The following is a 72,089-nucleotide window of genomic DNA, read 5'->3' as shown; positions in this document are numbered from 1 at the left end:
AGGACCTACCTATGTAGGTAGTGGAACCATGATTTTATCCAAGTGCTTTGTCCCTAGAGCACTTTGTAGGGTTGCCACCACAGTGTCATACAAAAAAGTAAAAATAAATATTAGAATGACCTGAAAGTATAATAAGCCACTGATTTCCTGAGGCGGTGACCACCTTTTCATCAGAGGATTCAAGCAAAAGGCATCCAGTGAGGAAGCTGAACTAAGTAATTTGTGTGGTTGCTAATGATTTATTTATTTCAATATTAGACCCTGGTCAATGAAAAGTAAAGGAATGTTTCATTTTTATTGTTTAGGTAGGAAAATATGTACCCACTGAAGAATTTTTACTCTCAGAAAATGCTTAAATGTAAAATGGAAAACTCCAATTACCTTACAAAAGTTGTATCTATAATTATGTATATGACATATGTAATTTTAAACATACATTTACATGAAATTTTTCATTCTCCATCTACAGAGGACAAAGTTGCCTGCCAATCCAGGAGGTATTTTAGTGGATTGATTTAACACAAAGTCTCTAACATCAGACCAATCTGGCTTTGAGATCTAGCTGGGCCACCTATTTGCATGATACCATTATAAAATGGGGGAAATGACAATGTGTACATGATGCGATTATTACAAGGAGTCACTAAGACAATCTATTAAAAAGTATCCAGCACAGCACATGGCAAGTAGTAAATACTCATTAAGCATTGTTATTACTATTTTGTAAATGAAATGTTAATTCATAAAGCACAAAAGCAAACACACACACACAAGAATTTTTATCAATGGCAATCATTTTGTTAATAAAAATGATTCTTTTAATATTTTTAATTGCAAAGTATAAAATCCATAGAGAAAAGCAGACAAAGCACAAATGCACAAGTTTATGATTTATCACAGACTAACTGTGACAAAGAAACAGAGTGTTTTTAGGCCGAAAAATACTTTCTGAGTACAATTTATGGAAGGTAGAATTACTTTTCGGGTCATCTTCGGGTAATACAAACAGTCCTATCTGGTTTAGTCAAGCATATCCCATGACTCTGATGGGGGAATGATGGAAGGAAGAAGGAAAGAGGGTGCTTGAAAGTCCCTTCCTGATTGGTGGTGTGAGCTGTTTCAGTCTCCCTGAGCTTGGCAGGTATTGGCTTACCCTTGCTCACACAGGAGCTTGTTTGTTGGTGTTCTGAAACCTGCTCCCCCCTTCACTGGGAATCATGCATGCCTTAATGCTGGCAGATACATTTCCTTCCATCTGTCCACTTACAACTCCTTCTGTAGCTTCTACACATTCAGCATATTCTTCATGCTGAGGCCCCCTCAGCCCTCCAGGTGCTCTGGAGGATCTCTTCTCCTACTTGGACAGAGCACAACTAGCTCGTGTCAAACATCCTCACTTCCTTTGATTTGACAAACTCAGAGCTTAGGACAGTTCCACTGTGGCCACTTGGTCTGTCATAAGCCTAGCTTATGCACTATCCCCACTTGGATCTTTCTGCCTCTGTCTGTACGTCAAACCATCCATTCTGCTTCCCAAACTGCAGGGGACAGGCATGTGGTCTGGGTGGTGCCTTGAAAGTTCCTTTCCCCAGGCTCAAAGTGGAGCAGGCCCTCCTACCCTTCCCTTCAATGCTAATCTCTCTAAAGGCATATTTTCCTGCTCTCAGCTTCTGTAACCTTCTTTAGATGCTGGATGTGGGTGGTCAGTACAGGATAACACACTGTCATTCCCCACCCCCATGCCATTTGCACATCTCATATGTACCAGACTCAGGGCATCTATTGTCTTTTAGAAAGAGCAAAGCCTGAAACCATCAATTTCTCATTTTGCTTTCACAACCAACCCTGATATAGTAATTGCCAGTTTTCTAGAGGATTACCAAGTATCCAACAACTGCACAAGGAGGCAAACTAAGCAGGTGTACTTTGAACCCACATCTTTCCTGCTAGCACTGAGCCACCTTCCTTCCCAGTTCTTTGTGTGTTAACTCTCAATTATGCCTGCATTTGCATTCGTGTCACCCACCTGGCAGTGTCATGCTGTCTGGCCATTATCTTATAGGTCATCTTGTTGAGATACAAACTAGTTAGTGAAAAGGCTGGGCCTTGGACCCAGGGCCCTTGATTTCTAGTTTGGGGACTATTCTGTTAGACCACATTGCCTTGATGATCCTTTCCACAGGAGACAATTCCTCTATTCACAACACCCTGCATCACTCAGTTACATGGTTTTTATACCAAGGCATAATTAGCTGTTGCAGAAATACAGCAAAATGTTTAAGGTTGTGGGCTCTCAAGGACTCTCATTATTCATGCACTTTGAGATCACATGTAGAAACCTTGGATGGCCACAGGGCAACTTGTTAGGGCCCCAGATACAGTAGTGGGATCATAATGGCTAGTCCTGGAGTCAGGTACAGTAGTTTTCCAAAGCTGTCAAAGTTCAGACCCAGATGCTGCACACATGCCATGTGCTTGGGAACACATGGCATTAAATCCAGGAAAATGTCATCTGTTATGATCAAAGGAAGTGAGTAGACGTGGGAGAAAATCCAAAGATTCTTCTGCCATGGAAATTCTGGAATAAAGCAAAGTATGGGAGCAAAATCAGGGGAAGTCCAAAAGATCCAAGAAAATCGCTTGAAGGAACCACGGTGGAAAAGACTCAATCTCTTGACCGGAAGCCACTGGAGAACATGGAGAATTCAATCTGCATGGCTTAAGGATATTGGGTTGAAGCCAGTGACAATTTTTCCATATTTGTTGCATCTATTGAATAAAGGTAGGTTTTCAAATAAATTGACTTTCAGAAATATAATTTTAAGGACAAGACATTTCCACTGTAGCCACTTGGTCTGTCATGGCTGTCTTGGTCTGTCTTGGCTGTGGTCTTCAGTGAAATTCGACAGATCTCATCAAGGTGTGATTTTAAATAAATCGTGATCATACTGAGTGAGAACCATCTTGAGATTATAATCACCTTACCTATTTCAGCTCAGTTAAATCCATATGGGAGATGTACCAGGGCTTGTTAATACTTTACATGTCTTTATATTTTCATCCTATTTAGGATGGGCTACATATGCCTGAAGTCACATAGTAGACATGGTAATTGTCAGATGTGTGTCCCGACATAGAGAAGAGAACTGCAAAATAGCATGTTGGGGATGATAAGAACATTAATTCACAGGTTAGGCTACTTCTGCTGCAGACCTCAGCATCCTTTATCGTAGTGGAATTATATGCATAAGAAAAAAACAAAAGTGTAAGTGGGAAATAGTGATATTTTCAGATCAAGATTCCTACCTTGGGGGCGCCTGGGTGGCACAGTTGGTTAAATGTCCACCTCCTGGTTTTGGCTCAGGTCATGATGTCAGGGTCATGAGATTGAGCCCCGTGGCTCAGTGTGAAGTCTATTTGGGTTTCTGTCTCCCTCTGCCTCTGCCCCCCACTCTTTCTCTTTCTCTCTAAAATAAATAAATAAATCTTAAAAAAAAAAAGATTCCTACCTTGAAAACGTGTGTGTGTGTGTGTGTGTGTGAGAGAGAGAGAGAGAGAGAGAGAGTGTGAGATGGAGGTGGGGGGGAGGGATGGTTAGAGATCCATAGCTGTGAGAGAAGCTTTGAACTGAAAATAAAGAGGTCTAAGTTTCAGACAGTAACCTGCTCCCACCTCACCCCTGTGACCTTGAAACAATCACTTTCCCTTTTTCACATTTTTGTCTTATCTCTAAAATGAAAGACTTGAGCAGGTTGATTCCTGTGATCCCTTCTAATTTCTAAGTCCTATGACTATTCTTGGTGGTGAAGAGTCAAGAGAGTGAGTTTAATGCACATACAATCGCTAGAACATACAAAGGCTAGAACTGGTTTAGGTATCACAATGGATTCCTGAATCCTTACATTACATTTTAAACAAATGAAAGGATGTTTTGGCCATTGCTACTCTCATTTGAAATCCCAATCTGGAAAGCCGTTTCATTTGGAGAGCAATCTTGGTATTTCAGGTCAAGTCTAAAATTGTTACGAAAATATTTTTTTAGGCCAAAACGTGACAGAGCTTTCCATGCGAGATTATTGCCAAATTCTAACTTAAAGATATCTAATCCAATGAGTGCATTTTAACTTCTACATATCCTTTCAAAAACATGAGTTTGCTTTTAGTGTCTTGCAAAATTAACTGTATGTTCCTGTTAATAACTATAAAGGCTTTTGAATGCTATTTTCTAGATAAACTAATGTAAGTTAGAGCTCCGTCCCAGGAATATGTTTGTAATTCTAAAACAAAATGTTTTATCACTTTGCAAGTTAATATAGCTTCCCTTAAAATATTACAAAATCTGTTTGTTTCCTAAAGAACTATTATTTTGATGGGGGGGTAGATAATCAAGTATTGTTAAGGAACACTCTGTTGTATGTCTCATTTACCCCTGCCGTTTATCTTTTCCTTTTCCTTTGATTTCTCTTTTTTTAATTAAAAAAACATAAAAATGGTTTTATTGAGGCATAACTGGCACACAATCAACTACACATACTAACGTACACGATTTGACCGGTTTTGACAAACGTGTTAAGTCTGTGAAGTCATCACCACAATCACCATGGTGAACATATTCATAAACCCCCTTCGAAATCTTCCCTCTTCAGGCCCCTCCTTCTTCAACCCAGGAGGATGGATCTGCTTTCTGTGGATTAGTTTGCATTTTCCTAAAATTTTATGGAAATAGAGTCATACTGTCTGTATTGTTTTGTCTTGCTTCTTTCGCTCAACATAATTATTTTGAGATTCAGCTGTTTTTGTGTGTATCAGTAGTTCATTGCTTCTCATTACTGAGTAGTATGACATACTACTATATGAACATGCCCATGATTTGTTTAACTATTCATCTGTTGGTGGACACTTGAGTCTTCTCTAGGTTTTGTCTATTACAAATTAAACTGCTGTCAACATTTGTGTGTACATTTTTCTATGGACATGTGTTTTCATTTGTCTTGGGTAAATGCCTAGCAGTGGGATGGCTGGATTCTATGATAGATATACATTTCACTTTTTAAAAAACTGTGAGTAAAGGTGATTTCATGTTTTTCATTTCAATCTGGATGTTTTAAAATTTGTGTTATCTTTTTGCCTTATTTCACTGGCTGAGAAATTCTTCTTTTTTCTGATCAATCTGGTCTACAATTTTATTGGTCTCAAAAATTCAATTTTTGGTTTCATTTGTCTTTCTCTGTTCTTATTGTTTCTGTTTCATTTCCATTTTGATCATTATTTTTTCCTTCCTTATTTTGTGTTTAGTTCCTTAAGATAGATATTAAAGTCATAGTTTGGAGGTCTTTCTTCTTTTTAATATGGGTATTTATTATTACCATTAATTCCCCCTCTTTTCCTTTGAAATATGAAAAATGAGGCTGTAAAAACAATTAAAATATATCATTATAATGGGAGAATAATCATGGCAATTAGTTCATCTTAGGAACCTCCTTGACCTAAATTCCTGAAGTTATGCAATATATCTAATTCTAAGATAAAGCTTAAGCTGTGTTCAAAAATATTGTACTTCTTTAAGTTGGAGAAAATCCCAGGGACAAATATGGCAGGATTAAACACCAAAGAAGAAAGCACATCTAATTAAAAAGTAGGTCTTTGTACATCTTCATATAATTTGCCCTAATCAAGTATTTTTAAAAATACAATTTTCACAATAATCATTTTTATTTACTTATGTTTCAATAATTTTACATAATTTATTTGTTTTAAAAATCAGTGACTGCTTCAAGCAAGTTGATATTCCCACTAAATTCACCTATACAAGGGTAATTGTCCTGAAAATTCTGAAGGAAGTGCAAGTTAACACACTTGTCTCATATATATCATTCTCTTAAAACGATTATTAATCGTAGCTTTTACTCAACATTTCCCATTTTGAATTTGTTAATTAAATGCACTGTTACTAGGGAACACTAGTGTTTCTTATCCAGACTCATGATAACCCATAAAGTAATTTAGAAGACAGAGGGAGACTCATGGGTTGATTAATTAGGACATTTATACATATGACACTCAAACCAATTGTCACCCTGCCACTGAAATATTACACCAAATAATCACCATCCTGAGCACTGGAAATAGTCTTTACTCTTCACTCATCCATTTGCTTTCCTCCAGAGATGAGACCCTCACCATTCCCACCTCTGGTCAACTGTGAAGATCATAGCTTTTCCTCTTTACATCTTGAAGCTTCATTATTTTCTTTCTGTATAGAAATAGCACTAATTTTTACTACTCCACACACTTATTTTGAGGCTGAATTTAGGCAATAACCGAGAGAGTCCACTGGAATTTGTACAAAAAGACCCCTACGAGGAAGGATTGAATGTTTCAAATGAATTCAGTACTACCACACGCTTATCTTACTGCTTAAAATCCCTCAGGTATTTTTTTAATTAACCTGAGTATGTTATGTTACAGAAAACTTAGCTTCGATTAGCCTTTCTAACTCCTGATTTAAGGTAGAACCAGGAAGGAAATGTCACCCAGAAAAACGATGTGATTACATGAACCGACAGAAAAAACTGGGGAAATGTGTCCTGTTTGTTTCAGAACTGTGGTATAACCCATTTAAAGCACTTAGTCAATTTTTAAACATTCTTACATAAGGTATGAATAAATAGCCTCTGAGGGGACAGTCCATGAAGACGTTTGCCTAGTCGCTTCTGCTGTAATGTCCACATCCTCCTTCCTCTGGCTTTTCTTTCCTATAGTAAGTTCCCGTTCAGTTATGCACAATAGTACCCTTACTTTTCACCTTGGAGACCTTTGCACGATCTTTTCTTTCTACTTTTCTTTTTACTTCTCTTTTCTATTTCTACCTTTTTTTCTCTTCTATATCTTTCTACTTCTTTCTATTTTTTTTTAATCTCTTCTGTTTTTTGGGAAGGCAATTCCACAACATGGGGCATAATATCCTGACTGGTGTGTATGTTTTGGGGGCTGGAGATCAGGGCGGGATTTGGGGTATTAATGTCCAAGAAAATCTTGGTCGTAATTTTTACATTTTTTTTACTGCTATCCAAAGTGGACATGATATAAAACTTGCAGAATTATTGGGCAGTGATATATAAAGCACACAGCACAGAATACATTGAGCAATCTTGGGAACAAGACTTCCATTTTGTAATTAAATGCTTCTTAATTGCAGAGTGTGGTAGTATGGAGCTTTAAGCAACTTCTCTCCTTCTTCTTTTATCTCCATCTATTGATCCTAGCGTTTTCTGGGGTGAAAGAAGGTACATCTAGTTCCTCTTTGTTGTAGGAGTATTTCACATCTTTGAGGAGAGTCTTTGCCAGTCTCCTCTGTTTCGGATTATCTGTGGACAAAGGAAAAGGAGAGGGAAATAAGGGATCAGTGATCATGCCAACCTTCTATTGGAAAATGGCCCATGTTTCTCAGCTGGGCTTCTTTTGACTGAGATTCGTCTGAGAGAATTTGGGGATGGACTCCCAGGATATAGAGTGATAATCATTTGTCATTTATATTAAGTGATTATCGTTTTGCCTGAACTGAGAAGTGCTTACACATTTTCTGGGCACATCGGGAGGGGAGCAGGAAATGAGGCAGGCATCCTCCAGAAGACAGCTTCTTCCCGGCCATGTTATGACAGTAGCTCATGTGCAGGTTCTCATGGACACTAAAAAAAGTCTCTAAAAGCCTTTGAAAACAGGCTTTCACCCCTTTCAGACCAGTATAAGTCACCGATTTCTTGATGACATAAAGACGAAACACCATGCTTTTCATTTCTGAGTCAGATGGGTGCATTGCATCCTTTTTTGAATCTGAGGCCACAGAATTTGACTTCTTCTAATTATAAGATCATTATGTTTATGTTCATTATGTTTCATCATGTTAAAGTTTCCTTTCTTATTATCGGTGTAATTATTTTGGTCTGTATTTATGGATGCCGAGGGAATGGCTAATAAATATGGACTCTTTTAAGCACTTTAAAAATACTTTTAATCAAGAGACCAAGGCTCATTCCCCCTTCCTTTTATCATTGAAGAATAAGGACAGCATTTCCACTTACTGCAGTGCTAGCAGGATATCTGCTAACAGCAACTGCTTCTCAAGTTATTTATCGCCTTACAAAAAATCTGTTGCTGTGGTGGGTACATATCAATTGGTAGGAGGGTGGAGTATTTTCTCAGACAAGAATAAAAAAACCAGTTTAGGATATGCATAATAATATCAGGACATACAGTATAACAGACCTAGTGTTGTGTCTCTTAGCTGGGAGTCTTGAATCGGTTGATCAAGTCTACCCTTAGTATGCTGTGTGACCTTGGGCAAGCTACTTGATATTGCTGAGCTTTAGTATTGACACTTGCAAGCACAGGGGATAATGCTGTTGGTGCCCAGCCCAGATTCCCTCATATGCATTTTACCATTCTAGACACCAATTCCCTCACATTCCACAGGCTTTGCATCTACTGGCAGGTACTTTTGACTTTCTTTAGAGGACTGCCTTCGGATTTTGGGACTCTTGCTTCACCCTTACTCACAGAAGTGCCAGGGACTTTATAATGTTCCGTGCCAGGACCCCTAGCCTTTATCCAGTGACAGGCTGACCCAGCAGCGTGAAAGATCAGCTGCCTTGCCTTCAGGATGAACACATTCTGAAATTATATCTTCCAGTGCTCCCCAGGCTACTGCTAGAATGACACCTGAAGTCTCAACTTTGCTTGATGTCTCCCCTGTCCTGTCTGTCTTCTTTTACTTCCTCACTAACTGCCTCAGGGAGTGCTTTCTTAAAAGCCATTTGCACACGAACTCTCATCTCAGGATCTGCTTCTTCAGAACCCTACCAACCTCATGTAACCAGCTGCTCAAGGTTAAATGAATATTTGATCAACATAGACTTCTTATTCTTTTAGTATTTTGGTAGTGTTTTAATTGCCTAAACAAGTTCATATAATGACACTATATAGACCTTCAGTCTACATACCTGTGTCAGTGAGGTGGGTATTTTGGCCCCATAAGGTCCAGATTCAAGTGAAAAATGTTACTATTTCACTTTATAATATTCACTTCTTTCATGACAGCCATAACTTGTAGTAGGAAGGAAATATCATTGCATTGTATAGAAGAGAATGTGGAACCTCAGAGAAGATACATCCTATAAGTGGAATCATGTAGTATTCGTCCTTCTGTGATTGGAATTTATTCTACATAACATAATGTTCCCAAGCTTCATCCATGTCATTGCAGGATTTCCTCTTTCCTTTTTTATTTATTTATTTTTTTTTGGTGGCTGAATAATACTCCATTGTGTGTGTGCCCACCACATTTTCTAAAGGTATCTGTAAGAGTCAAATTCACTGAAGCAAAAGGTGGAATGGCAATAGACAGGGTCTAAGGGGAGAGAGAATGGGCTACTTGCTGTTTAATGGGTATGAAGTTTCAGTTAGGTAAGAGGAATCCATTTTAGAGATCTATTGTACCATGCTGTGTCTTCAGCTAACAATACTATACTGTACACTTAAAAGTTTGTTGAGACTAGATCTCATATTATCTCATTACCACAGTTAAAAATAAATAAGGGACGCATCATTGTGTATATGTCTAAAGACCTTGGTTACATCATTGGAACCCAAGGGTCCCAGCTCTGAGCTCAGAGCCCTCTCTGCTGCCAACAAAGCTGTAAGTAAATGTCCTGGAAACCTTTTGATTCCCTGGATTTCCCTGTGCTTGGCACTGCCTCCACTGAACCCTCAATATCATGTTTAATTCTGAAAACTTTCCAAATGACAGCTAAGATATTAGCTGCTAGGGACTCAGGGAGGATTGATAATTTAAGAGAGTGCTTTTAAAATATCTAAAGCTTTAATATTCAAAAGAATCAAAGCTGAAATGATACTGAACAAACTCTTTACCCAAGTTCTTCTAAAATCATACTATATGTGTAATGTAAAGAACATAGGAACCATATTTTTAAGGAAAAAAAAAACCTCACAAAATTTAACATATTTTCATGTTTGAATTGAGACTCATTCATCATCTTTTGAAGAAGACCATTTAGCATTCTCTTTCATGACAAAGGCATTAATATTTTGTTTGGTCTCCATACAAATTTGTTACTGAACATCAGCTTTTCTGAAAAAAAAAAAAAAAAAAAAAAAGCCTGACATTTTTAAGAAGCCAATTCGCAAAATTAAAGAAATATTCATAAGAGGAGAGTGGGAGCAAGTCAGTTAAGGTTCAAGGGAAACCTTTCTTTAACTAGAGTCTCACAGCTGGAGTAAAGCACCCAAGGGTTTGCGGTTCTAGCAGGAAAATGCAACCATTTCAGCCTGAAAGAGAAGAAAAGTTATTCTTAGAATGACCCGGAGGTATGGAATAGGTAATTAACACCTTTCTTCTCCTTTGTAACTGACAACTGACTGTCTTCCTGATCAGCTCAGGTATTAAGAATAAGATAAAGGCTTTAAAAGCATTAGCTCTATCTACTCTTAGAGTGTGAACAATTACCTGGGGAAGCTGGCTTTTAATGTTCACTCTTGGTCCCATTGTCTGCGAGTTCTGTTTTCTCTGAGCGGGCCTGTAGCCCAGGAATCTCATGGATTCCATCCCTGCGTTCCTCACACTAGGAACGCGGTTGGTGCCGGCTGCCAGTTATGGAATGAATAAGTTACAGGTGTGACAGATGCAGACTAGGGAATATAGTCAATGGTATTGCAATAGCATTGGATGGTGACAGATGGTAGCTACGCTTGTGGTGAGCATAGCATGTCATACAGAGTTGTCAAATCCCTATATTGTACACCTGAAACTAATCTAGCATGGTGTGTCAACTATAGTGCTGTAAAAAGAATTTTAAAAAGGCACAATTGGTGAAATACTATTTTAATAGAGGCCAGTATTGCAAGAAGGACTCCTTACAGTGGAGCCATATGATGTTTTTATTGTTATTTTTTTCCACTTAATATGTTGTCATAACTTAAATATTTGCCCAAAGGAGACAGGTGTGACAGCAAACAGGAGTGTGTGTGCTGAGATAACTCTATTTTTCCTGAGGAACAATTGAGTTCAATAAAGATACATAGAGACTCAGAGATACAGAGAACAGATTAGTGATTACCAGAGGGGAAAGGGGTCGGGGGAGTTACTGAAAAGGATAAAGGGGTCAATTGTATAGTGAAGGATAGTAACTAGACTTATTGTGGTATATACAAATTATTTGTAGAGTATACAAATATTGAATTATTATGTTATACACCTAAAACTAATATAATCTTATATATCAATTTCACTGTGATTAAAAAAGAAAAGATTCTGAATAAATGCTGTATGCTACCAAATACTTCATTTAAATGAACTCCTATTGAGGAGAGATCAGTTGTTGCTTTATTTTATATATATCTTCAAGAAAACAATTGAGGATGAATGAGTAGCAGTAATGAGTAGACTCTTCAGAGAAGTGGATTTCTAATGGAGTTGTCCCAGGTAAACTGCCTCAAATAAAGTGAGACCCAGATTTGCAGGGTTTTGTAAACATTGAATGGCCAGCCAACTGGCAAGATGAAGTGATACAAAGCCCACAGATAATTCTTGTTACCTCACCACGTATGCTTCCTTCAAGACAGCAAGACAGTGGACCGTCCCCAAACAGAAGAAGAATAACACCCTCCCACTCACATCCCCTAACACAGCCTACCACATGGAGGCTGCCTTTTCTTTTTCTCTCTATAATTGTTGTGTCTTTTTCTAAATTCGCGGAAGGATTGTGATGTCCAGAAATGCAACAAGGTCAGGGGTAAAAATTAGTTTATGTGGTAGTGCAGTACAAATTAATATTCACATAACACACAGATCAAAATGGAAACATTTAAAAGGACTTCAATATTTATTTTTGTTGTGAATGTAGAGATAATAGTACTCTTTACACCTTCTGGTGTAAATATATATTGCTTTATCTTCTATTAAGTAATCTCAAAGACACTATTAAAATCTAAAATGTATATGCTCTGTGATCCAGCAATACTGTATTCCTTGAACTGTATCTTCTAGAAACCAAAGAATCAAGAAGTAAAGATCTATGTATAAGGGAATTTCTTACATTATTATCCATAGAGGAAAATATAAGTTAAAGTATCTATCAATGGAGAACTGGTTATACAAGTTATGGTGCATCAACACCATGAAATAAAGCCATAGAAGGAATGAATTAGATTTACATCTGTTTCCTGGGAGGAATGTTTACCAGGTATTGAGAAAACCAAGATGAAGGAAAAAAAAAAAATATATATATATATATATATATACCATCTTCTAATTTTTTTAAGACATGATTCAAACATATATTTTTTAAGATTTATTTATTTTAGAGATAGAGAGAGAGCACGAGCATGAGGGGCAGAGGGAGAGGGGGAATCTCAAGCAGACTCCCCACTGGGTGTGGAGCCTGATGTGGGGCTTGATCCCACTACCCAGAGATCATGACCTGAGCTGAAACCAAGAGTCAAACGTTTGACTGACTGTGCCACCCAGGTGCCCCATGATTCAAATATATTTTAAAATAAATTTAGGTTTATGTATTTGTTTATGTGTGTTTACATACATCTATGTATTTGGTATGTGTATGAATAGTGTGTGGATATATATATATATTATATATATATATATAAATGTATGTTATATATGTGTCTATATTGTGTTTTGGTATACCTAAATATGGAACAAGTATGAAAGGTGTAAATATTACACAAGTTTTACCTCAAAAGACACTGATATATGGGCGCCTGGGTGGCTCAGTTGGTTAAGCGACTGCCTTGGGCTCAGGTCATGATCCTGGAGTCCCGGGATCGAGTCCCACATCGGGCTCCCTGCTCAGCAGGGAGTCTGCTTCTCTCTCTGACCCTCTTCCCTCTCGTGCTCTCTCTCACTCTCTCTCAAATAAATAAATAAAATCTTTAAAAAAAAAAAGGCACTGATATGGGTGAAGAAAGAGAGGAATGAGGAAGGAAGGAGGCAAATTAATAAGCAAACAACAACAACAACAGCACAAGTCTGCATTAAGTAAATAGTATGTATAGTTCCATAATTGTGCACTGTGGAAAATTATATATGTGTAAAGAAAACTGTATAACATCTTTTCCTGAACGATGGGGAAAATCCTATATACATAGTTTATTAGCCTAGTTTTAAAATTTAAATGACAAATCCTTTTTGGGTAAAAAGTCAGCAAGTAATAGAGCTGGATTCAGCTCAATGGCCTATTTGCTGGCTTCTTTATTTATCTACAACCTTTCTCATTCCAGCTCTGATTTAATGCAACATGCAATGAAAAAATAGCATAATATGAAAAGTAATAGAGGAAATTACAGGTTGGGGAATTTAGATACATTTTTTTACAATTACTTTTTTATAAGCAATAACAAAAACCTCACGTTGGGTATCTGACAAGTCACTCATGACTGAAGGGTTTATGCATCCAAGCAGAATGTCATCAATATACTTATTGAGTTGAGTCTCTTGATGAATTTACCTCATTTATCTCTATGACAGAGCAAAGTGATTTCTTTCACTTGGACAAACATTAAGGCATTGTTGAGTATTGTCAAACTCAATAAGTCAATGGTAATTTCAGGGGAGAAAAAAGTATTTTAATTGAATTCTAGCATAGGACCTGCAGGAAAAGGTCTACAGGATAAGAGTTCAGTTGCTTCAACCTTTCCATCTTCAGTTTTGTTTAATTTAACACTTCAATGAACTACCCAGTGGTAACACAGCGCCATGGATGTATCTAGCTCCTTTTAGATCATTTACGGTTTTCACTAAATACCACAAATTAAGGAGTTCAACGTGGGTCAGGTTGTGTTATTTCTGAAAACACCTATATGGACTCTGATACTCCACATATCACTAAATCTATCAAGTAATAATTGTTTCCCCAGAGCTAATAGACATGAGAACATTTTTTAAGCGGCTCTTCCTATACTGATGTGCCTTTAGCCTAATTTCAGACAGAAATGAATGATCTCTTAAGGCAGTGAGAGTTTGTACCTTCACCTCAATTCCACCTGGTTTCCAATTATTGGAACAGACCTGCAAGCTCTCCCTTAGAAAAAGACCTGTCTGACTCACCGTAACCCCTTCCTGCAGAAGTTCATAACTCAGCTGCAAAAATCCTCTCAAGGTGAAACATGTCATGTAGTCTTCCAGTCCCAGATGTAGATTTTTAAAGCACAATTTTTCAATTGCGATAGAAGACAATTTTTTTTTAAAGAGCAAAAACAAACAAAAAAACTTGTCTTCTCAGTTGGGAGGCCAGTCATATGTCCCCAGTTGAGAAAAAGAAAAAAAAAAGGTCAAATATTGATTAACTTAAAATACAAAATGTTGGTTTTCCTTGTAACTTTAATATTTCCTTCCTTCCTTCCATCCATCCTTCCTTCCCTCCTTCCTTCCTTCCTTCCTTCCTTCCCCCTTCTTCCCTCCCTCCCTTTCTTCCCTTCTGACATTTACGGAGCACTTTTAAAGAATCCTGCCCTGTTGTTTTGTATTCTGTTGCTCAGATTGGGTTGGCTGAGGTTTCCCTATGATTGTACTCAGGTTATGCATTTTTGGCAGGAATCCCACAGACACTGTGTCTTTCTCAGTGCCTCATATAAGCATCACATGTTTTTAATTTATCTGGCTTAAGGAGTTTGGGTGAAGGTGTTGGAAGTCTTTGTATTCGTTTGCAATTCTGTAGAAGTCTCAATGAAAAGTTGCAAGTTGAAAAAATTAAGCAGTAGGACATCAATGGGCAAATTGATGTAGCCGTAAATGTCTAGCAAATCATGTAAAAAGTTGAAAGAGTTAATGCCTCTCTCAAAGGGCCTACCTATCAGGGTCATAAAATCTTGGGGAGAAAAACGTGTACTATATTTAAGAGGCACGGCATCATAGGTCAGAGCCAGAGTTCTGATCAGACCACGCCTGCTGATCCGGTCTCTGCTACACGGTGGCTCTGTGATCTTGGGCAATAAAGAATAGTAATAATGACAATTAGTTGACATTTATTGAGAATTACCATGTTCCAGGTCTTGTTTCAAGAGATATACATTATTCTATTAATCCTTATAACAACCATATGTATTTTTTATAGTTTTTATTTCTATTTTATAGATGAGATGACTGTCACCCAAGAGGTTGAATCACTTCCTGAAGATCACACACCTAGGAAGGACTGGAGCCAAATTCGAGTTTATTCTGTATCCAGGTCCTATGCTTGTCACTACAGTATTTCCCTGCTGCTCTAAAATTGTTAACCACAGTTTTCTCATCTGGAAAATGGACATGATAATCACATCTGTGATTTTATTAAAGGAGGCATTTAAATTTATGACTCGTGATAGGCATATATAAATGTTAGTCTCATTATCTCATAGTGTTTATTGTACCTCGATTTTATTTGTGGGGGTAGGGGGAAGACAGAGAATTTATTTATTTATAATTTATTTATTTATTTAAAGATTTTATTTGCTAGAGAGAGAGTGAATGTACAAGCAAGGGGAGCAGCCTGCAGAGGAGAAGCAGGCTCCACGCCAAGCCAGGAGCCTGATGCGGGGCTCCATCCCAGGACTCTGGGGTCATGACCGGAGCCAAAGGCAGACGCTTAACCGACTGAGCCACCCAGGCATCCCGAGAGTCAGAGAATTTAAATAATTGCCCAAGCTAACATCATGAGGAAATGCAGATTAGAGCCTTAAACCACTCATTCTGTGCTTCTTTCCATTATATGCTATGTCTCGTAGAAAGTGATCACTACACTAAAAATCAAGGGAAGATCCTATCATAATGATGTAGAATAGCCATAGGTATAAATTAAGGACATAATTTACCCATAAGCTCATTAGGGATCACTCATAGTAACTACTTAGTAACGGAGCAATAGAAACCCTTTGGTTCCAGGAACAGATATGGCGCACACATGAACAGCCTTGCTGCTGGAAGACTGTTGCCTGGTTGATCACTCACCAACCACCCCATTCTCTTGGGAGCTTGGAAATCAGCAGCCCCACCTAAGAAAGTGGTGAGACTCAACACTCCACACTATGGTTAGAGACTAATAATGGTCTCACAACTAGAAGTAATTAGTGGCCTCCCACAAGTCACTTCCACTCCCTGGGCCTCAGTTTCCATAGTCACAAAGTTAGGAAGTTGGGAAAACTTTTAAGAAAAATTCTAATATTCATTCAAGCTTAGTAATTTTAGAAATTCTGAAATGCTTGATTATTAATTTTCCCATTAGTTTGGTTTTTAGAGCAGGCATTTTAGAAATCAATCAACTAATAATTAATTTTTGTGCTTAGTACAGTGTTAAATATTCATGCACTTCATAAATTAGAGTTTTGGACCAAGAGTCTGGTGTTTTAAACATGCTTTCTTTGTGCTCACTTGTCATTTGACTGATTTCTCATTGCATTGTGCATGCTCAGGCTTTATCTGACTGCTTGCTAAAACACCCAAATCATCGGCAGAGTCTTAAATGACCTTGTGCTAACCTTGTTTACCATAGATGAAAGTATGTCCATAGAAACTGTGTGTTTTTAACGTACTCTGTTAACTTTCCCCTATCATATCAAAGGGCACAAGAAGTTTACATCAGTATTTAGTAAAGAATCCTTTTTTGTTTGGGTTGCTTTTATATGCAAGGTATTCTAAAGACCTCAGGAAGAATGCATTTGCTATGAACTTTTCCATCATATGCCACACATTTTAACATCAAGTTAAAGAAAAAAAAAAAAAAAGCCAGCATAGGGTTCATGAGAACATGGGTCTGAAGACCCCAACCTGTATGTTCACAGTTGTATTAGCTAGAAAGCAAGGTCAAAGTAATAAGACCAAAATTCCAAATGATACTAACTGATTATGACATTTTAATGCATTGGCCTATTATTATATTATTCAGCAAACTAGCCTGGTAAATAGTCCAAGCAATTAGTCTTTAATATGCATTTAAAGTTGTGTTTTATTCTCAGAAAATTTCCTGGTGAAAAGTTAAACTGAGATGAATTTTCTTCCATATGGTAAACTTGTTGCTTTCATTAATGAAAATTTTCAGTGATATTTTAATTTTTATGAACCGGGGCCTAGTCCCTAAGACACTTTCTGAGGCTTGTGCCTTGGTTTGTTGAAGAATATAAATTCTCACTTTTTAACACAGGATCACTGATGTCTATTCCATGTCCAGAGTGTTCTATTAGGTCTAGGCCCCAGAGGGGAGAAAGGGATGGGTTCAAAGGGCAGGTAGCAGCCAAGTCCCCATCTTGCTGTCACCCAACTAGGAGGAGAAGGCAACTGAATACAAAGTAGGCTGTGTTGTCTGACTTGAGAGGCTCACCGAGTATTTTAAGACTTTAAAGGAAGATAAAACTGTTTCTAGGTAGCAGATCAGAAAAAGCTTTGCTGGGGGGTTAATAATTGAGCTGGACCTTAGACAGTATGTCAGATAGGGGCTTAGAAGAACTCAGGACAAGAACACTTGGGGGCTGATGGGTAGCTTAAAAAGAGGCAAACACAAAGTCTGATTTGAAAATTTGGAATAGTTCAGTTTTTTAAAACACAGATCTAAAGAGGAACTCTAGGGAGAAAAGGTTAAATAAGTACGTGGGAGACAGTACCCAGGGAGCAAATGGCTAGAAAGAATGAGCTCTAACCCACATTTTATTCTCTCCCCACTGAGGCTATGCTTGCCATTATCCATTTGGCAGAAAAGGTGGGAGGCGGCATGTGTTGAAGAAGGGAGGAAATAGACAACCTGGGCAAGACATACCATTTAGGCTACCTCAATGTTTCGCCTTGGAGCACACTTCTTAATAAAACACAGGAAAACAGGAATGTCTTTTTAATACTCTTGGAGGTAGAAAGAGTATTAAAAGAAAAAAAAAAGCAACTTCTGGAATAGTAATTACTTGCAAACCAATGTCAATGGAATTGCTTGGAGTGTCGAGTTTTTCTTTTTGAAAGATGCCCAATGAAAGGAAAAGTCGGAATGCAATTTCCAGAGGAGAATAGGTTTTGTGAACTCTGTCATCACTTCATTTTGCCTCTATGCAAAGAAAATTGTATCTTATGTTCCAAGTCACAGTACATTTGTCCTGAGATAGTTTCACGCCATAGTCACCACCACCAATTTTCTGTCAAAATGTTTACATTATCTATGGGTCTATTTCAGAAACTGACAAAAAGTGTTATGCTTAAGGAAAGGAATTTCAGTGAGCTTACTAGATACTTTGGCTTCCTTACCAAGTTTAAATGCTGCTTGCAAATTACAAGGGATTGCATTATTATGGCATTTCTATATTTTGGAAGATCTCTCTGAGAATATCAAATTTAATTGTTTTGTTCTTGAAGTGTTTGGAAAATTTGACTTTGAAGAACGCTGATTCATTAAATTGGAGAAGTTCCTAGGTAAGACCAAAAGCTATCACTTCCCCCTTTTTCCCCTCACTTTGGTTGTAGAGCCATCCATGTTTATGTTTTTTGCTATGGGGAATGGTTTATTTCAGGATAACTTGTGATGGATATGTTTCTCATGGTTAAAATGAGTACTTTTTAACCTTAGGCTATGGCAGATGGGCGCATAAATATGAAACAGAAACTGAGCCAAAGATTAACTTGTTTGCTTTTTAATCCTTTCCCCCAATACACACACACAATTTTTTTTTTTTTTACAAAATTAAAACCTCAAGAACTCCAGTTTGGATAAGTAAAATTTCTGGGCTCTAAAGCCCAGTGTTTAATTTTGTCAATGACATGAACTGTTGAATTTATTCAAAGATATTGCTTATCTGGGTGTCTATCTAATTCTGATGGTTGGGTGCCGTTCACATGCTATTTGTTAAAATCCTGGATGTGTATCTTTTCTTAGCAATACCAGGTGGGATTCTTCCATTTGGAAAATTATAAGGACACTCAGAAATAACTAAAAGCAGTCTCTATGTTTATGTAGGAGATTGGTTTATGTTCTCTCTGTGTATAATATCTTTAACCGGTTTTGCAGTCATGATTGTATGTTTCTTATAGAAGGAACCATGTGATGTTATTTGGGTCATCTAGAAGCCAGTTGTGTGAAATAGCAAGTCTTGGTTTATAAAAAAGAGTATTAACTAAGGACAGCTAAAGTCACATCATAAAACAGCGACACCCATGTTTTGAAACACTCATTTAAGCAGAGATTCATAGGACAAATTAGTACCTCCATGGGAACCACAGAAATGTAGTTCTAGTTTTGAAATTGTATTCTTTTCTAGGCTAATTAGCAGTGGGTAGAGCAGCATTTCTTGTCTGGATTTGGTCTAGATCTTGCACCTTGTCCACATTGTTCGGGTTATCCTTGACTCTGATCCACATGATGATCTATTCTTTTGTCACATTTTGCCGCACACCATATGAGTAGCGCTGCTGGTGTTACATATTAATTCCCAAGAGTCCTCTGGCTCTGATTGCTTTGGGTTCAGGTATTAGCATATGGAGGTGTTCTGCTTCTGATGAACTGCTGCTGCTCTGGATCTCTTTGATTCAGTTCTGAATTTCCAGTGCTGTGAGTCTTAATAGAAATCTCCTCAAATACATTTGAATAACTGTAAAGGTTCTCTGCGCTTTGGGTGCTGGCTGGAATGTAATAGTCCCATGGCACTATAGGCAGAAAAAGATGGTCTTCTAAGTACTCCGTGTATGGCTCTTCTGTATCTTTTGGAAGCCCTTTCCTTTCTGCTTACCTCCTTAGCTGCGTCCCCTGAGTCAGGAAGGCTCTGCGGGGGGCCAAGGGGTAGTGTTGCCAAATTTCACAAGAGCACTTGGGAGAGGCAAAGACAAGAGTTCATTTTGTGGCATGTCTGAGCTATTAGATACCTAATAGGAGATGTTGAGTACAAATTAGATATCTGAGTCTGGAAATTAGAAAACATTTCTGGTTGAATTGGAAGTGGAGTATTGATATTTGAAGATGAAAGCCATGAAACTGGTTGAGAACACCAAAGGGGTGAGTATAGACAGGAGAACCAAAAGTTCTCTCTGGCTAGCAATGGCATATGAGATTTTGAATATGTATAACTAAGTGGATTCATTATGTATTATAAACCTATAGAAGTTTGTATCTTCACATTGGCCGAAACCCTTATTTGGGGATTTTTTATTGGAAAAATTGGGATAATAGAGGATTAACTTTATTTGGATTTGCTGTATATGTTGAGACATGTGGTAAAACTTATCAGACTGTTTTTTTGCAGGGGGTGGGACACTGGAGTGAGTCCTTAGTATGCCTGAGCCTATGTGATAATGAGCTGGATTGTAACAGTTTTCTATTGAGTATCTGGTGCTTGTTCATATTCTATGGGAAAGGCAGGCTGGCTTCACTAACTGGGACTTTTAAGTAATTTTTCTGTTTTTGAAGCACCAGAATCATCTTTCTTATATTATTCATTCAGTAGCTTTTTCTCCATCTGAAGGGAAATGCCTTGGCAAGTATGAATGTGCTTCTATTTTCTTTCTTGTTAATTCTTTTCACATGATAAATTGCAGAGAACTGTACTGAAATCCCTTGAAATTGAAAAGTCAGCCTACATGAATGTTTAGGAGCAAAGGTTTTAAACATAATAAGTCCACAGACACTCAGCTGAGAGAATTTTCAGAAACATTTGCAGTAGATTGCTACCTTTTATGGGTACATATATATTAATTTGCATACATTTCAATACTTCTTGCTTAGGTGGTCAGTCTGAGTTCTTTAAAAGGATTGTAAAACCTACCAGTATTACTTGAAATATTTGATTTTTTTTGAAGTTAAGGTCATTCATAAGGTAACCCTGCCTTTAAAATGCGACGAGTGAAAATAAAGAAATACTTTGGGATTTCTCCTTATTTCCATCTGTACCAAGATGAACTATGTATACTTCAGACCTGGCCTTCATGCTCTCTGTGTGTTCCCTGGTCAGAAGAGAGATACTCAGATATTATTATTATTTTTAAAGAATTTATTTATTTATTTGAGAGAGAGAGAGAGCATAGAAGGACAGTGAGAGAGAGAAGCAGACTCCCTGCTGAGCAGGGAGCCTGATACAGGACTTGATCCCAGGATTCTGGGATCCCAGTTAACCAACTGAGCCACTCAGGCACCCCCCAAAACCTTTTCAATTCACAATACATTTTCATAGGATAATTTAAAATATCAAAATTCTTTAGATTTCTCAGTTATCAAGAATCAAAGTAGTACATTTATATGTGTGTATGTGCATATTAAAAAAATCACAACCAAAACAAAATAAGTTTCATTAGTGAGCATATATTAGGGAAAAGAATATTCTCACACTCAAGGAATTGCCCCCCCAAATTATTAATTATGGAGAGAAAAAATACTTTTACAATGAAGAGATCTGCCAGATACTACGTTAACTGGGGTCTGAAATTTCATATTATTAATAGTTGACACACTGGCATTGGATCTCTCCTAATGAAGCACTCTTGAAGGCATATAGCATCCCCTGGGGGTCATCCTTGCTGAAAATGTTTAAAATCTAAACCTAAGGGACCATCGACAAGTCTACGTAGAGGGATAACTACAATATAACACACATGGCCTGTCTTTTTTCTTTTTTTTTTTTTGGCCTGTCTCTTTAAAAAATGTCAGTGATGTAAAAGACCAAACAATAAAAGGGGGAGGGGTATTTAAGATTAAAAGAAACTAAACAAACACCAAAAGGTAATTTGTAATCATTTATTAGATTCTAGATAGAAACATTTTCATATAAAGTATCTATTAATAACATTGTATCAATGTTTGATTTCTTGATTGTTGATTTGTGATTATATTATGGTTACACAAGAAAATCTTTGTTACTAGGAGGTAATATTTAGAGGTGAAGTGGATGATGTTTGCAACTCACTTCCACAAACTTATAAAATACATAGAAATACCCATATAGGTAGAGAGGGATATGAAGAAAATGTGGCAAAAGCTAATAATTGCTGAATATAACAAGATTGGTGAGGGATACACAAGTATTCTTTGAACTATTCTTTCAAATATAATGTAATTTTGAGATCATCCAAAAAAAGTTGGGGAAATAAACCATATATATTTGAAAGGAAAGTAAATAGAGTTGGAAAATATACCTCTCATCATAAATGATTCAATTTAAAGGGAGCATTTTTAATAGATATCAGTAATCACAGCATTGACTTTTGGAATAATAGCTTATTTTTCACATAGTGCTTTATACTTTACCAAATATCTTTTTAGGTATTATTTAATGCTTAGAAATTCCAGTGATACTGTATAGAATAATCATTACTTATTATTACTCACTTTTTACAGATGGAGAAACTTGAGTCTCTGAATTTAAATGCCTTTTCCAAGATTTTGTAGGTTAAAAAAATGGGAAATTGACTAAAACCCTGATCATCCAAATCTAAGATTTCTTTGCATTTTACCTATTAGATTCGTTGTGTGTTTCTGTTTGTAAGTGTGCATGTTTCTCTAATAATTAAAAACCTTTGAAAATTGCATGGTTGCCTCTTAGAGCTTTAGTGGATAGGCCATGGGGCTAATGAAGCATATAATATAAAATCAATTTCTGTTTTGATGGGAATTTCCAGTGTTTCCCATTACTATGCCACAGATGATTGGGACTGGTATCACAGGGCCAGGCCACAGAGTATTTTTGCTTCAAGAAAATGTCATTACTTCAACTTGTAAATAGCCTTTTAATACTGGCTTAAAAACTTTTATTTTTATTTACACTTTTATGCCCTGGTGACAGTTAGAACTTTAATTAAGATAGCTAAATTGTGATAGTTCTTGACAATTTCATAAGTCTTTTTTTATTTTGTTTTGTTTCATCCTCTTACATTTAAAAAAAAACATGACTCCAAATTAAATAAGAAAACCTTATTTAAGTTTTGGGAATTTGAAAGAAACATATTTCCTCTACATACCACGCAAGTAAAAGAGATCCTAGGAGAAACTTTCTTATTACTGCTTTTATGAGGGTTTGTTTTCTAGTTTCTTTAATCATAAATGATAGACATAATTTATCGTGTGAAAAAGTTGCTATTAGCTTAAATTCGTTTGTTTAGCAGTTTTGTCTGACATTTTCCATTATTTCAGCAGATTCATGCTAACAGAGACACACAAGTTACTGTGCAAATAAGTATTCAGTGGAACTAAGGAAAGCGGGCCTTGAGATGTGGCTTCTCCATCTGATTGTATCATTGTCTTGACTCCATCTTGTATGGTTTCTGACTGATTCTTCAGTCATTTGTGTAATTCCCAGGCAGACTATGCAAGACCGGAAGTCATAAACCAATCCACACAGGGTCTCTCTTGTTGTGTTACTACAATGGCTTCCAGGGAGTTGGTTATCTCTTCCACGGCCCCTACCTTGTAGACAGAAGAGCCATTAGATGGCCAGGCTCATGTATTGATATGCTTTATCCATTCCTCTCTTCATCCCTTCTTGAAGTGTTTATTGAATAGCTAAAACCAGAAAATAGAATTTTGGGAAAGAACTATGGAAGGGCACCTGGGTGACTCAGTCAGTGAAGTGTCTGCCTGATGCTCAGGTCGTGATCCTGGGGTCCTGGGATCGAGACCCCCAATCGGGGGGGGAGCCCTGTTTCTCCCTCTGTCCCTCCCCTGCTCATGTTCTCTCTTACTCTCTTTCCCTCTCCCTCTCTCTCACATAAATAAAATCTTAAAAAGAAAAAAAAAGAAAAACATCTATGAGGAGGGAGGCCCATTCTAGCAAACATTAAAATATATTATGTAGCTATACTGACTAAAATGATAGGATGTTTATATAAAAAAGGAAAAAAGAACAGTGCAACCAGGTATATGGCTAATGCTGGAACAGACAGCAGTTTAATAATATCTCAGCCATAAGGTAAAGAAGTTTGCTCAATTAAATACAAAAATTCAATGAATGCTAGTGATACAGTGACTAGTCTTTGGAAGAATAAACAAAAAATCTAAAGCCTCACATAACAACATATGCCAAAACAAATTCATGATGAATTGAAGGTTTAATATTTTTTGAAAGATTTTATTCATTTATTTATTTGACTCAGAGAGAGAGAGAGAGAGAGAGAGAGAGCACAAGCAGGGGGAGGGGTAGGCAGAGGGAGAGGGAGAATCAGGCTCCCTGCCAAGCAGGGAGCCAGGGGCTCAATCCCAGGACCCTGGAATCATGACCTGAGTTGAAAGCAGAAGCTTAACCAACCTAGCCACCCATGTGCCCTGAAGGGTTAAATATTTAAAAAAAATTCAAACAATAAACAACTTAGAAAGAGATAGAAATGCATCCATATAAAACCTGGCAAGCATGTGGAAGTTTAATGGGGAGAATTTCTTTGCTTTAAAAGCTGGTGGAAGAGAGTGAAAAAAAAAAAAAAAGAAAAAAACAATAAATATGTTTTCCTAGGGAAACATTAAAGAGTTCTAGATGCTTAAAAAACAAAAGTATAGACCAAATAAAAAGTTGGCTTAATGTTCCCAGACAACAGGAGAAACAGAGAGTTAATAGTATTTTTTAATAGTTAATATTATTAAACCTATAAATCTGTTAAGAACAATAGATGTCAGGCCACCAAGCCCCGATAAAGTCATTCTGATCTTATACAACCCTTAAAAGAAATTGGAGTGAAGGATGGAAGACTTTGGAAATTTTTGTAGCTATTTATCTGACCTAGTCTCTTCAGAGCTGCTCATTCTGAAGGACTAGACATTTGCAAACAAGCTTTTGATCTTCCCTGTGTTCCAAATAGCTAACTTTGGACACCCTGGCTGTTGACTAAGTCTCTTTTTTTTTTTTTTAATTTTATTTATTTATTTGACAGAAAGAGAGAAACAGCGAGAGAGGGAACACAAGCAGGGGGAGTGGGAGAGGGAGAAGCAGGCTTCCCACTGAGCAGGGAGCCCAATGGAGGGCTAGATCCCAGGACCCTGGGATCATGACCTGAGCCGAAGGCAGATGCTTAACAACTGAGCCACCCAGGTGCCCCAAATAAATCTCTCTTAAAGGAACCAACTTCATTAATAGAAAAATGTAGATTACCTATGCATATCATAATGTAAGGAAAAACTGGAAAAAGAAAACACATATTGAGCATTTGTGTGAGTCTCTTACCGCCAAGTCCTATCAGGAACAACTGTTCTTCCTTTTTAATGCCCCAGTGACCAAAAAGACACAGGACCACAGTGGAACTTCTTACAGTAGCAATAGATTTCAATGGAATAATGAGCAAAGAATTCTTAAGTATAATTCACAAGAGGAAAAACAGACAAGCAAACAAATGGAAAAATATTCAACCACACTATAATTAGCTAAATATATATTTTTTTTTTCCTGAAAGTGAGATTTTCACTGCTCAGTCAGCAACAGTTTTGATAAAGTAATGTTACTTTTTTTTTTCCTGGTTTTCCATGAAATGGGCACTATTATATATTACTTCTTTGTTGGGAGATTACTTGGAAAATACCGAGAACTGAAAAAATATGTATCTTTTTTCACTCCCAAATTAGATTAAACATATCTAGTCTAACTATGTAATCTATCATAGTGCAAAAGGTTTTGCACACAGATGCTTATCCAATCATTTTTGTCAATATTGGAAAATGATAGAATTCAATGGTGCATCTATTGTTTGGAATGTTATACTGTGATTCAAAGCGGTAAATAAAAAACAACAGAAAAATGGTCAAAAGATTTGAACAGCAGTTTACCAAGAAATGAATAATACATATATGGAAAGAGGCTCAATCTATGTATAGTTCAATAAATAAAAATATAGAGTGTTATTTTTTAAACTATCGTATTTTCAAAGATCAAGAAACAGCACAATATCCATTGTTATTAAGGCTATAAGGAATACGGTACTCCAATATATTATAGATTACAGTATAAATTGGTACAACAGTTTTAGAGAGCAACTCATCAGTACCAATCAATAAAAAATATATAAAACTGCTGACCAGCAAAATTTTCTTTTAAGTTAACTCTGGTATAGAAAAACTCAAAAGAGTTGACAAGGATGTTTATTGCAGTCTTGGAACAGCAAAATACTAGAGAGAACTTAAATGTCCATTAGTACATCAATTACGATACAACTACTTGAGGAATATTATACAGTTATTGGGTAGAATAAGCTCAGTGTTACCTACTAACATAGTAGGCTATCCATGATACGCTGATGAGTCAAAAAGTAAATTGCAAGTTGATACATAGAGCATGGTTCTATATTTGTGCCTTCTGTCTCTCTGTTTCTCTCTCTCTCACTTTCTATATCTATCTATCTATCTATCTATCTATCTATCTATCTATCTATCTCTAATCTATCTATCTATCTATCTATCTATCTATCTATCTATCTATTATCTATCTATCTACCTATCATCAGTCATCAATCATCTATTTATCCATCCCTATCTGGGAACATACACTAAGAATCAGGGAAGTTAAGAGATGAGTATTTCGCATTACAATTCCATACACATATATATATGTATATATACATACATACACATATATATAGTTTTATATGTGTATCAAAAATAATAAAAAGAAAAAAAGAGAAATTTATAATGTAATTATTAAAGCTTATATTCTTAAGCATAGAGAAGAATATAAAATTATTAAGTACAAACAGAAAAACAAACCATTCTATTAAGGCTGCAACTATTTGAAACTAACAAAACTATAAGCATAAAACATATGTGGGGATATATACATGAGTACTAAACATACTTATTTCTGGGACATGAGTGTTGAAAATTATGGGTGTTTTTTCATTTTGTACTTCCCAAATATTGTATAATGAGCCAGCATACATAACATTTTACAGTGGTAAAAAGAACTTAAAACAGTGTTTGTAAAGCACTTATTTAATTCGTAGGATGTCTTAGTCTATTTGGGCTGCTGTAACAAAAATACCACTGATTGGGTGGTTTATAAATAGTAGAAGTTTACTGCTCTCAGTTCTGGAGGCTGGAAAACTGAGATCAGGGGGCTGGCATGGTCAGGTGAGAGCTTCCTTCTGGATCATAAATTTCTCTTCTATCCTCATATGGGGTGGGGGCAAGGGATCTCTCTGGAGCTTCTTTTGAAAAGCACTAATTGCACTCAAGAAGGCTCTATCCTCATAATTCAAGCACCTCCCAAAGGCCTCATCTCCTATTATCATCATTTTCGGGGGTTAAGATTTCAACACATAATTTTTGGGAAGAAACAAACATGCAGGTCTTAGCACCTGAAATGCCACAATGAGTACTGTAAGGATAGGAGGTAAGACAGATGAATGACACATTCATAAACAGAATTCACAATTTTTCAAAAGGTTTGTATTGTGTAGTAGTTAGGAACGTTGACTTTGGAGGCAGGTTATCTGTGGTTCATATTCCAGCTTCTGCACTAACTGGTTGTATAACCTTAAGCACTTTTATTTATTAATTTCTCAATGCTTATTTTCTCATCTGTGTAATGGAAATAATGATGGCACCCACCTCATAAAATTGGTACGAGGATTAAATCAATGTCTATGTAGGAACATTTTATGGCTGCTATAGCAAACTACCGCAAACTCAGTGGCTTAACACAACATATATTCATTATCTCACAGTTAAGGAGGCTAGAAGTCTGAGAACAGATCACTGGGTTGAAATCAAGGTATGAGCTGGGCAGCGTGTCCTCCAGAGGCCCTGAGGAGAATCAGTTTCCTTGTCTTTTCCAGCTTCTAGAACTGCATTCCTGGATTCCTTGGCCCAGGACCCCTTTGAGCATCTTCAAATCCTGCATTAGCACCTTGCATCAGTCCTCACTGATGTGTCCCCTGTGTTAGATCCCCCTGTGCCTCACTCTTATAAGAACACTTGTAACGACGTTAGTGCTCACTTGATAAGCCAGGATAATCTCCCTGTCTCAGGATCCCCAACTGAATCATATCTGCCAAATCCCTTTGCCAATACGGTTACAGTCATGGGTTCCAGGTATTGGGAAGGGACTATCTTTAAAGGCCATTATTTAGTCTACTGCAACATATTGCCCTTAGTACAGTACCTGGCTCAGAGTATATTCTAGATAAATGTTAACTATTACTATTTCAAAATTGTTTGTGATGACATAAAGGGCCCACTAAAGCACTAGAGAGCGCATGGGGGTTTAGAGGAGGCTGACATTGCTCCCATCTGAGGTTATCAAGGTGGTATAACAGAGCAGAGAACATTCAGAACCGGAAGAATCGGGGTTTTCAAAGATGGAGGGCACTGCAGGTGTCAGGCACTACATCATTCAGCTATCTGTCCTGCCCCTCCATTGTGTGCCCCACCACTTGCTTTGTGCTCAGAAGATCAAGGGTGTTACAATCAGTGGGCATGGATTTAATTTCCCTCTCTTATTAACTAGAGAACTGAGAATAAGCTCTTTTTTATTCAGCTCTCACCTGATCACGCCCGCAGTAAATAAGGGGAAAACAAGGCTTGTCACAGGTTAAGCTTGGGTGATGACATTTCCTTCTTCACTTCTTCCTTTTATTTCTGAGTCCCAATGTCCTCTTCTTTAAGATGGAGACTGATAAGTTATTGAACACTACATCTGAAACTAAGTATGTTGGCTAATTGAAATTAAATAAAAATAAAAAAGAGATGGAGAGTGAAGTGTGTTTCTCACAGGCCTCAAGATTAAATACGAGAGTGATTGCGGGGAGTCTTTTGGAAAGGGTAATCTAGTCCACAAATGCTAACTGTAGTGTGTGTTTCTATGCCATCACTAAATGTATAAGGACTCCTTTATTCCTAGGAATAATAAGATAAACAGCACAGGTTATCCTTAAGAGCATAAAGTGTTTGAAGGTTTACTTTTCAGAAAGATCCAGACTGGTAAGAATGCACGTAAGAAGATGAACTGTGAAGGACAACTTTAAACTCTTCACTGAAACAATGGACTTGGACAGATGGCAGGTTTGGATGAATAGGTAAGATTCTATCCCAAATTGATCTACGGGCTAATTGGACAAAATTCTACATGAGAATAAAATCATTACTTTGACCCTTTCTTTGCTCTCTTTCCATATTTTTCTTTCAGGTCTTAACACTACAGGATTTTTTATCTAAACCTCTTCCCCTTTCTCAACAAATTCTTCAGATTTCCTTTGAGTTCTTTTCTTTGACAACTCTCTCATCCAAGACTTAAATGATTCACATCAACAACTTTCTTTGGAACCAAATGGCTTTCTTGTCTCAGTGGGTGGTTCTGGCACCCTAAGTCTCCCAGAAAATCTCCCTGAAATTATTAGAAACAAAATTCTGTGTTGCATACACCATTGGCTTGGCTGAGTAAAACACTTATTTTACCCTTGTGGGTCTTAGAAGAGCAATCTCTTCAATTATAAACTATGGGTTGAACTTATTCTTATTAAGAAGACATTCTCCAATTCTCTTTCTACAGAAATTAACTTTCCAGCTTACCTAGACGTGGTTAATGAGATGCAAGGTGTAATGAATGGTGAAGGGTAGTCATTAACTTACTCTGAAACATTACAAGAGCCCAAATCAATCTTTATTTCTACTTTGAAGATAGAAGTTCTATATTTTGCTTTCTATCCTTTTGGCAGTGAATAACGGGAAAAAGAATCTTGTCTCATGTTAGGCTTGGATGGTGGCATTCTGCGTTCATTGGTAGGAAAGAGCTAGATGCTAGTGGTGCATTGGTCAGGAGTGGAAGTCTCTTTGGGTTTCCTACATGAAGCCATATCCCCCAAGCCTGGGCAAAGGAATATCTATAGCCCACAGAAAATAAACAGAGTTCTGAGTGACTAGAACTTAATGTCTCTCTAATCATATGTCTTCATGTCTATGTCCCTTTAATCCAGACAAATCAGTGGCCCCATCAGAGATATATAAAGGAAGGAGAGGAATTTGATTCTTTATTAGGTTCAAGGTGCGATGAGCTGGAGAAAGAAATTAAGCCTGTCTACTAGATACAAGCACTGGCGACAAGCTGGGATCAGGCTTGCAAGTTTTAACGTATCTTCACACAAATTATAAAAGCTTTATTATCATTCATCTACTTAAATTATAAAGTAATAGATGGTGGTAAGAAGAAAGGCTATGCACAAAGACAGTAACTAATATAATTTGATACAATGAACATATTTTTGTGATATATATAATGTTGAGATAATATATTAACATAAAGATATTAATGTTAGTCAAGCAGTTTACAGTCTGAAAACATTTCCAGGTACGTCATAATTTGGTCCTCAGGACAACCCATGATGAAGGTAGTACGGTGAATATCATCCCCATTCTACGATGAGACCACCAAGAAGGGGGAATCAGTCGATCCTTCAACATCCCTCACACAACGAGGGTGGCAGGGCAGAGCTTGAGCCATGTTTTCCTGACTTTAGGACAAACCTCACAACCTATTCTTATGGGAAAAGCTGCCATATGAAGGAAAACAAGTCATGGCTAATTCTCATCCTCCACAGCATTGTAGCCTGGCTTGTTACTCTCATTACGAACCACTTCTCTAAGCCGCAGGCAGTGTTGTGGAAAGAATAAAAAGTCAGGATGCCAAATAAGATTTGTAATGTGTGTGAGTTTCATAAAGCAAAGGGAAGCCCGGGCCTATAGTACATAGCTGGTGATGAAATGGGACACTTACTGAGATGGATGTCTTTTTAAATACAACAGTTATACTTTGTGTGTGTGTGTGTCGTGTGTGTGTGTGTATCTATCCTTATATGTGGGTGTAAATATCAGTGTAAAAAATATGATACTGAAGATAGCAAGCCCCCAAGCCTCATTAAATACAAGTTTCTGAAATATACTGATGTGCTACTGAACACAAAATATTCATGTATCTCTGATAGAAAGTATTGTTCTTTAGAGTGTGTTAGATGAATATAATGCTATAAATCCAGGGCTCCCCAAGTAAGATTTTTCCAGTGGGTTAGTAGACAGGAGGGGAATCTGGCCCATTGTGATTTTATTTGCTTTTGGAAATGGTGGGGGGGGGGGGATGTCTCCATTGCTCAAAGCTTCTGGGCACACAAATAAAAAAATGAATTATAGCATTAGCAGTCCATGCAGCAAAAGCATGAGTAGGTTAATAAAATGTAAATACTCGCAGTGGCCAAAGAATAGCACATTTGGTTCGGAAGGTGGGAGGTGGGTTGTTAAGAGCCAGGAGGGTGATGAAAGTGCCGATATGGGCTTATGAGCTCACTGTGTATGGATTCAGAGACTGTAGCTCTGTTTTCCCCCAGTGGCACTGCCTGCTGCAATTCTTAATGAGTTATTACATCCCAGGCTGAGCAGGCAACATGGTACATTAGGAAGTACGTTAAGAAACAATTCACTGCCTTGCAGAGTTTACATTCTGAAGAGGCTAGAAATGAGCCCGGGAGACCTTTCTTGAGAGGAGGTGAAAATAGAGAGACTTGTGGGAAAAGCCAAAGTGATTTTTATCAATGATCAAAAAGCTGAAACGCAGCTTACCGATATGCAGAGAGCAGTTACTAGAGTCATTCCTTCCAACGGAAAGGTTCCGTGACAATGGGTAAGTAAATGAGCATGTCTGGGGGGAGCATCACCTGGTGGGCAAAAGCAAGTTGTTGGGCAGGTGACTGTTGGTTAATTTTAACATTTTTCACATGGAGGGCAGAAGATGCTCCTTAAAGGTGTGCATCAGTAAAGATATAATGGCTTTTGAGGAATCGGTGTCTTAACCTCATGAACAAATGTTGTATCCCTGACTTAGCAGGAGGATGGAGAGGGAAAGCAGCATTTTGTGAACACCTACTAAGTACAAGGTGCTCTGACTATTCCTTCCATGGACCTTATCCCCATTTCGCCCTCTCAAGAGTCTTAAAAGATGAATATTCCAAGCCCATGTTTGAGCAAGAAATTGATGAGGAGATAATTGAAGTGATCCAGATCTCTGCAACTCAACACCTCGGTGCTCCTTCTACCTCGCCATAGTTCTGGTGTTTATATACTTCCTTCAAAGTGTTTTGGTTTTGGTTTTTCCTCTGCTACCTCCCTGTTCAACTCCTATAGTCCTGTGCCCAGCTAATGGGGAAGCCAACTTTCCAGGTCTCCAGGGAGTGATAAGGGAAAGGAGCTCATGTTGGACATGTCATCTGTCAGTACATGTTCTCAAACTCCATTCAGGGTCTTCAGTGTCAACCCTCCTCCCCCTTTTATCCCTCTATGGTGGAAGTAGGCAATGATGTGTAATTTGAAGGTACGAAGTAGGAAAATGTCAACTTTCCCTCTCCTTGCGGAAACAATGCTCATCATTTTTGGTGTGAGATGCACCAAGTCCAAAGTTCCTCCAAGGGTACATTACATCATAAGTTTACTGAATACCTATAGTTTGCCATGGATGGTACCAGCAGCTTGACAGCTACCTGTGTGTAGTGTGGGAGGAATACATAGTCGCAAGTTCTCAAATGCATATGGTAGGCTTTTAAGCTTTCAGAAATTAAAGCAAAACACACACAAAATAAAAGGTATGTAAAACAACCGTAGTGTAAAAAATAAAGTGCCAACACTATGCAAAGAAAAGTCAATGTCGATCAAAGAGAGATGAAGAGAATCAGTTTGAACGGGGCCTTAACATATGGAAAAGCAATTTGAGCTGGCCTTACTATGTAGTGCAACCGGTCACTTGGTAAACCAAAACCCTTTCTCCTGCTTTGTGGGATAATTTTGAAACTGTACCAGTATGAGTGTTTTTCATATTCTCTGATATATGAAATAAATATATGAAATCTATTCTTTGATATATGAAGTAAATAAATATATCTTATGTTCTGGATTTGCTTTCCTTTTACCATTTCCCCCCACTTTTTCATCTAAAACAACAACAACAAAAAGCTTTTAAATAATGGTGATTTTCAAGGTTTTGTCTTACAAGCTGGAAAGAGAAGTTGAGACAGGTCAGTGGCTGATCAGAACACAGAAGAGATTCCCTGAGTATCCCAGGGTTTTGGAAGCTCAGTGAAATACGCAAATACAATGGCTACCCCCTGGTGCCACATGTTTGGAAGATACCAACGGTTTGGGGGCAGGAGGTTCTGGAACACATGCTGGATGATACCATAAAATATTTCCAGTAGGTTCTTCATAAGGCAAACTTCAAGGGCATGGCGTGGCCCTGAAGATGCTGCAGGAATCGACCTGAGCCCAAATTCTTTTTTAGCATATTCCTTTCTATAAGCCCTAATTTCCTTTTTGTGCTTCTCTCCAGGATGATAACTAAAATATCTTGCAACATTTTCCTATGACATTTAACTCAACAGGCACTTACTTAGTTATCTGTTGTACACTAGTTCCGAGTAGGCCCTTGGCACTTCCCCAGTAACTTTGTTGTTGTCATATACATCAAAAGCCTTCTCTTTTCCCTTAACTGCTTCCATTTTGCAAGTTACTTGAATTCTCTGTGCTTCAGTGTCCTCATCTTAAATTACAATGATAATTATAGAACCTGCTTAACAAAACTTTTGTAAAGTATGATGACTTAATATATGTAAGGTCCTTAGAAGAGTGCCTGATGTATGTTCAACATTTTATAAACAAGAATTCTTACTGTTGTTATTATTACTTCGTCCTTGGGGTAGGGGGACTGGCTTTGGGCCTTTGTGCCAAGTGAGTGGGATTTAGATCTCTCCAACTGATGCCCCCCGTGGCGAGCACAATGGGAGGATTGCACAAAAAAATGTTCAAATAGAGCATTAGACTGGGAGTCAAAGTACTTGTGCATTGATGATGAACACTTATAATAAAAAACGATAAGAGAAATTGCATCAAGTACCTGCTATATACAGCTAGGCTAGGAGATCTACTTCAGCCTCTAGTGCTGTTTGCATGACCTTGAACAAACTAGCCCCCTCACCAATTCCTTGTACTCCAGTTGTCAAGTGAGATGTTTGACATAATCATTGATCAACACAATTTTCAATTATTAGAAGAATCCTCTTAAAATAAAAAATCTCTCTTACAATCTTTTCTATCAGTGGAAATGCTTCACCCAACTGTAGCAGCTCCTAGGAACCTCCATAGAAATACAGCTTGGAAACCTTTGGATTGAAAGGTGTCTATTTATAATGCTAAACACATAACTGTATGAGTGTATAGCATCATGTAAATTATTGATACAGCTCTGTGAGTTTGCAGTTGATTTCTGTAGCCTATGGGGATCTAAAGTTTAGCAGCTGAGGTGATCCTAGTTCCTAAAGAGGATTGGCAAGAGTTATATGGCTGTGATATGGGTGTGACCTTAAGAGATGCCACACAGTGGCTTGAATAGCCCCAGCCTTTCAAATCTGCAGTGAGCCATCATAACCTATTACATAGACTAGATTCCATAGAAAGACCCATAGTCTTTGATGAGCTCAAGCTTATTGAAAAGAGATATTGGCTAATAAATCTTGTTTTATTGTATTTTATTTTTTATTTTTATTTATTTATTTGACAGAGAGAGACACAGTGAGAGAGGGAACACAAGCAGGGGGAGTGGGAGAGGGAGAAGCAGACTTCCCGTTGAGCAGGGAGCCCGATGCGGGGCTCGATCCCAGGACCCTGGGATCATGACCTGAGCCGAAGGCAGATGCTTAATGACTGAGCCACCCAGGCGCCCCTAATAAATGTTGTTTTAATAAATCTCTAAAAATATCCTATAGAATGTGTCCTATATATTTTATATGATATATAGGACATATATACTATGTTTTATATATATGTATGTATGTATGTTTACATACATATGTGTATATGTGTGTATATATACACTGATATACGTGTGTGTGTATATATAAACTTATAGAATATATATATATATATATATATATATATCCTATCAGTTTTGTTTCTCTGGAGAACCCTGACTAATATACTCCTTTAATGTTTTGTAAATTATATATTTCTATACTTCCCTTGGCTACCTTTAAAGTTTTATCACATCAAAATTCATATAATTATTAATGAAAACTGTGAATATAATTTATTTGTCTCATCTCCCTTGAATCCTGACTTCCCATTAAAATTATATGAAAAAAAGGGGTGTCTGGGTGACTTAGTTGGTTAAGCATCTGACTCTTATCATAGCTCAGGTCTTGAGCTCCGGTCTTGATCTCAGGGTTGTGAGTTGAAGCCCTACTTTAGGCTGCATGCGGGGAATGGAGCCTAATTGAAAAAAAAAAATAAAAAAATATGAAAATGTATTTTTAGAGTTTTATTAAATTTTTACCATCATGTGTCAATAATTATTTATATTTAAAATAAATTGTATTAGTTGTTTCCTCATTAATATACTGTTTCTTTTATTCAATGTCTGCCCCCTTGTTGACTCCCCTACCCCCCATTTTGTGATGGTATATTCTTGAGAACATTTTCTAGAAGCAGGGTTACTTGAATGGTAAATTTTCTAAGTCATTGAATGTCCAATGATACCTTTATTTTGCTTAAAATTAACTCACAATTTTGTAAAAGCAGAATTCTAGGTTCAAAATCTTTTTTTTTCCCCATGAAGAAATTACTTTTTGTCTTCTAGCATCCAGTGTTGCTCATGAAAAGTCCATATCAATTGTATTCATATATATGAATATATATATATTCTGCCAGGTATTAGGAATTGATGCTTATGTTTGTTGTTCTTAAATATCACATGCATGCTATAAAATATGAAGCTGTTTTTTTTATCCTATTTTACATTTGGTAGGTCCTTTCAGTCTGAAAAATTGGTCTTTTAACAGTTTAGGGAAATTTTTTTCTACGTGCAAATATTATTCTCTGATGACTTCTTTTTCCTTCTTTTCTTTCTCTATTTTTTGGGGGGAGTGTTTTCTCTTTCTGAAACTTCTGTTGGCATATGTTGGAACTTCTGGATCTATATTATGTTTGAAATTTCCATTCATAATTTCTATTTGCCTTATGAAGCAATGTTTCAGGATAATCTTTCATTGTTTCATCTTCCAGATCAATAATATGATTCTAAATATTGCATTCTGCTATTCAGCTATTCAGTCCCATTATGTACATATTTATTTATTTTAACATATAATCATAATTTCCAAGGACTCTGATTAATTGGTTCTTTTTCATATCAATCTAGTCTTGTTTCTAATGAAGATATGTCATTATCCCTTTAAAAAATAAAGCTTTATTAAAGCCATATTATTTTTTTCTCTAATAAATATTCAAAGCTTTAGTTTTCTGTTTGTTGAATTTAGTAAATTTCTTTCATATCATTCTTTCTTTTTAAGATTTTATTTATTCATGTGACAGAGAGAGACACAGCGAGAGAGGGAACACAAGCAGGGGGAGTGGGAGAGGGAGAAGCAGACTTCCCGTTGAGCAGGGAGCCCGATGCTGGGCTTGATCCTAGGACCCTGGGATCACGACCTGAGCTGAAGGCAGACGCTTAACGACTGAGCCACCCAGGCGCCCCTCATAATATCATTCTTTCCTAAATATTTTGTGACTCTTTGATTTGTTGCTCACCATTTTATCTGAGATTTCCTTTTGACCTGTGGGCGGATCTTGTTTCTGATTATTGTATTCAGGCTCCAGTGATTGTAGGCTGTCCTGCAGAACATGGCTCTGGTCACTTTTCACCTGAATTTGGTGATGACTCACGCCTTTGAAAATCAATAGCCACCTGGGACACTGCCTGTACTCCCTCTATAGAGGTAGTGGCCCCTGTGCCCAAATGTACTGTCCTTGTCTGAGCTTAATAGCTGAGGACAAATTTGCTATTGGAAAGAGCTGACAACCTAGCCCCTTGAATGCTGCTGCCTAGTTAATCACTTTAGGAAATGCCCAAGGAACCTGCTCATACCACTGTGTCTTGGCTTGATGTTTCCTGAGCTGTTCCTATAGCAGCAGAATTGGGTTGTGGTTTCCTTTAGGTTTCTGCTTTGTTTTGTTTTAACCATATATATTTAATACTATTTGCTACGTCAACATATATTCCAAGATCTGTTAACGTTTCCCTTTCTCTAGTGTCACTCTTGTTTTCCATCCCGTTTTTTTAACTTTTCATTTTAGAATGATTTCCAGCTAATAATATAGTTGATGTAATATACAAAGAACTCCATTCCACTTACGTATTTTTCAGATTCACTTCCTTTTCTCTCTTTTATATTTTTTTCTGAATCTTTGGCATCTAGATTGAATACATCTTTATAATCTTTCTAATTTTATTACCTCCATGTATTATGTCTCGGTATTTTCTCTTTTTTTAAGGATTTTATTTATTTATTTGAGAGAGAAAGAAATTGAGAGAACAAGTGGGAGGAGGGGCAGAGGGAGAAGCAGCCTCCCTGTGGAGGTGGGATTTGATCCCAGGAGCCTGGGATCATGACTTGAGCTGAAGGCAGATGCTTAATCAACTGAGCCACCCAGGCGCCCCTCTCTCAGTATTTTCTAAGAACCGGGGTATTCTTTTACATAAATACAATAAAGTTATAAAGTTCAGAAAATTTAACAGTGACACAAAATTTTTATTTAATCTACAGTCCACATTCCAATTAAAAAATGTTTCTACTAATTTGCTTTATAGTGTCCCCACTCTCCCATTGCCGTATTTGGCTGAAATCACACAGTGCATTTACTGATCATATTTGTTTAGCCTTCTCTAATCTGGAACAGTTCCTTAACCTTTCTTTTCTTTCATAACACTGACATGTTTTAAGACAACATGGCAGTCATTTTATAGATTGTTTCACAATTTGTCTGATGCTTCTTGATTAATTTGGAATTTCCAGCACATTTGGTGAAAATATTACATAAGTGATATTGTGTCCTCCTCAGAGAATCACATCAGGAGGCACATGACATTTTGCCCCTTACTGTAACAAGTGTTCTTTGTTTTCTTCAGTGTAAATATTTTTTTCCTTTTGTAAAGTAATTTCCAGAAAGCTATATTGAGACTATATATAAACATAAAAATCATCCATAGATTTAGCATCTAATGATGATCCGTTCCTGCTTCACTTTTACTATGATGGCTGAAAAATAGTAATTTTCTAATTTCATAATTCTTGTGTATTTACTAATTGGTATTCTGACTATAAAAAAGAGGGTTTTATCTCTGTCTACTATATAATATCATCTTTTTATTTTTATTTCTTCTTTGATTTAATTTTATTCAATGAGTCATATTGCATTACTGTTTTATTTATTCTGATGCCAAAATTTTCCCAGAACCATCCAGAGTGGGCTGCTTGAAGGTAACTTCTATGTCTTCTTACTGCATCGTCATCTTTTACTTTTCTTTTTTGGAGCATTCTTTGGATTTCCAGGGAAACAAGACAATTCAGGTTCATCCAGTGTTTTCTGTTTCCCAAACCTAGAGAGGACCATATTTTCAAAGACCCAGTTCCTCTTAATGGAGAATGGTCTTTAGAAACCACAATCTGAGCAGTAGTGTCCTCGTTACTGGGGGTGTTGTTGATCTATCCCTTTTGGTGGACAGAGCTAGGAGAATGCCCTTCAATTCTAATTCAAACCCAAGCATTTTGCCGTGTTTTCCCACATTCCACATTTGTATTTTCCTCCTTTTATAGTGAAAATCTTGATTCTCTACAATAGCAATATAGTCATTCTAAAGTCATCTAGTACACTCATAACAATTTCAGAATTTCTTTACTCATACCAGCATGAGTATGCTTTACTCATACTTGTTAGTGTGACTACTAACAAGATCTCAGGATTTGTTTGCTGTTCTTGTACTTTTACTTTTTGACTGAGTGTGCATAATCAAAGTACTGAGTTCTGAAGTTACTAGACTTAGTTCCTTCTGCCCCCAGAATGTGATTATATTATTCACTTGAAATATAACTGAGTCTATCTGAGTATGTTTGCATCCAGTTTCAGAATTTATTTTCAATTCTTGTTGATTTAATTTTATTTTGATTAACTTAAACATTTATATGGCTCCAAAAGTAAAAACCAAAAAAAAAAAAAAAAACCCAAAAATTGTATTAGTGAGAGGAAAGGAGTATCGTGTGCTGTTTTATTTGTTCTCATTAATCCCATGTAGGATAGGGGGAGGGTTGCATATGTGGACAGATTTGAAATAGGTGACCATCAATATCCTGGGATTATCCAGCCTAGTTTCCTATTTTATTTTTACCATTTCAATTTAAGGAGAAAATAATTTTATGAAATTTGGGACTGAAAAATCAAATGCATGTCCTAATTTTGCCAACCTAATCCTATTTCTAAAGCTATTAGTTTACCCACTGCCACTAGTTTCTGGATGAACTTACATATTCTGTTTGGCTTCTTAGCCAAATGGTGAAACCAATCTGCTTTCTTGTTTTATTCCATCAGCCAACATCCCTGCTCTTGTTCAATCACAGACTTGGCAAAACTTCAGAATAGTTTTGGCAAAAGTTACTCTGGCATGATTTGACAAGTCGGAGGGCACAATGCAATGAAGTGATTGTCATTTGCCTCCATATCTTCCATAAACCACCCAGAGCTCCAGCTGGGTGGGGGTGGGGTGTGCCAGAAAAGTCTTCCGTGGGAAGGTGTGTGATAAGTAGGCATTAACCGGGTAGAAAAGAATGGGGAAAAAAGTTCAAGGCAATGGAGACCAGGTAAGAAATGTTATATGTGGATGACAATGTGGTGAGTTAAAGGTCCAAGGAATTACATAAGAGTAGAACACAGCACTGAGGGGTAAAGGGCAGTGGGATAGAGCTTGGGGAGGAGGCCAGAACACAGGGCCTTCTGTATGCCCATCCTTTATGTCACTAGTGCTCTCACTTGTAAGGAAATCAACTCTTTAATTAAATAAACAACATATTCCAAGGGGAGGTCTCAGGGTCACTGGTGTAGATGACAGCCTTCCTTTATCCTGACACCTGTGAGAGAACTTTATGCTTTATACTTTAAGAAGGTGATTCTCCTACATGAATTTGTTCTCTTTCTTCCCCATATCCTCACATCATTCTTGGCTTTCTTTCCCTGCGTAGTCATCCAGTTTGGTATTCTCTACTGATGTTGTGGACGGTTTTCACATTATCGGATTATCAGATCTAAAATGGCTTTCCTTCCCCTGTTGTATAAAGGAGCTCCAAGGTAGTTGTCAGGGCAATCAGAACATAGGCTGTGGGTGTGTTTGGGGCTCCAAGAGACTTCTGAAATAACTTTTGTGGTTAGGAGGAATATAATGCAAAGCATCTCTTTATATGGATGCCTTATTCTTACAAACTATTTAGAGATATGAAGGGAGACAGACAGGAGAGGGAGACAGAGAGAGAGGGAGAGAGAGAGAGAGAGAGAGAGGGACAGAGAACATTTCTATGTAATCCTGTGCAGTATATTGACTCTCTTTCCATGCTTATGAAACTCCCAGATTATGACACAAAACTTGCCTCTCACTATACCCTTGACGGTTATGGGTAGTTTCCTCCCCAGCTTTTTTTGTAGCTTTATTTGCAACCATGATACATAACCCAGACTACGCCAAACAAGTTTGACTGACCCAGATGTTGAATCGCCAACTACAGATGCACAGTACTGGAGACTGAAAAGAATCTGTCTCAGTGAGGAGGGAGCAGTGGCCATGCTTCGGGTTTTTACAGATGGTAATGGCTGCGATTCTAGCAGGATCTGCCCAGAGTCCAGCGGTTGGATGGGGAGCCCAGAGAGGATTGCCAGTGCAAGCTATTTCACATTTGCCCAGCCTCAGAGACAGTAGTAATTTCCAGTGGACCAGTTCTGTGACCTGATTTTGGGTATTGCTCCTGACTATTTACCCCAAAATATGGCTTTTCACCTTCCCAGAGAGCTGTTTAATACCTTTTTTTTTTTTTGCATAAATTTGCCCTATTTCATTTCTCTTGCTTGCAAAGAAGAACGCTGATCAATATACTGGATAATTCCCTTCATCTCTTTGGGACTCAAATCCCCCCTCTGTGAAATTGGCTGGTTAGTCTATATGTTTTTGTAAGTCGGTCTAGCATAGTAATAGGACTGATAAAGAGCATAAAAACACTTTTTTACACTCAAAACTAAATAAATGAGAATAAGAGTTCTTTAAAGTAGAGATAACAAATGACAGAAAGGCTCATTTAGACTTCTCAGAAACAATGTCACACTCATTAGTTATTTTCTGGTACTAAAATGTTGAATGACCCGGCAGTGAACTCACCCCACATAGTGGATACCTGCTTACATGAGAAGTGCGCTTATCAGAGAAGGAAGATGTTTATGTTTTTAAGACATATTAGAATATAAGTTCTTTAAAGGAGTTTTAGTTTTTTAAAGGGGTTTGCAATTTACCATTGAGGACAAAATCACACTTTCCATGGGAATTGCAATATTCAGGCTGAGAGATAATGAAAGGCACAAGATGTTGTCTGGGGAGGAAGAGAGCTCTAGGGGAAAAAGGACAGATAGTCAGAACATATAAACTGAGCGTTCAATTATTTTCCAGAGGAGGGAGAATCGAGATTTTTTTTTTTAGAACAAAATAAAGGCTTTTATAAGACCATCAGTTTCTTTTTGGAAAATATTTCAAAGTGTTTGACATTCACAGACCTTTATGGGCAATGTGAGATATTTCTCAGGTTACCATTCACCATTGAGCGCCACGGATCTTCAGGAGATATTTGATGATGGCCTTTAGTTTACTTTGAAAAACATTTGCATTTCAAAGCCTACAAACAGGAGCATTCATAAGGAGTTATATGGATATGGAAATCTAATGAACCAAACTTTTGGTATCCAGCACATTTTTAAAAATTCTTTCATTTCCTCATATATTACATTCCACTGAAGTTTATTGAGCACCTACAGATACTGAGTATTGTGCTAGGTGCTGAGATAGGTGGTGAGTAAACAGATCTGGTTTTTGATCTCATGTCTAGTGACAGACTTAGACCAGTAAAAAAAAATATATTAAAACCAGTAAAATCGGAACTGTGCTAAGTGCTGAAAAAACATGTAAAAATAAAATGGCAGAGAGTGTTAAAAACACGTGCTGTGTCCTAGTCAGCCTTATATTGCTAAGGATGATCAATTGAATGGCAAATAATTCTTTTGTTAAAATTCTGTTTAATTATTTCCAACCTCTCATCAAGACCTGCTGTTGGTATTTACAACAGGGAAGTTGACCTGGGTACAGCAATTGGGGACAACTTTCCAAGGAGTAACTTCTGAACTAAGAGCTGAAAAATGAATCTGTAAGTACCAGGTAAATTGCAGAAGAACAGTGCTTCAGGCATGGCAATGACTTGTACAAATATGCAGCTGCCTGACTTGTGGCGGCAGGATCCTGGTCACAAGCAGCTTTAACGCACTGCTCAGTGCACATCCCCTCCCAAGATCTGATGACACACATACACTCCACACCGTCAATATCCAGCCCTTTAGTATAAATGCCCAGAGAATAAAATGGAAACAGTGCCCAGGCAAATGGAGAGCAAATTAAAAGAATTCCATTCAGAGCATTCAGGGAAAAGAGATGGCGCAGAAAAAAGCTGCTCATTCAGTAATGAATAATAGGCAGAAACGATTAATCTAGAAGAATGTACCAAACACATGTGTGCCCACAAGAAAGGAATACCAAATTCATAATGAAAATGAAAAAAACAGGTTCTTCAAGGGGGATATTCAAAGAAATAAAGAAAATATGAAGCAGATACTTACCTGTACCCTCAAAGAAATGAAAACGAATATGAATTAAAAATGGTGATTGGAGGGGTGTCTGGGTGGCTCAGTCGGTTAAGCATCTGCCTTCGGCTCAAGTCATGATCCCAGGGTCCTGGGGTCGAGCCCCGCATGGGGCTCCCTGCTCAGCGGGGAGCCTGCTTCTCCCTCTGCCCCTCCCCCTACTTGTTCTCTCTCTCTCTCTCTCTCAAATAAATAAAAACCTTAAAAAATGATTGGAGAATGAAGAATGATGGACTCTGAGCTGTGCCCCCCACCTCTTCCCCCAGCAGGGGCTTGATCCTGGAGCCGGTGGGAGTGCTAACAAGAAGAGCTGACAGCCTGGGGTGACCTCAGCTGCAAGGCCACTTAGCCCTAATTTAAGGCTCCCAAGGGTAGCCAACGGCCGCTGACCAACCCAGCTAGAATTATAAAGGCCAGGCTATTTTGCCTCACAGGGGACATCAGTAATGAGAGTTTGTAGCTCCACAGCTCCCCCTGAGATTGGCCAATGCTGTCATTTGGAACTATACCCAAGTTTAAATTTTCCCTCTGCCCATTCCCAGTATATTCTTCTGCCTTTCACAGGTGTTGACCCAAGAACACTGCTAATAAACATACTTCACAGAAAACTCCCTCTCAGACTCTGCTTTCCAAGGAGCCCAACCTGAGACAAAATGCAAACTATCCCACAGGAGATCCTAAGTTAAGAGCTTGAGATGAAGTAGAAAATGGCAGCACTAAGGAAAGAAATTAAAACAGATTATACTGGAATATTTAAAACCACACCAGAAGCAGCAATGAATAGAACTGACTTGCAGAAAATAGAATCAGTTATATGAAAGGCAAGTGTGAAAAACAACCCACGAAATGCAGTTGAAATGGGCCAAGAGGAAAGCAATCAGAGATGAAATGAACTCTATGGAAGTGATGTGCTTGCATGAAGATTGGAGTTATTAAATAAAATAACCAAAGCATAGAAAAATAGTAGAATTTTTTTCTGAAGTGAGGAATATATGAATCTTTAAGTGTGAACCTTTTGTTTGTCTTAATTTGAGACAATAACATAGGTGCACGTATGTAGTTTATTGGAGATGTAATCTCAGGACACAAGGGAAGAAGAGGGGAAAATGGGAAAAAGAAAAAGTGGGAAAGTGAAGAATATGTTAATAAGCTGGTTTCTACTATGGGACCCTAGGTCAGAGGTCCAAGATGCAACACACCTCAGAATAATCCCAGGAGGGAATAAACCCTCCTTTCCAAACAGGAGGCTGGGGTATTTAGCTGACTCCCACCCTCCATTGCTGAGGTTGATTTTGGTGGCATCAACTCTGCCATGCTAGGAATGCTGAGCAACCACGTGAACTCCGGGCACTGGATGAAGCCTTCAGGAAGAGGAAAAGGGGCAAATCCAAGTTTTGAGATGGGGAAACTGCAGCATTCTGGGAACTGTCTGCACCTACAGATAAATTCAGGTGGACCAAGGGGATATTGACATTGCTAGCTTTTTGGAAAAAATCATAAAAAATATCAAGATTGAGACTTAATTTTGTGAGGTTATTAAAATTCAAGAATAAATAAAAATTTCAAAACCATATGAAGAAACATGTCACCTATAGAGGGGATGCATGCCTTCCCCCCCATTTTGTATATAGAATGACAGAAGACAAAGGAATAAATCTGTAGAGTGTTGGAAGGACAATAAATACATCCAGTTAATAAAAAGGTGGCCAAAATCAGCTCATGCAAACCAAATACTCCTCAGTGATACAGAATCTGTGGTATTAAAAGACCATTGGTGGCCACTGTGCTTTTATTGTATCGTCACTCAATGAATACTGGCTGAATGAACTGACCTGTCAGTGAAGACACTTAATGTGAAATAACATTGGTCATCACATACAGAAAAAGAGAGTTGCAATAATTCTCTCTGTTCAGAAAAAAATATTTTAAATATTATACAAATGAGTATATCATGCAGTATATAAGAAGCAAAATATATAAAAAAGTAATAATTCTACACAAGTGCATGTGGTTAGGAGAAAGCATTATCTTTCTTTGACTCCCTAAACATAATCACTGCTACATTACTACTCAGTTTTTGACTAGCCTCTCTATACATACATATAATCACTTACCCAAATGTGTTTATGTGAGTGTGAACATATAAGAAACAGGAGGTCAATATGTCTTCAATCTTTGAAATACCAATTGGATAAAAATGAGCAAAACTACAAAGTAAATGATGAAATTTAAAATAGTTATTAATAGAAACACTAAATTAAATGTAAATTAAATGAAAATAAACACAAACACATCAACATGAAAATACTGCAAACTGAAAAAAGAAATCATAATAAACTCTAATGTCCAAGAGGAAATTAAAACTGCTGTAGATCAATATCTGGATGACAACAATAATAAAAACCCTCTAAATCCTATAAGAGCTGAAGCTATATTCAGAGGAAAATGTATAACTTTAAGATGTTAATTTCATAATAAATCACAAAAATAAATTGACTTTCAAACAAGAATTTTGCAGTAGAATAAAAGGGATTATGTGTGGAAAACATGAGAAATCGATAAAGATAAAAGTAGAAATTAATTTATTAGGAAATAATAAGATAGTAGAATTGATAAGTAATCCCAAAATTACGAAAACAAGTCCACAGCAAGTAATGAAGAGTAAAAAATATATATAAAATTAGGAATTAAATGAGAAAATAAACATAAGATAATAAATCCTTAGTAGATCCAGAGAATCTACTAAAAAATGTAAAGATTACATGAAATACATGTTTCTATAAAAATACAATAATTAAAATTAACTTGAAATCACTGCTTCCCAAATAACAAAGAAACAATTATAACATTTAAACAGTCCCAGACACCTTCACGTGAAAATTATTTCATGAAGCAGGTGATTTTAATGGCATTTAAGCTGGTCCAGAGCATTCTATACAGACATGCAAATGTATGACGTCTAAGCAGGTTCACTACAGATTTATTTGTAATAATGAAAATGTAAAAATGCTATAGATGTCCTTTGAAAAAGTACAGGTAAATAAAGTAGGATTCATCTACATAGGTGGTATGAGAACCGGGAAATTGGGGCATTATTCCAAAATTGTACACCAAGGAAAATTTCCCCAGAAAAAAAATGCTAGAGTAATGCATGAGCTATATTTCAAAGGATGAGTAGGAATTGGTCATATGAAGAATGGGTTAGGGTAGGCATTTTAGGGAGGAGACAACACATAGAAAGTAGTGTAGACATAATCCAAACCTGACTGATTAAAATACCTCTGTGGGTTGGTGAGCCTGGGGCAAGTAATGTAAACAGAATGGAAAAAGAGGTTAGGGGAAAAAATTTAAAAAGAGGTTAGAAGACCTGGTTCAGAACTTTATATAATCAAGGGATGACTGATCCAGTATCAAGAAAGAAACTGCATTGCAGAGTGCATTGTATTCAATTTATATACTAGAAAAATACATAAAGTAGGAATGTATGCACATGTCTATTATAAACCTTAATTCCCTATCCCTAGAAGACTGGCTGAATTATTAACCATGCAATGCTACTAGAAAGTTATCTTTTATTGTCTTGGTTATTTGATATCACTGCTTCAATTCTGGGTCCATTTCTGGTCCAAGTCCCATGCCAGTATGTTCTGGAATTGTTACATCTTTATTGAGGACTGGAAAACCACCATAAAGGATTCACCCCAAAGGATGCACATTCCTTCTGCCTGCACTTCCTTATTCTCATCTCTGCTCAAGCCTTTGTTACTTATTTTGCTATCCTTCTTCATAGGGAACTTTGTGAAAGGTGAAGTTTAAGGAGCCTCACTCTTTTATTTTTTTTTTTTTTTGAGGTATTGATTTGTATTTCCCTGAGGCCGAGTGATGTTGAACACTTTTTCATGCGTCTGTTGGCCACTGGGATGTCTTCTTTGGAAAAATGTCTGTTCATGTCTTCTGCCCATTTCTTGATTGGATGATTTGTTCTTTGGGTGTTGAGTTTGATAAGTTCTTTATAGATTTTGGATACTAGCCCTTTATCTGATATGTCATTTGCAAATATCTTCTCCCATTCTGTCACTTGTCTTCTGGTTTTGTGGACTGTTTCCTTTGCTGTGCAAAAGCTTTTTTATCTTGATGAAGTCCCAATAGTTCATTTTTGCCCTTGCTTCCCTTGCCTTTGGCGATGTTTCTAGGAAGAAGTTCCTGTGGCTGAGGTCAAAGAGGTTGCTGCCTGTGTTCTCATCTAGGATTTTGATGGATTCCTGTCTCACATTTAGGTCTTTCATCCATTTTGAGGCTATTTTTGTGTGTGGTGTAAGGAAATGGTCCAGTTTCATTTTCTGCATGTGGCCGTCCAATTTTCCCAACACCATTTGTTGAAGAGACTGTCTTTTTCCCATTGGACATTCTTTCCTGCTTTGTGAAAGATGAGTTGACCATAGAGTTGAGGGTCCATTTCTGGGCTCTCTATTCTGTTCCATTGATTTATGTGTCTGTTTTTGTGCCAGTACCATACTGTCTTGATGATGACAGCTTTGTAATAGAGCTTGAATTCTGTAAATGTGATGCCACCAGCTTTGCTTTGCTTTTTTAAACATTCCTCTGGCTATTTGGGGTCTTTTCTGGTTCCATACAAATTTTAGGATTATTTGTTCCATTTCTTTGAAAAAAGTGGATGGTATTTTGATAGGGATTGCTTTAAATGTGTAGATTGCTCTAGGTAGCACAGGCATTTTCATAATATTTGTTCTTCCAATCCATGAGCATGGAATGTTTTTCCATTTCTTTGTGTCTTCCTCAATTTCTTTCATGAGTATTCTATAGTTTTCTGAGTACAGATTCTTTGCCTCTGGTTAGATTTATTCCTAGATATCTTATGATTTTGGGTGCAATTGTAAATGGGATTGACTCCTTAATTTCTCTTTCTTCTGTCTTGTTGTTGGTGTATAGAAATGATACTGATTTCTGTGGATTGATTTTATATCCTGCCACTTTACTGAATTCCTGTATGAGTTCTAGCAGTTTTGGGGTGGAGTCTTTTGGGTTCTCCACATACAGTATCATATCATATGCAAAGAGTGAGAGTTTGACTACTCCTTTGTCGATTTGGATGCCTTTGATTTCTTTTTGTTGTCTAATTGCTGAGGCTAGGACTTCTAGTACTATGTCAAATAGCAGTGGTGATAGTGGACATCCCTGCTGCGTTCCTGACCTTAGGGGGAGAGCTCTCAGTTTTTCCCCATTGAGAAGGATACTTGCTGTGGGTTTTTCATAGATGGCTTTTATGATATTGAGGTATATAAGCTCTATCCCTACACTCTGAAGAGTTTTAAACAAGACAAGATTCTGTACTTTGTAAAATCCTTCTTCTGCATCTATTGAGAGGATCACATGGTTCTTGTTCTTTCTTTTATTAATATATTGTATCACATTGATTGATTTGCGATATTGAACCAGCCTTGCAGCCCAGGGATAAATCCCACTTGGTCATGGTGCATAATCCTTTTAGTGTACTGTTAGAGTCTATTGGCTAGTATTTTGGTGAGAATTTTTGCATCCATGTTCATCAGGGATATTGGTCTGTAATTCTCCTTTTTGATGGGGTCTTTGTCTGGTTTTGGGATTAAGGTAATGCTGGCTTCATAAAATTACTTTGGAAGTTTTCCTTCCATTCCTATTTTTTTGGAACAGTTTCAGAAGAATAGGTGTTAATTTTGCTTTAAATGTTTGGTAGAATTCCCTTCGGAAGCCATCTGGCCCCAGGTTATTGTTTGTTGGGAGATTTTTGATTACTGCTTCAATTCCCTTACTGGTTATGGGTCTGTTCAGGTTTTTATTTCTTTCTGGTTCAGTTTTGGTAGTTCATACGTCTCTAGGAATGCATCCGTTTCTTCCAGATTATCTAATTTGCTGGCATATAGTTGCTCCTAATATGTTCTTAAAATTGTTTGTATTTCTTTGGTGTTGGTTGTGATCTCTCCTCTTTCATTACTGATTTTATTTATTTGGGTGGTTTCTCTTCTCTTTTTGATAAGTCTGGCCAGGGGTTTATCAATCTTACTAATTCTTTCAAAGAACCAGCTCCTAGTTTCGTTCATCTGTTCTACTGTACTTTTGGTTTCTAGTTCATTGATTTCTGCTCTGATCTTTATTATTTCACTTCTCCTGCTGGGTTTAGGCTTTATTTGCTGTTCTTTCTCCAGCTCCTTTAGGTGTATCATCAGGTTGTGTATTTGAGACCTTTGTTGTTTCTTGAGAAAGGCTTGTATTGCTATATACTTTCCTCTTAGGACTGCCTTTGCTGTATCCCAAAGATTTTGAACAGTTGTGTTTTCATTTTCATTGGTTTCCATGAATTTTTTAAATTCTTCTTTAATTTCCTGGTTGACCCATTCATTCTTTAGTAGGATGCTCTTTAGCCTCCATGTATTTGAGTTCTTTCCGACTTTCCTCTTGTTTTTGGGTTCTAGTTTCAAAACACTATGGTCTGAAAATATGCAGGGAATGATTCCAATCTTTTGGCACTGGTTGAGACCTGATTTGTGACCTAGGATGTGATCTATTCTGGAGAATGTTCCATGGGCACTAGAGAAGAATGTGTATTCTGTTGCTTTGGAATGGAATGTTCTAAATATATCTGTGAAGTCCATTTGGTCCATTGTGTCATTTAAAGCCTTTATTTCCTTGTTGATCTTTTGCTTAGATGATCTGTCCATTTTAGTGAGGGGACTGTTAAAATCCCCTACTATTATTGCATTGTTGTCAATGTTTTTCTTTGATTTTGTTATTAATTGGCTTACATAATTGGCTGCTCCCATATTAGGGGCATAGATATTTATAATTGTTAGATCTTCTTGTTGGATAGACCCTTTAGTAGGATATAGTGTCCTTCCTCATCCCTTTTTATAGTCTTTTGTTTTAAAATGTAATTTGTCTGATATAAGGATTGCCACCCCAGCTTTCTTTTGATGTTCATTAGCATGGCAAATGGTTTTCCACCCCCTCACTTTCAATCTGTAGGGGTCTTTGGGTCTAAATTGAGTCTCTTGCAGGCAGCATATCGATGGGTCTTGTTTTTTTTTTTTTTTAATCCAGTCTGATACCCTGTGTCTTTTGATTGGGGAATTTGACCCATTTAAATTCAGAATAACTATTGAAAGATATTAATTTAGTGTCATTGTATTGCATGTAAGTTGACTGTTACTGTATATTGTCTCTATTCCTTTCTGGTCTATGTTACTTTTAGGCTCTCTCTTTGCTTAGAGGACCCCTTTCAATATTTCTTGGAGGGCTGGTTTGGTGTTTGCAAATTCTTTTAGTTTTTGTTTGTCCTGGAAGTTTTTTTTATCTCTCCTTCTATTTTCAATGACAGCCTAGCTGGATATAGTATTCTTGGCAGCATATTTTCTCATTTAATGCTCTGAAGATATCATGCCAGTCCTTTCTGGCCTGCCAGGTCTCTGTGGATAGGTCTGCTGCTAATCTAATATTTCTACCTTTGTAGGTTACAAATCTCTTGTTCTGAGCTGCTTTCAGGATTTTCTGTCTCTGTGACTTGTAAGTTTTACTATTAGATGTCAGGCTGTTGACCTATTTTTATTGATTTTGAGGGGGTTTCTCTGTGCCTCCTGGATTTTGATGCCTGTTTGCTTCCCAAAATTAGGGAAGTTCTCCGCTATAATTTGCTCCAATATACCTTCTGCCCCTTTATCTCTCTCTTCTTCTTCTGGATTCCAATTATTCTAATACTGTTTCATCTTATGGTATCACTTATCTCTTGAATTCTGCCCTCATGATCCAGTAGTTGTTCATCTCTCTTTTTCTCAGCTTCTTTATTCTCCATAATTTGGTCTTCTATATCACTATTTCTCTCTTCTGCTTCATTTATCCTAGCAGTTAGTTAGAGCATCCATTTTTTATTGCATCTCATTAATAGCCTTTTTGATTTCGACTTGGTTAGATTTTAGTTCTTTTATTTCTTTGGAAAGGGATTCGCTAGTATCTTCCATGCTTTTTTCAAGCCCAGGTAGTGTCTTTAGAATCGTCATTCTGAACTCTAGTTCCAACGTCTTATTATTGTCTGTATTGATTAGGTCCCTGGCAGTCGGTACTGCCTCTTGTTCTTTTTTTTGTGATGCGATTTATTCAGTCTTGTCATTTTGTCCAGAGGAGAATAGATGAATGAGAGAACAAAATGCTAAAAGGGTAACAACGACCCCAGAAAAATATACACTAAATAAATCAGAGGAGATCCGAAACTGGGGGGAGAAAAAAAGGGGGGGGAAAAAAGGAATATGATCAGGCTGGTGAATAGATCAGAGCCACACACTAGATTTTGGGTGTATTTTGGTCTGTTAGAAGAAAGTGCCTCCCAAAATTTTAAAGAAAGAAAAACTTACATATACAAAAATAAGTTAAATATGATTAAGGGATGGACTATGACTGTAAAGATGAAAATTATAAAAGATTTTATAAAAGGAATTGATAAGATAAGAAGTTGCTTGAAAAAAGAAAGAAGAAGAATTATATAAAAAAAATGGGAGAGAATGTGATCAGGCAGGAGACTAGAACAAACCCATACGCTAGAGATTTAGGGTATATTTTGGTCTGTTAGAAGAAACTGTATCCCAAAATTTTAAAGAGAGAACAACTTATATATATATATATATATATATGTATATATATATGTATGTATATATATATATATACATACCAAAATAAGATTAACTAATATGAAGGGATAGAATATGACTCTAAAAATGAAAAATGAAAAAGATTTTTAAAAAAGGATTGATAAGATGTTGGTTGAAAAAGGGAAAAAGAAAAATTAAAAAAAAAGAAAATCAAAAAAATTAACTTTGAAAGAGTAAAGAATCAGGGGGGAAAAACCATGAATTCTATGTGCTGTATCCCCCTAGTGCTGGCATTCTGCCGTTCTCATTGATCGGTAAACTTGGTCTTGGCTTGCTGTTCTTGCTGATCTTCTGAGGGAGGGGCCTCTTGCCATGGTTCCCAAATGTCTTTGCCGGAGGCGGAATTGCCCTGCCCTTGCTGGTCAAGGTAAGTAATCTGCTCGGGTTTGCTCTCGGGAGCTTTTGTTCCCTGCAAGGTCTCGGTACAGCTTTGGAGGATGAGAGTGAAAACGGCGGCCTCCCAATCTCCACCCAGAGGAGCTGAGAACTCGGGGCCCCACTCCTCAGTGCGCCCCCAGAGAAAAGCAGTCACTCCCGTCTCCCTGGTCTCCGGCCGCACTCCGTGCTCACCCGGCCTGTGACCGAGCATTTCTATCTCTGGCACCCGACCCCGTGTGGAGTCTGCAAACCCAGCAGATCCCTGCGGTGCGCTCCCGCGCCGCTCCTCCCAGAGGAGGAAGGGGAGTCTCCCCGGCTCTGCCGCTTGTTGGGTCCCTGCTGGAGTCACAGTGGCCCAACTGGGCCGCGGATCACAGTTTATGGCCACCCCGAGCTGAGAGCCCGCGCCTCGGCTCCGTCTCTGCAGCCGGCTTCCCCACTCCGATACCTGGGAGCTCTGCCACACTCAGGCACCCCGGTCTTTCTGTGACCCTGCGGGGCCCGGAGACCACGAGGGTTCCACCCCCCGCTTAGCCACTGGAGCAACATCCCTCAGGGGAACAGACTTCTAAAAGGTCCGATTTTGTGCTCTGCTGCTCTGTCACTTGCCAGTAGCGGCTGATGGAGCCTCCCTCCCCCGCCGTCTATCCTCCAAATATCACCTCGGATTCACTTCTCCGCACGTCCTACCTTCCAGTAAGTGGTCGCTTCTCTGTTCAGAGAGTTGTTGCTACTCTCCTCTTCGATCTCCTGTTGAGTTCGTAGGTGTTCAGAATGGTTTGATCCCTATCCAGCTGAATTCCTGGGACCAGAGGAAATCCAGGTCTCCTACTCCTCCGCCATCTTGCTCCGCCTCTCAATCCTCACTCTTTTTAACATGCATATTCTTCAAAAAGTAATAGGCTGTCCCATTGGCATAGCCCTGGGGGTGGTCACAAACTGTCTTGGAGTTTGGCTAAAACATTTTTCCTAGGTGAAGTTCTACCTAAAAAGTCTCTCTTACTTTCATTTCCCATGTTCCCTTGTCAAATATTCTTCTGTGAAACTCCGCTCTTACTTTGCCTTTTCTGCCTCATACAGCACCTGTGGGTTTGCTTAGGGTCCAGGTGGTGGTAGGGACTGGACATCGAAGTCACACCAGGAGGCATTTCATGGGATACTTTCTATTCAGATTCATTGGCCATTCATCATTCTCCAAGAAAGGAACACGATTCAATCTTCTCACCCATTAATTATTCAACAAATATTTATTAAAACCTATTATTCATCAAGCATTGAGCTAGGTACTGGGAATACAGATAAGAACAAGATATAGTTGTTGCTATAACTTATCTCCCATGAGGAAGTAGGATGGTGAAACAGATAAAATCAGTAGAATGTGCTGCATGTAATGGAAAAAAATGGTATGAGAACAGGGAGGAGAGGAACCTGCACAGTGTGGGGAGGACATTGGTCGGGGAAGACTTTCTTGTGTAAGTTACAAATGAGTTATACCATGAACCGGAGAAGGATGAGCCAGAGAAAGATGGTGTATGTGTGCATGTGTGCGTGTGTGTGTGTGTGTGTTTGTGTGTGTGTGTGTGTGTGTGTGTATTGGGCTGGAGCTGGTCATCAGGGATGTACAAGTCATGGGAAAGTGGTAAGAAGGTAGCCCAACACTTTCTGTACCAAAAGATAATAGGAAGGAGAGGTGCTTTCACCACCTGTGTAATGATGCATTAGCTGGGCTTGTTGGTTTTTTAACTTCAGCCTTTTGAATCTCTTAAAATCAGATGCCCGCATTTTAAGCAATTCAGAAGCAATTCATACATAGTAACACAGCAGAAAAACAACTACAGTGCCTCAGAAATGTGTTCTTTCACTTGCCTTTTCACAAAGCCATTCAAATGATGAACTTAATTTCCACCTTTAGAACAAGTTTAGATAGAAGCAGCATATAGAAAAGAGATGAAAGTAAATATTTATCGGCACAATTCATTTTGTCTTATGCTTTCCAGCCATGATTTGGATCGAATAGAGCTGAAAGACTTCAGGGATCAAAGAGCTAAATATCATGAAGTGGCCACATAAATTCCAAAGCTACTTTTCATTGCAGGAATATATTATGAGTGTCTTTGGTGACCTATAGAAAATGATTTTATGATCTTGCTCTCAATTTGAAATAAACTCATCCTAGCACACAAGAGGCATTTGTAATTTGCTTAATGCCTGCTTTGTGCTGCAATACATACATACATACGTACAACCTAACACATTGTAGGGGAAGGAGAATTCTTAAATGCCTGCACTTCAGAGTCATTTATTCATGTATTTACTTATTCGTTCATTCAACAATTTGTTTTGTGCCTATATTGTCATGGTGCAAGGTACTACAGATACAGGTGGATGAGGCAGGCATGATTCCTACCTTTGGAGCCTATATTCTTGTGGGGAAGACATATGGTGAATAAGCCCATAAATAAATGTAGATTCTAATAAATGCTATAAAGCAAGCAAGTGGGGTGATTTGATACAGAATAACTTAGGGGTGCCACATTAGATAGGGCATAAGGGAAAGCTTCTCTTAACAAGTGACATTAAAACTAAGGTTTGAGTCTGGCATTCCTTAAAGTCTCCATTTACAAATATGTAAAATGGGGTAATAATAGACCCCAACTAGTAGGACTTTTGAAAGCATTACAGAACCCAGCTTTGTGCCTGACAATTCTCAATAAATGTTATTATTAAAATAGATGTTGTGGTTTATAGAATATATCCCTACATGTTTTCCCAAATAAAAATTGCTGAAACTTGGAGGTTTACCCAGTGATGTAAGGCGTTCAAAAAATCTTTAGGATACTGAACACCAAATAAAGAAATAAGCCATCGCTTCTTTAAAAATTGAAAAATAATTTGTATTAGCTCCTTCTAGAACAAGAGGCATGGCAGAGGAAGTGAGACACAAGACAGAGTGAGGCAAAATCAGGGAAGCAGAGGCAGGAGCAGGCTTTGTGTGCTGTTCAGAATCTCATCGGTTCTCTGTCATCCTCTGTGCTGATCAGAGCTCCAAATGGGGGGAAGTTACTTCCCCCCCAGAACTGACTGACCAAAAGCCCTGCATCTCCTCACAGAAGGGTGTGGCTGAAGGAGTCAATGAAAGATTCAACATGGGGTTCACTGGAGTCTGGGCTTTGTCAAGTGTACCGAGGACACATGTTGAATTAGAAGGGCTTGAGAAGACTTGGCTCAGAGGACCACGAAAATGTGTGTCAGTTGTGTGCGTTCATCTCCCTCTGACCATCCCCACCCACATGCTTTCATAAGCACAGCAATGGCAGTAACGGTCGCTGGTATCTGTATAAAACTTTATAGCTCATAAAGTACTCCTTGGTTCATGGTCAGGATGGGTCTGATAATAATCCATGGAATTGTTATTATTGCCCAGTAATTTTTAAATGAAGGGAGGTTGTCCTAAGAACGCCCAGGTCATTAGGACAGAAAAGGGGCCTGATGGGTGTCAAATTACTATCACTTTGGGAATATAAATTCTCATTTTTGTCTTTTATTAGACAGACAATACATGTACTGATCATTGTCATCTTCTTCATCTTCTAGAGAGAACACTGAAGACAAGATTGGCAACACAAATTTGCCTCCATACGGTACATGATGGACAGCCTATTAGAACAGATTATGATTAATCCTTTATGGAATGCATTCAAGAAAACTTGTTACTATATAATCGATTCTTTTTCCCTTTTTATCTTGGCTGCTGAGGACTCCCAAATAAATTTCACATTTGTCCCTGACACAGCTATCATCTCTTTTCTTCGTAAATTTTCTTCTTTTCCTTTCATTTTAACTTTCCTGTGGATATGTAGATATCTACATTGATAACTATCTCTGTTTGTTTCTACAACTACATTTGTAGTTGTGGCAAGCTGCCTCTCGTCTGGTTTGGAAGCAGTCAAGACATAAATCATAAATATAGAGTAGAACTCAAATCAATTGAACAACTTGTGGATCTAGAGAGAGTATTTTGGCAAGAGAAAGTAAACCCATTTTTTAGCATATTAGCCTGAATAGAGACAGATTTTAGTGGGCTTGGATTTTGCATTAATTCTATTTAGATCTCCTTTATTTTAGTCATTTGCTCACTCTCAGACTTCACAAAAATGCCACTTTTTTGTGGGAACAGAGAAACACATGGCCATGTTGGGACAGAGATTCCAGTTATTAATTGAAAAAATAAGAAATTTCTGTTTACAGAAAACTTGGATGATTCATTATTAATTTATTTGTCAAAACATAATTGCACTGTGCACAAATTACTATTAATTTCGACTAACACATTTTGATGACAAAGTGGGAAATATATCATTAAGTTTTAAAGTCAATTATAAAGTCAATCTCTGTTAAAATCGGGGATTTTAACAAAAGTTTTCCTTTTTTTTCCCCAAAAACTTTTCCTTTGGATATATAAAAAGTAAAAAGTTTGAGTATCTGATTTTGGAGTGAAGATGCCAAAAAGATTCATTTTTAGCTTTGAAGCTTCTGTGTGTGTGTGTGTGTGTATTTGTGATAGTTCTAGAAACTGTACCTGTAGCAAGGCATGCCAAGTGCATTACTCAAGGAAACACTGGATGGGAAGAAGTATCTCATTTGTAGAAAACAAAGCTTACTGAAAAAAAAAAAAACCCAAAACCCTCCCAAGCTGAGGAATTCCCTGTTGATTTTGCTTCTACTTAACCCCAGTCCTTTCTTTCCCAAAGGATTTAGTTAAATGTCAGGTACGCTCATAATCTGTCTCTATTTCTGTATTAATTTAACAGAAATTTGTGGAGCATTTATCCTTAGAAACCATCCTTATTGTTTATCATCTAAGCTGGAACACTTTTGAGAGTGATAAGGATGTTAATAGGCTAAGACACATGGGATTTGGGGATTCAGTAACTTTTCTCAAGGTCACATGGATAGTAAAGGACAGACAGGAAGGCCACGTTCATGTTTAATGTCTTTCCAAGACTGCATTGAGGGCAGTGTTCAGCACAGAGTAAGTGTTCAGCAAATTTCTGATGATTTAATGGAGAAATGGATCATGCTGAATGAAATAAGTCAGGCACAGAAAATATAACGTTCTCATTTATATGTGGAATCTTAAAAAAAAAAAGGTGAAATTCATAGTGAGAGAGAGTAGAATGGTGATTACCAGGGCTGCAGAGGTGGGGAGCAGGGGAAGAGAGATATTATTGACCAAGGGTAATAACTCTCAGTTATAGGATGAATAAGTCTTGGAGACCTAATGTATCACACGATATACTTGAAATTTGCTAACAGAGTAGATCTGAAGTGTTCTCACCACACACACAAAGATAACTATGGGAGGTGATAGATGTGTTAATTAGCTTGATTGTGGTAATCATTTCACTATATATTCACTATATATATATATAATATATATATTCACTATATATAATATATATTCACTGTATATATACATATCACCTTGTGTACTTTAAATATATATATATATACACACATCACTATATATTCACTATATAATATATATATTCACTGTGTGTGTGTATATATATATAAATATAACATCACCTTGTATACCTTAAATACATACAATTTTCATGTGTCCATAGTATTTCAGTAAAGCTGCAAAAATGGATTAATTTGGGGAAAAAGAAAATAAAAATAGAATGCTTTTAGAAAAAGAATTTTTAAGAAACCTCATTTGGAAAAACAAAAGAAACACAAAAAGAAATCAATCAATATTTTAGATTCACATGACACCTAACTCAAACCTTTGGGAAGAAAGATGGAAGTGTAAACCAGAACAGAAAAGCCCCCCAAATGATGGGAGGATACGAGAAGTTGTGAGGCGGCTAGGAAGTAGAGCTGATGCCCGCCGTGGAGATGAGTGAATGCATGCAGTACACCTCACAGCGTTGGGGTGATGATGGAGTGAACAGACAAGACAGTCCTTTGAAAAAAATTCATTTATGCATTATTATTCATCACTCCCTGCTCCAATCTTATCTCTACTGCTCTTGCTAGTTTACAAGTCATTTATCATTAGTGCATTATTAGTTCATCGAGGATAAAAAACTCACAGCTTTTATATCCCTACTACCTATTTAATGGCCTGAGGGGTAGAGAAGCTCAGAAAAGGGTTATTACATGGAAACACACAATAAATAAGAGGTTATGTTTCCTCCGACTCCCCACCGGAAAAGAGGACCCTGTTTATTATGAGGTAGACACATTTTAAAGACTAAGCATGGCAATGAGGTTTGGAGCATCGTTTGCACACCCAGGGAAATCAACACCTGCAGATGTTTCTCCTTGCTCCATATCTTTCCGCGGACACACGTGTAGTCTATGTGTCCACTCCAAAATAATAATCTTGCTCTTTCCCCAAATTGTGAGGACTAAAATAATCTAAAGGCTCATGTCACTCAGTGATTAGAAATTACTCCTGGTTGTTGCCAGTTTTATTCATTTCTTGTACCTTTGCTTCTGATAACTCTGTACATTCAGTATTAACCATCAGAAGCCCTCTCCATAGGGAAAATGATCAGGCTGTGACCTCATCACTTAAAGACAACATTGCACACACACTCAGCAACTGACCCCACTCTCCTCTTTGAAGATAGGGTCACAGAATTAAATATACCCAATTAACACTGGTTCAGCCCTCAAATCATGGATGTAAATGCAATTTATACTCATAATAATCCTTTGTGGGAAGTATAATAACATCCTTGGCTTTTGTCTTCCTGAGAAAATTGTCGAGGTTTACACAGCTTTTAAGAGATAAACCAGGGTATAGATTGTGTCCCTTGATATACTATTAACAAATTGAACTGTCGTATCTCTTCTACTTACATTAAAAGTTTGAAACACATATTTTGCATGCTAGGTTAGAGGGTTAGCAGACTGATCTTGGTTCAAGGGGAAAAAAGTCTCCCAATTGCCTATGAAACTGAGGTAATTTGTGGTGTGTGGTACATCAGAAATGAAAGTCCCCAAAGTTACCATAGTTCTATTTAAGAAGGTGGGGTATCATTTTCTTGTAACAAGACCCTTCTTTTTTAAGATTTTATTTATTTATTTGACAGAGAGAGACACAGCGAGAGAGGGAACACAAGCCGGGGGGTGGTGGGAGAGGGAGAAGCAGGCTTCCCGTGGAGCAGGGAGCCCGATGCGGGGCTCGATCCCAGGACCCCGGGATCATGACCTGAGCCAAAGGCAGACGCTTAACGACTGAGCCACCCAGGCGCCCCTTGTAACAAGACCCTTAAATAGATGAATGGGGGAGCACATCCTAATTATGGGAATTGTGTTGCTAAGGTTTCAAGGATTGGAGTTTCAGAGGTTCTAGGACCAGTGATAGCTATCTCCTGGCCAAGAAAATCGCATTTAGGCAAAGAAGAAAATGCTGAGTCTTTCATCTGTGGAGCTCACCTTTGTAGCAGTCTCTGGGGTACACGCGTGGGCTGTTGTTGGTGGGAGAGGGGTAGGGCCCATGCGTGTCAACAGTTAGGCTGCTGTGTGGCCACACTGTAAGAATCACACACTGTATGTGTGTAAACACCTATTAAATAGAAAAAAGGTGAGTATCAGCCAGTCCCAGAGAGAAGACGTAAAGATCAAGTCCTCTGATGAGTGTCAGGAATACAAGTACGAGGGTCCCCCAGAAGCTCAAGCGTGCTCACTTGGAGCCACTGTTCTTTCTTCCTGAGAAGGGATTTTTGAGGAGGAAATATACTCATAATTCCAATATTTCTTTAAACTCTAATTAAGTAAATGCCAACCTGAAGGAGACTCAACAAATCTTACTTTCAGACTGTCTGTGCACACACACACACATATACACACACCCCAGTTATCACATTTCAAATAAAAATGTAACATAAAACCATGACAAAACGAAAATGCCCGCGGGACAAAAAGAAGTGCAATTTGAGATTCAAGATGTAGCCGGAAAGCAACTCTTTACCTATCACTTAAATTTCATCTCTGCTGTAATGGAGTAATAAGGCAGGAATGAAACTACTCTGATAATATGCTTTTTTTTTTTTTTCCTAATTAGGTATTCAAATTCTACATGAAAGAGCTCCATTTCCCCAGCTTGAATGCTATCCAGGCTTAGATGTTCCCTGAAGTGCCTCAATCCCGGGGTCTCAGCGGCCACAGGGATGGTGCCATGGGAAGGGGAACAGGGAGGGTGGAAAAAGAGAGCCAATTGAGTTCCACTGGGGAAGCTGTGGGGTCCCTCACCCCACTTTAACCCAAACCACTATATTTGGACCAGTGTTGTCGTTGGGCTTTCTCTTGAGATTATTGAGCTAGGACTAGGATGCAATGAGTGAGGCATTTGCCCTGGGCACACAGTTGAAGGGGATGCCAAAAGTCCCAGGAAGTGACATAATCTTTAAAAAAGATCACATAGCTCACCTATGGCTTACAGAGTGGCCAGCGGTTTTGTTAATACAATTTTATTGGAACCGTGGCTATCATTAGCATGAGTGAGGTAAGATCATGCAAATACAATGTTGGATCCTACCTTTATTTAAAATGTTGAGGGGCGCCTGGGTGGCTCAGTTGGTTAAGCGTCTGCCTTAGGCTCAGGTCATGATCCCGGGGTCCTGGGATCGAGCCCCGCCTCGGGCGCCCTGCTCCGCGGGAAGCCTGCTTCTCCCTCTCCCACTCCCCCTGCTCATGTTCCCTCTCTCGCTGTGTCTCTCTGTCAAATAAATAAATAAAATCTTTAAAAAAATATTGACAATTTGTTCATCATGGATTACAGATATTTTAATTTTTTATATTTTAAAATATTACACTAAATATTACTTATCTTCACTACTGAGGTTTTTTAATTTTATTTTTGTTTTTTTGTTTTTTGTCATTGCCTCCCAAATGAAGGCTTCACTTGCCTCATCCTAACTGTGGGTTTTTGATATTTTGCCTCATCGTAATTCTGGGTTTTTGATATTTGAACCCCAGGTTAAATTTTAAACAAAATATATGCTGAAAATGTTTGTAAATCACAGCCCTTGAATATGAACAATGACATTGGGTTTAGGAAGGAAGGAAGGAAGGAAGGAGGGAAGGAAGGAAGGGAAGGAAGGGAAGTTGAAGAGAGGAGGGAGGGAGGAACAAAGACAGGGAGGAAGGAAGAAACCACTTTCTCCAAAGCTGAGGGCAGAATCCCACCTCTTCCACCAGCCAATTATAATTTCTTTATTCCATTTGGTTTTCTGTTTGTTTTTGTTTTTTGTTTTAACCTGGTAGAATGGTTAAGGGTATGACCTGGGGTTTACTTCTGGCTCTGAAATTTAACATGTTTTTAGAGTTGTATTTTTAATTCCTTGACCTTCAATATCCTTATCTGTAAAACGGGGGTAACATTTACTTCACAGCATTTGTGTGCTAACAAGTGAAGACAGTGCATAAAGTTCTCAAGCTCAGTTTCTGATATACACTAAGGTCTCAATAAATATTAGCAATTGGTTTTCTTGTTTTTGCTGTTCTTGACATTGTTGATTTTTTAAAGTAATAGTTTCCCTATTACATGACAACATTCAATTATAGAAAATGCAGTATATTTTATATTAAATATATATTATAGCCTATACCTAATGTCAAATTGCATTACACATGTTATATATTAAGTACGTGTTACATTTATGTATCATAGGATATATTGTATTTTATATATATTTTTATTATGTCAGTGTATATCTCTTGACCTAGCCTATATGTACTCACAAGAAAGAGTCCATGCCTTAAATATCTGTCGTATCTTGCATTTTGCTTTCATGATTCAGCTTAGCCTAAGTTTTATTCAGTTGGTACTGTTTCTCCAGGAGAAGTAATTGACCCAGTCATCTTCGTTTTTGCTATTTCTTTCAATCCTCACAACAACCTTGTGAGATATATAATATCTATATTTGCCAGTGAGGAAACAGGGGCTCAGACAGTCTGTGACTTACCCAAGGTCTCATGACCAGTTCTAGAATTCTGCCTGAATACATTTTAACACTTTTGATGCAGTTGTGATTGTTTTTTAATTTGTTTGGTTTTGTTTTAACTCCACAGCTGAATCATACTGTATCTCAGAGTGAGAGCATGCTAGGCGAAGCCACTTATGGTTCGGTTAGTGGTCATTTTATTTTGGGCAAAACTTGACAGGCATGAGTTCTTCTGAGAAGACTTTACTAATAAGCTCAAGCTGGATTAGGTGTTGCCATAATGTCAGGGACTTCTTGCCCTACCAGCACTTACCCGACACTATAGGATTGTCTTTTAAAACGCTTATCTGCTGCTAAAATACTCTGGCCTTCTTGAGGTTACTAAATGTGCTTTATTCACTTCTATATCTGCACTACTTCATGAATCTTTGGCACCTAGTAAGTGCTCAGTTAACATTAATTGAATAAATGAATGTGTCCATGTATAAAAACTGCTATTCATTTAACAAGGAATGACATTAAGCTCTTCCAGACAAGATGAGGAAAGCTATGATATTTTGCTCCACCAGGCCTTGATCTGTTGATTAATCTGTAACATTTTTCTGCAATTGTTCTGCCATTTATTTAGCAAGCCAATCATTCCGTGAAAAGCATGAAATTGCATATTCATTTAAACCGACTCCCCTCCTTCTCATTTTTACATATTGAAACTTCACATGTTTTTGATAGATGAAGAAATTTCAAATGTGAGTGAGTTTTCAGTGGGTAGAATCTGGCTAATTTTAATTTAATTTTTTTCTATATTCCGAAGAAGGAAGATGATACATCCATTAATATATCTATCAAATAGGGGAGTATTTTCCCAGTAAGATTATACACACCAGTTTTTCAAGATGATTTCAGTAGTGTTCTATAAAAAAGCAGATTCTTACATTTTGTGCCTGTTATGTGGAACTACATTCAGTATCTAATCATTTTTTCTTCACTATAAACAGAAATTGCTTTTGTAATCGTAGTAAAATATCTGCTGTTATACTACTCTAATTTTGATACCGTCCAGCAAGTCCTATTCAACGTTTAGAAAGGCTCATATTCCGTAGCTGTTTAATAACTCCTTCTAGGTGGGTGGGAAATGCCACATTAAGCCTTAGGGATATATAGGTGAATGCAACACAGTCCTTTCTTAGATGCAACAGTATTTATTGTGGAAGACAGGCATGTCACCATCTCAATACACTGGTTCAGAATTTGTTTCGGAACCTGCAAACTGAGGCAATGAGTCAGGTCAGCTCTAGAATTACTTTCTGTCATGAAATTCTTTGTGGTTGTGATTATGATTAGTGTCACTGGACATAACTAGAAAGAGATGAGTATGTAAAACTTACTGTATAATAAAACATGGTTCCTGTGAGGAAATGCATTAATTTAGTATCGGAAGATAAAACTCCCTGATTTATACAGGATGCAGGTGGTAAATGACCTTGGAAATGAAATTAAGAGGAGGATTTGGAACTTCAAAAGTTCTACTTCGGTGTATTCATTCCTGTTGTGACTTGAGTCCTTCTCTACTGAAGAAATGCATTTTTGGAAAAATGGACTCTGTCATTGATGAGGCTGTGTCTGGCCTCTCCTTAGGAGAAATGTGATTTAAACAAATTAAATTTCTTCCACTTTTTAAATTGAACAGGCTGGGATCCTCAACCCCATCTCTCCTATTCCCTTGCTGGAGTGAAATAAAGACCAAACTATAATTGGCAATTAAGAACTTCAGATTCTATTATAGAACCCTTGTTGCAAAATTCATCTGCACAGGAACTTCTCAATGAAAGTACACATCTAGATCACTGTGAGCACAAACTGCCCTCTCCCCCCAGAACTGAAAATGTCAGCTCTGCACCACAGATCAGCTCTCCCTGGATAATGGGTGTCTGGCTGCTTCATTGCTCGTCACTCAGATAACCCAGGAGGAGTGAAGAGGTTGGGTCCATGTAAATCAGCTCTACACGGCATAAGCTGGTAGGACATTTACCTGTAGGTAAATTCAGTTTCTGCTACAAAAACTCCTTTTTTGAGGGCTTTTTTAAAAGCCACAAATTCCCCTATTTCTTTATATAAGTTGGAAATTGATTAACAAGAACGATAAATGCAAAGTTGATATGATGAATATATACCAAATCTGGGATTAACCAGCAAAATTCAACTCAAGGTAATGACGATCAGTTTTTACTCTGGATGGGCAAAAAAAATTTTTTTTAACAGTAATAACCAGTTTGGGCAAGGATCCAAGCAATTGGGCACTCTCACTACCTCTGCAGTTAACAATTTCGAAATATATACTATAAGCTATCACGTGTGTGTATCTTTGACTAGTAATTCCATTTGGGGGAATTAAAAATAAGAAAGTAATTAAGGATATGGACATAGACTTAAATAAATGTTTTATTGTCAACATTTTCATTTGTAATAGTTAAAAACAAGAAACCACATATTTTAAAAATTGGAAATATTTAATTCATAGTGATTTCAGTGGTTGTCTTTGAGATTTTGTATTTTGTAATGTTTTACTATGAAAAACAGTTGCTTTTATAATAGTAAAAATAATATGTGTAAAAATGGCAAAATATATATTAAATATTTTCTACTGTCAAAAGCAATCACAGATTATAAAGGTATTTAGATTTGAAAGATTTAGACAGGCATTTTTTTGAGACAAACTACAAAAATTTAGACTTAGAGTCATATCTTAAGGTTGGATAGCAATTCTAAAGGTATCAAGGCTTCCCAAATTAATGTCCAAATTCTTAAACACCCAATAAAAGTGTAGCCAGCATTACTGGAGGTAAATGGAGGGAGAGCTTTAGCCCTGAAAACAAAAATCCCCCATGAATCTTCTTCCCTGCGGGAAGGGAAATAGAAAAATACAGCCTGTACATTTTAAAACATAGAAGTACGGAGAAAGAATCCTTGACTTAATATGGGCAGCATCATTAACCACAGCAGCTCACGCAAGGTGGTAATAATGCTAGAAGAATTGTTAGGCCTGTTGAGGGCACAGAATAGGAACACAGAGATTTAATATGCAGATCTCTAGAGGGAGAAGGATTCAGAATATTCTAATATCTTTTGAATCCAGCTCCTCTCCACCTCTCCCCTCAACCACGGTCTTAATTCATGCCCTAATGATCTCTCTCCTATTTGCTGACAGTTCATGCCATGTAGTAATTTGCAATTATTCCGAGATATGAATTTGAACAAAGCTTTGTGAGGCAGCTGATCATGTAGAAATCCAGTCTCATTTGAAAAGTGCTTTGTTGCTGTCTTTTCATCAGCTGGGAAATGTTCTAAATGTTGGCTCTTTGTGGAAAAATGTCCATCTTGTGAGAAAACAAAAAGTATTAATTTTAAAAGGTGAAAAACATCTGGTCATGTGAGAACATGTACAGAAAATAGGTGAATTATTACAAATGTGATTCCTGAGAACAGCTATTCCTTACCTGTTAAACTTGCTGCATATTAAATCAGTTGGGGAAGGGAATTACCTGGTTAACACACATATGAAGACGTCAATCGATCACACACTTTATATCAAATAAAATTTCAAATTTCCATGAGAGTTCTCTTGTGAAAAAAATAAAAATTAAAAGGCAATCTCTCCCAGAACAATTAAGAGAATATTGAATTGGTTTTCGTATGGAGAAGATATCTATCTATAGATAATGTATACATATACATATATATGTATATATAAATATATATATATTTTTTTGATAGCCAGACATGATGTACTACCCAAAAGAAACTGTTGTAAATTGACCTTTAAGAATGCAGTGGTGAGTTTTAGGGAAGGCGATGAGTTCTACAGTCCTATGTTTGAGAATCAGTCTTTTAGTGAGTCTGTGCCTCTGGACTACGAACTCTTGTATCTCAGTACTCCCCCACCCTACCCCCTTAGTTGAGATAGGAAGGCTAAGCGGGCTGGAATTGGGTATTTCCTTTCTTTCCAGGCCCGTAAGATTCTGATAACTATCCAGTAGGGTAGGGCCAGGTTAACTAGTTTCTCCTGAGTGCAGACCTTGTTAAGAAGAGAATGCTGTGGTATATTTCAAAATGGCTCCTCCTCCCTCCCCGCCTTGGGCAAGCATGAGTGGGTTTTTCTCCAATATTTACTGTGAGAAAGTGGATGAGCAACGGAAGGTAATGCTCACAAAACTGTGGGCGCTCCCCGTGACTGGGTCTCCCTGGAGACTTTAACTCTCAGAGTTGTCCACACGGAGCCTCCACCAATTCATCAATTATAGTTCAGGTTTTCCTACCCCGGTACTGGCTCCCGGTGAAGTTTCTGCTCACGCCTCTCTGCTCCGGTAAGCCTTGACTCCTTCCCTACGTGTGCTTGTCTCTCTCTTCCTCTAATTTGGGGGAACATGGTTTGTTTGCCCTCTGTCCTCACTTCTCTTACAAATCTTAGAATTGTTTTTAGGATGGACTTCCTAGCATGTACAATCAGAAGCATAGAATGCTCATTTAAAAAAAAAATTTTTTTATTAGAATGCTCATTTTTAAAATGAGATAAAAAGCAGCTATATGGAAACTACTGTATATGAGATTCAAATTATAGATGTTAAAATGTATTATAAGTCTTCCTATTCAGTGCTTTTTACTATTATTCATATAGGCTTGATGTTTTTATTGTTTTACAATGTATTATAATGTGATTCCAGAAGGATTTCCTTTTTCATGTTTGTGTGTTAAATATATATATATATATTTTTGGAATACAATGGAAACCAGTACATTGGAGTGGCAGAAGGTAAAGCATACCATGGATTATTGACTTGGACTCCATTGTCCCATTTGTTTAGTAAACAAATAATGTGCTTACATTCGAAAACAAAATCAAAGATTAATATGATCTGAAAGTTATACTTTAAGGAAAAAAATAGATTCTGACCACTTAAAGGATAAATTTTAGAATTAGGGACCAGCACTAAAGCAAATATTAGACAGTCATGACAAGCTGACTTAACATGTTCAGTTTAAAAGGGAAAATTAGGTTGGCATCTTTGTAGTATTCTCTCTCAAAGAAAATGACTACCAGAATAAAGTAAATAAAGTAAAGTAAAAAATAAAGTAAAAAAAAACACACACACAGTAAAGCTCTTAAAACGGTGAAGCATGGAGGTCAACGCAACACAACAAATAATACAGATATGGCATGAAGTTCTGAGTTGCTTAGTCAATGAAGCAAAATTGATTGGAACAATTGCATTGAAAGGGTCAATATTCTCATGCTTCCCTAGTCCTAAACACCAGTTAAGGTTTTTGTCACAACTCAATCGAGACCCCTTTTTGAATGTCACCAATTTTCTGCAGATGACATGATCGTAATTTTTCATTTTATTAAAACTATTAGCGATACTGAATTATCCCTCCTCGAGATTTTTTTGTTTCCATTGCCTTTTGGACAACATTCTCCTGCTTTTAGTTACCTTCCTATGCTGGTCTGTTTCCTCACACATTCATCCAGTCCATTACATTTCCAGTATATTCCAATGATGTTCAAATTGTATCTATCTCCACCACCAACTTTTCCCTGAAATCTAGACTCCGAAGTAAACTGTCTAATTGACATTAACTTACCGTGCCACAAAGTGCACCTTGATCCTGACACCTGCTTTTCTAATTCCCAACTTGCAACTGAAGTTAGTCACAGCGTCCATCTTTCAGTTCAAAGAGAGACATCCTTGCCTTCTCCCTTCCTCTCACACTTGACACTCTGTCTTTGATCAGTCTTGTCTCTAACTTCAAAATAGATCCTGAATCAGAATAACTTTTATCTCTGTCCCTCTCTCACCTGAGCTCATCATCTCTTCTCTGGTTTAGTGCCGTATGACCCTTACTCAACCTCTCTCCTTCTTTAACTGCATTTCTTTGTCACAAAGTCATTGAATTAATTCTTTTAAAGAGAAGTCACCTCATGTCACTACTCTACTCAGAACTCCAAGGGCATGCCATCTAGGCAGAGTGCAGCTTCACATTTTTGACATGGCCTTCAGGACCCACGTAATACAGTGCTTACTTTGACATTTTCTCCTGCTCCTTTTCCTCTCGTGCATGTCCCTCCACACACAGGGGATCCTTGTAGTTTCTGCAGAATTCAAGCTGTACTCTGGTTTCTTTGCATTTACTGTTAACTCTGCCCCAAAGAGCTTACCCCAAATATTTATATGCCTCTTTCTCTCATGTGTTGTATGTCTCAATTGCCCTATTGGTTTAAATGTTCTCTTATCAGTGATATCATCCCAAGCAATCCAGTTATCACAGTGTGCCCAGCCACACACTTCTTCCCCTTTTATTCTCTTTCCACTTAATCGGATTTATTCTGCTATGGTTCTCTATCTGATATATAGTGATCTGATTGTTTATTATCTACTCCCTCCTGCCCCCCCCAACACTGGAATGGAAGCAGTATGAGAGCAACCGCCGTGAGTATCTTCAGTGATTTGAAAAGCATCCCGTACCTTGGTAGGCATTCATTAATTCGATTTCTTGAATGAATGGCCTAATATATGAATAAATATTTTTATTAATGATGTAAGCCATGAGTAAGGAAGTGTTTGCATTGGTATATACAAATATATTTGTGTCAGTGAATTTTGTAAGAGTTATCATTTGACTTTTATGTCAAATAATTTTATGTGCATTATGAAGTGCATTTATGCTTTTTCTGAACAACTGAAAGTGTTGTTTCTTTTATTCTGTCCTGTGTTCTTTCAGACATTGCCGTTCTTTTAAATGATCACATGATGTGGCTGTTAGGGAATTTAGTCATTTATACCCTACCTTTGTACCATATAAGATTTTTATGACATCCATTTATTTATATCACCTTTACATTTAGCTTTATTTTATTTTTCCACTAGTCTTTCCCCTTTAGTTCAGTGTCTTTAAATATTTATTTTTTATTTTATTTTATGTCTACATGGCACCTAAAATTCAAAACTAGGAAGAAGTGAACATACACACACATATACATATACCTACACATAAAGATACAGTTTGGGGTGCCTGGGTGGCTCAGTTGTTAAGCGTCTGCCTTCAGCTCAGGTCATGATCCCGGGGTCCTGGGATGGAGTCCCACCTCGGGCTCCCTGCTCAACAGGAAGCCTGCTTCTCCCTCTCCCACTCCCCCTGCTTGTGTTCCCTCTCTCGCTGTGTCTCTCTGTCAAATAAATAAGTAAAATCTTTAAAAAAATAAAAAAGGTACAGTTTAAAGATAAGTATCACAATGGCAATACATGAAGTATATACACATCGTCTTTTATTTGTAATTTGTAAGTCTGTTAAAATTATGTGAAATTTCAACTAAGAGGGCATATATTCTGAACATATTTCTAACTTTTATAATCAACCAAAGAGTTAATTTAGTAGACATGTATAGTGAATAGAGTGCCTGTTTTGAAGTCTTCTGGCTTTAGTAAGTCAAGCACATAAGTTTTAACAGGACTCTCCTGTCCACTTTTTTACCCCTACAAATTGTGCTATCATAAGTTACTGGAATATCTTCTCTTCCAGTATAGAAACTTCTTGAAGATGGTGCCATGTTTTATTTGTTGCCATAATCAAGTTGTAGCTACACAGTTTTCTGTTTTTTAAGATGTACTTTTAAAATGAATCAACTTGGGCGCCTGGGTGGCTCAGTTGGTTAAGCGACTGCCTTCGGCTCAGGTCATGATCCTGGAGTCCCTGGATCGAGTCCCGCATCAGGCTCCCTGCTCGACAGGGAGTCTGCTTCTCCCTTGACCCTCCCCCCTCTCATGTGCTCTCTCTCTCATTCTCTCTCTCTCTCTCAAATAAATAAATAAAATCTTTAAAAAAAAATAAAAAAATAAAAAAAATAAAATGAATCAACTTCACATAAAAATAGATTTCTAGGCTTGCAAATTCTTTTATAGCCCAGTGATCAAATGTTTGATTGAATTCTGATATTTGTAAAGCAGATCTTAAAAATACAAAAATTAAACGGTGGGATAACCCACACATTTTTCTGTCAGAAAGTGAAGCAGTGGCTCTGTCGTAATTCTAAATGTAACCTCCTTTAGGACACAAATGTCAAGCTGGTTCAGAGTGAGATTTCTTTATGAGTTGAAGTCAGAAATTTTGATCAGTGAGATGGGACTTCTTAGAAATTTCTCTGTCAGTAAGGAGTTTGTGTGACTATGTTCAGTGAAAAAGATGTATACATGACAAAATTCTTCAGTAGACATATCTGGAGAAATGTTTATTACTTTAAGAAAAGCAAACAAGAGAAAAGGGGAGGATTAAATTCAGAGGTTGATTTTTTTCGTGGGATTTTTTTAGAGGTGTTTGGCACAAATAAAGGACATCTAAAAGCACACAAATGATAATTTTAGAGAGTTACGTTTATATCCTCATGACAGATATGGGTGGACTTTCTTGAAAAGTCATGTTTAAAGAACAAAGATCACATTAGCCCAAGTCAGAATCTTTTGCACATTGACTTTCGACATTTCCAGTGAATCAGGTATAGGCCTGTTAGAATTTCTAATGAAATGTATGCCAGATTAAGGGGATCTTCTGCCAATTTTTGTTCTTCCAATTTTAGAGAAAGAAGAAAGAAAGGAATGGTGAAAATATGTAGCTATCTCACTCAGAAACATTTCTTTTTTTCTATGCATATCATTTGTTGGAAATGTAAAGATTCTGTTTCATGATTTATTTATAAATGTTGTCTCACATACTTTTGATCAGTGAGACAATACTACAGTTGTTCTAATGGAAGTTTCTGTTGTCACCATGACTCCTCCAAGAAATAAGTGAATTTCATGTGGGAAAAATAAATAGGTCTGTCCCACATCACCATTTTCTGAGCTTGGATGCTTAGTAATATTTTATTCCATTGTTGAATGCTAATCTGGAATTTTAATGGTTTGTAGCAATATTAATGTTTTCTAAGGGTATTTGTCTACAGGCTATTCTTGTCTATTATCCCCATGGGACTGATTCAATCTTTTTTCGTTCTTATCTTCTTATTGTTCTTTTTCTACTTGGTTACCTATTTGAGTATCTATCTGCCATATAGAATCATAAAATCTTGCTGTTAAGTAGGAAGGTTTTAATACAGTTTTTGGTAACTGATGGAACAATGTACCATAAACTTCTTTCAGTGTGTATGCAGGTGGTCTGCCATCTAACCTGACTGAGCTCTTCCTCTATTGTATAAATTCAGCATAAACCTTCTTCCTAGTCAATATCATTCCTTTCTCTTGAAAGCCCCTCCTAATATTTTTGCATGCCCATTCTGGCCCAATTAGTTAAAATGCTCTAACCTCTAAAGAAGTTTTCCTATTTCCCTTCCTTCCAAGGTTGAATAGCTAATATCTATTGAATGTTTATTGTGTGAAAGGCACTCTGCTAATTACTGAACGTCTTGTTTATTTTTACAACAAACTATTAGTTGTTTGTTGTATCATTATGCTCATTTCTTACATCATGAAGTTGAGATTTGTATAGGTTGACTCCCTTGCCAAGTTTAAATATTTTCTATATGACAAAGTGAGATCTACACCCAGTAGTTTCTACTCCAAAACCCAGGTTCTTAAGTTCTATTCTTAACTGCATTATACATTTTATGATCTCTGTTGGTGTGAACCACTTTAATAGCATGTACCAGAGTCTAATTAGGTTTCTTATTATAAGTAACAACTGACCTGGATATTAGTCATGTCCCCTTTGGGAAAAGGGTAAGAACCCTAAAAAACATTTTCTACAAGCAAGAACAAATACTGTAATTTTCATTCTGTGTAGCTACACCATATTTATAATGTGTGTTTATGTGTGTGTAAATTTTTAACTGAATTTACTTGAACAAGAGTCCTTATCCATGGTCTTGCCCAAGGTCGAATGCTTTTATGGCTAAATTTTCTGCTTACCATCCTGGCAAAAACATCGGTTAACTATCTACACATTGATGGAGAAATTCAATTTAACATTTAGCACATTTCTTGGGAGGCCTTGTAATTTTACTCTATGGAGGAAACAGGTATTCTTAGCAGGAGTCAGAAGCATCCTGACTAAGAATTCCTCTGGGGCTCAGTGATGCCACAGAGAGACATTTGGGGATTAGTTTATTCAGACACAAGTTATTTAGAGGGGACGGCTGGGCTAACTTCTCTTAGCTATGGTTAGATTGAGAGCATAAGAGATATATTTACTTATTAAGGACAAAGACGTTCCACAAAATACTGAGTTCTTGGTTGTAAAGTGCCCCACAGGCTGGCATAGATGAAAAAAAAAAAAAAGAATTAACT

This window comes from Callorhinus ursinus, unplaced genomic scaffold (assembly GCF_003265705.2).
Source record: "Callorhinus ursinus isolate GAN/ISIS: 27379988/994484 unplaced genomic scaffold, GSC_fseal_2.0 scaffold10, whole genome shotgun sequence".
Lineage (NCBI taxonomy): Eukaryota > Metazoa > Chordata > Mammalia > Carnivora > Otariidae > Callorhinus > Callorhinus ursinus.
This window is presented reverse-complemented; position numbering follows the sequence as displayed.